Consider the following 72,089-nt stretch of genomic DNA (forward strand, 5'->3'; position numbering starts at 1 on the left):
CCCTCAAAATGTAGCAAATTTATACAATTTTTAATGAAAATAAAAATAACTGTGAAAGAAGGAGAAAATTCATTGTTTGGTTTATATGACAAATATGATGTATCTCGCCAATAACTACGTCGTGTAAAACATTGCTTTATTCGATAATCTTGTTATGTATGTTCAATATCTTGTGAAACAGTTTCCCCTAAAACCATACATTTTCAGAAAAGAAGATGTCTCCATTTCAAAAATTAACATATGTTGTTGATTTTTAAAAAATTTAATTTCCTGTGGGGCACATCTTAACTGGTTCCATTCCGTTCCACTAATCCAAACAAAGCCCAGTGTAGTAAAAAAAAGTTTATATATTTAGACATGATGAAATATTGTGCCTGACATTACTCTTATCTTCCATATGAACTGAATGCATAGTCTTAAACAGGCACGTTATTTCGAAAGAACAGAAAATCAAACATTGTCATGGGTTTATTATTTATTTCTTTGATACAATTGAGCCACCACGAAATCTAATGATTCCACAGTATCTATCCATCCATACATCCATCTATGAAGAATAATGAAGATTACTACTACTTCTAATTTGAAGTTTAATATTATAATTTAATTACACTGACATAAAGACAACAAAAGACATAAGTTGAGTGTCAAATTAAAAGACTGTCCAGCACATGGACTTCCCCATATTAACCACCGTTGTGATATGTAACGGATCGGCAGTTGTCGATGCAAAATTTCTTCCGCTGAAATTGATTGACATCTTTCCAGTGATATTTTGATGGTAAATTCACAAACCAGAAATGTTATAACAGTACTTTGATGAATTGTCCCAAGTCATTTTATAATGGTGTAACATGGCGAACTTTTTATAGTTTATTCCTCATTGTTTACGATTTAACCAAATCATGATCATTTATTCTGGTGAATGACATCGTGACGTACAGAATGTTATTGTAACGTTGCGGTGATTACCATCTTTTGCAAGCACATTATGCAAGTACCTAGGTTATACATTTGTACCACTTCTTCCAGTGTGAATTTTTAAAAAACCTCGCTTTTTAGCTCACCTGAGCTGAAAGTTTGATTACGAAAGACGAATAGGGCCACATAAAAAATATTTTTATCTCGTAATAACGAGAAAAGATCTCGTTATTACGAGTTAATTATCTCGTTATTACGAGATAATTATCTCGTAATTACGAGAAAAGATCTCGTTATTACGAGATAATTATCTCGTAATAACGAGTTTATTATCTCGTAATTACGAAAAAAGATCTCATCATTACGAGTTAATTTTCTCGTTATTACGACAAAAGATCTCGTTATTACGAGAAAAGATTTATATTAAATGGTGCGTTTCTGAAAAGAATTCGACTGGATCGCCCTTTCAGTCTATCTTTTTCATTCCAGAAACATTGATTCAATTTTGATTAATATTTAAAAATCAACGATCATTTTTCATAAATTTCTACAGATCAAAATGATTGGATTTGACATTTTATCTTATATGAATAAATGGAAAGAACTTCATGTAATTTTACTATCCAACTTATATATATTATAATCCCACTCCGAAGTAAATACCAGGTAGTCCTATAGTCGTAAAAACACAATTCTATTAGTTACAGATAACTATAATGACTATATATAGCTTCAGTTATAGATATGGATATACAGGGTTTACCCAAATTGTGTTTCATATGTTCATACACAACCTACAAAATAATTGATTTTGTATATATACATATTGAAGTCTGAAAACAAATTACACGTATTCTTCTTAATTTTTGATAAATAGTTCAATGAATTTACTAATCAATCTGCTTTGCTACTTCTTCTGAAATTTCTTTAAAACTGCTTGGTCCGATTTTATATCAAATTATGCGTACGCTTTTAAACGATGATTTTGCTAAGTATGTGTATATTAATAAACATTGCAGTAGTTCATACACTTTACATAAAAAGAATAGAATAATGAAACTTGCCATTTTAAATAGATCTTTTATAACAAGATAATTAACTCGTAATAACGAGATCTTTTCTCGTAATTACGAGATCTTTTCTTGTAATAACGAGATAATTAACTCGTAATAATGAGATCTTTTCTCGTAATTACGAGATCTTTTATCGTAATAACAAGAATATTAACTCGTAATAACGAGATCTGTTCTCGTAATTACGAGATCTTTTCTCGTAATAACGAGATAATTAACTCGTAAAAACGAGATCTTTTCTCGTAATTACGAGATAAAAATATATTTTTAATGGCCCTATTCGTCTTTCGTATTTGATTGTTGGTAAATATATGTATAAAATCGGCAGATTTTTGTACTTAGTAGTCAAAATATTTTAATTTTGATACTGTAATGCTGATTTGAGTTAAGGCTATTGTTGTTCAGGTGAGCGATGTGGCCCCTAGGCATCTTGAATTATTTCAGAGCCACTTCTTTTCTCCACTTTTTGCAAAAAATAAGATTCTTGAGTTCAGATTTTACTTTACGACTTAGGTTTGCATAAATAAGAAAATCAATTAGTTTACCGATGGCAAATGTTTGGTAAATATATACTACAAGAATCGAATGCGATTTTTGAAAATTGGGAGTATCTTGATTGTAAAGTGCAGAAAAAACAGCGAAATAAATCGGAATCTCTTGCACGAAAAATGAAACGGCTAAATAAATGTGCGCCTTGATTAAAACAAGGTATGTCACTTTTTGGGCAATTTTTGTCCTACCAATAGGAGTTAAAAAGGAAAGTTTTGTAATTTGTTTTCTAACCATGAAGATAAGAACGACTGTACATATGCTTTGAATACAAAATGGCAACAAAGCGAAATATATGATATGGACGAAATAACGAAACCTCCTTATAATGATGTATGTGGTTCCACTAAAGAACTTGTCATCATTTCCTAGGATACACGCATCGATGATTTTCAATGGCATCTGCGGAACGTATTCTTGGATGGTGGTAAATTTTTCTATCGGGATAGTATTTGTTGAGATACAGTACAATACAATTATTAGCAAATGGAAGAACGCAAAAGGAACAAGAAATAGTTTTACATTAAAATATCTAAATCTAAAGGGAAAAAGGAACATAAAACTTCGATGAATAAGCATAAGGGATTTGATCCAAAGCGAGGTGCCGTAAATGCTGATTTGAATATGAATGAAATTTAGCACGAAACTACAAATCCTATATTCAATAAAGCCATAGTTCCATTTCAACAAATTGAAAATTGCGTCTTTGAGGCCGACAAATATGACGAAGAAAACGTCAACAGCCATGACTGAAATCAGACATTTCTGCATTGGTCCAAACAAACGAAGTCTCTTAAAAGCAACTATTAGAAAAATTGCTACAGTGAGCGGAACCACCCACAAATATGGAGTAACATAGCGGACAAATACTATTCCCCATTCCCCATAGTAGTCAACGTATCTTAGAGCGTGTTCAAACTCAAGTTGTGCCATAAACAGTTTCCTGTAAAAACTGTAAGCTTTGGTAGAATTTCGTGTCATTATTGTTTTGGGGGTTTTTTTTGGCTTTCTTCTTCTTCTTCTTCTTCTTCTTCTTCTTCTTCTTCTTCTTCTTCTTCTTCTTCTGTGATTTTCTTAGTATTATTTATTTGAATCTCTTTTGAGCAACAGTTTGCTAATCGAAAATAATTATACGTCCTTGAACCCACTACAAAAAAAATATATATATATACAGCTATAGCATTTCAAATTTTACGTTGCACAAGTTTAAAACATAAATTATATTTTCAAACACAATGACACTTAGCCGTAATGATAGACAATACCAAAAGTTAGAAAGCTTAACATGCTTTCTGGTTATTTTCATATACTTTTACATTTATTTAGTATTTGATTAAGTAATTTAAATTACTTCGAATTCAAATTAAATGAACATGTTATGGGCATTTTAGCCATTTATCGAAAAACATTTCAAATACTGGTAGTTTTTAAAATGATTAACTTTTGTTTTATCAGCTTGTATATAAATTGTGATATTTTAGGTAACAAAATAATAAGATTATCAAATTTTTCAAATTCTATAATAATTTACATATTCACAATATCTGTAAATCAAACATATCACATAATCAATTCTACACAGACAACACTATCACCTCATTGGACATCAATTCTAAACCGACTACACTATCACCCCATCGGTCATCAACTCTACACAGACTGAACAATCACCTACACTATCACCTCATTGGTATCAACTCTTCACAGACTACACTATCACCTCATTGGTCATTAACTACTGTGGTTTAATCAATTTTCATGGGTATCAATTTTCGTTGATTTATTGAAAACCACAGTTTCAAGGATACGTAATTCCGTGGCCAATGATCCTATCAATACAAAATGTTAATTGAAATTGAACTTCAATGAACATTTAATTTCGTGGATCAACTTAACAACGAAATCCACGAAAATTGGTATTCAACGAATATTGATGAAACCACACTATACACAACATCACCTCATTGGTATCAACACTACACAGACTACAGTATCAACTACACTATCACCCCATCGGTCATCGACCCTACACAGACTGAACTATCACCTACACTATCATCTCATTGGTATCAACTCTTCACAGACTACACTATCACCTCATTGGTATCAACTCTACACAGACTGAACTATCACCTACACTATCACCTCATTGGTATCAACTCTTCACAGACTACACTATCATCTCATTGGTATCAACTCTACACAGACTACACTATCACCCCATTGGTATCAACTCTACACAGACTACACTATCACCTCATTGGTATCAACTCTACACAGACTACACTATCACCCCATTGGTCATCAACTCTACACAGACTACATAATCACCTCATTGGTATAAACTCTTTACAGACTATATTATCACCTCATTGGTGTCAACTATACACAGACTACACTATCACCTCATTGGTATCAACTCTTCTCAGACTACACTATCACCTCATTGGTCATTAACTATACACAACTACACTATCACTTAATTGGTATCAACTCTAAAAGTCATCGGTCATCAACTCTACACAGACTACACTATCACCTCATTGGTCATTAAATCTACACAGACTACATTATCACCTCATTGGTATTAACTCGTTACAGACTACATTATCACCTCATTGGTCATTAACTCTACACAACTACACTATCACCTCATTGTTATCAACTATACACAGACTACACTATCACCCAATTGGTCATTAGCTCTACAGACTACACTATCACCTCATTGGTATCAACTATACACAGACTACACTATCACCCCATTGGTATCAACTCTATACAGACTACACTATCACCCCATTGGTATCAACTCTACACAGACTACACTATCACCTCATTGGTATCAACTCTACACAGACTACACTATCACCCCATTGGTCATCAACTCTACACAGACTACATAATCACCTCATTGGTATAAACTCTTTACAGACTATATTATCACCTCATTGGTGTCAACTATACACAGACTACACTATCACCTCATTGGTATCAACTCTTCTCAGACTACACTATCACCTCATTGGTCATTAACTATACACAACTACACTATCACTTAATTGGTATCAACTCTAAAAGTCATCGGTCATCAACTCTACACAGACTACACTATCACCTCATTGGTCATTAAATCTACACAGACTACATTATCACCTCATTGGTATTAACTCGTTACAGACTACATTATCACCTCATTGGTCATTAACTCTACACAACTACACTATCACCTCATTGTTATCAACTATACACAGACTACACTATCACCCAATTGGTCATTAGCTCTACAGACTACACTATCACCTCATTGGTATCAACTATACACAGACTACACTATCACCCCATTGGTATCAACTCTATACAGACTACACTATCACCTCATTGGTATCAACTATACACAGACTACACTATCACCCCATTGGTATCAACTCTACACAGACTACACTATCACCCCATTGGTCATCAACTCTACACAGACTACATAATCACCTCATTGGTATCAACTCTTTACAGACTACACTATCACCCCATTGGTCATTAGCTCTACAGACTACACTATCACCTCATTGGTATCAACTCTACACAGACTACACTATCACCCCATTAGTATCAACTCTACACAGACTACATTATCACCTCATTGTTATCAACTCTTTACAGACTACATTATCACCCCATTGGTCATCAATTCTTCAATTACACTATCACCTACATTATAACAACATTGGTCATCAACTCTACACAGACTGAACTATTTCCTTCACTATCACCTCATCAGCCATCAACTCTAATCAGACTACACTATCAACTACATTATCACCCAATTGGTCATCAACTCTACACAGACTACACTACCACCCAATTGGTCATCAACTCTACACAGACTACACAATCACATCATCGGTCATCAACTTTAATCAGACTACACTATCACCTACACTACCACCAATTGGTCATCAACTCTACAAAGACTACTTTATCACCAACACTATCACCCCATCGGTCATTACCTCTACACAGACTACACTATCACCCTATGGGCCATCAACTCTACAAAGACTACATTATCAACAACACTATCACCCCATCGGTCATCACTTCTACACAGACTACATTATCACCCCATTGGTCATCAATTCTTCACTTACACTATCACCTACATTATAACAACATTGGTCATCAAATCTACACAGACTGAACTATCATCTACACTATCATCCTATCGGCCATCAACTCTGCACAGACTACACTATCACCTACAACACCGTACAACCGCTTTGAATCATTTCATTCAAGTGCCGTGTGATACATTCAAAATTGTTTGTTTACCTGGACAGCAGACATTCACTGAGGAAAGAAATGTTCTTTATTATCAATCTTAAACAAATATAATCTCATAATATTTTGTTAAAAGTAGAGTTATATAGTTGCTCTTTTATGACCAGTCTTTTCTTTTTTAAAAGCATTGCAACATGAGCAGTTTTGAGCCATTGTCTAATTCACATTTGGGGCAAAAATGCAAACTTTGAGGTTTAGACACTTAACAAACTAAAACAGGGTGTGCTATCGAAATAATACAATTTTAGAAAATTAGCCTATTATCTAAACTTTAAATTGGTATTCGCAAACATTTCTATAATTCAGTCCTGTGGCTGCTATTTAAATTTTAGCAACAAACTCTTGAAGAAAAATGATACGTTCAAAGTCCGTTGTCCTTGCTACAATGGTCCATTCAAAAGTTGTATGATGATACATTCAAAAGTTGTTATGACGAAACGCTAAATGAAATAATTCTGTTTTACAGAGATAAATATTAATTTTCGGTGTTTTTGACAAATTGCACAAAATTTAAACAATAAAATGCTTTTGTTGGTGGTTCATCGGGAATATGAAGGTAGTGACATTGCAGAAAATATACCTAACACCGGTTAGTGGTTATGTAATTTTTTTTGGTTTATTCCCACGTAGCTACAATTCTGAAATTCTTATTCCCACCTAGCTAAACTTGTGATTTTCACACCTGATAATGAGTGAGCATCGAGTATAGTCTGTTTAAGGTGTGAACTACCTGTATAGAAATCACCTGTGATATCAATCCACCCCAGGATATTTGCATTAAAAATTAAATTATATCAAACTAACATGCTAAAATATTTATGAACATGTATATGATATTCAAAATAAGTGATAACTACTAAACCACTCAGCTAAAATAAGTCACCCATAAAAAATTCAGAATTTTAGCTAAGTGGGAAGACACCTTTTTTTCTGCGATAATCGCCACCTTCATAACCTGCATGAACCATTAAAGAAAGCATTCTATTGTTAACATTTATATCATTATTTAAAAAAAATAATAAATTGATCGTAAACAGTAAGTAAAATTAACTAGAATAGTGTTTATTGTGCATCAGTGTTTTAGAGAAAAGAAACAACCAAATGTCTTCTACAGGAATTTAAATCAGACATCAGCATGATTATCTCGTGCAGTCAGTGATGCTGACGGTTTCAACCAATTGCAATCGATAAATGTGGCGTGTAGATTTCATTCCTGTCAATTTTTACAGAACTACATGCATGAGTGTACAATCAATTTCCGTAAGAAATAGAGGAAATCATACTTGGTGGATGTAAAATATTATACAATAAAACGTGACATAGATACTTCTCAATAATCTGATAAATGTATGCATTCTTTCTTTAGTTTACAAAGCTATAAACGTACTGAGTACAATGAACGGGTGTATTGTTTACTTGTAAAATGTTTTTTAATAAAGGTGGAATAACACACCCCGATAAAGTCACTCAAATTAACAGTGAATTATTTAATTATTAAAGAAATAATGATAGATAAACTGTACATATGTCAAATAAGCAAAAAATTCAAATAAGTAAGCAACAACATAAGCCCCTGCGGGGTTTTAACTCGGGATGTACGGATCAAAAGCCCGAAACTTCAACAAAACGAAAATATGTCAAATTCTATAATGTTTTTATTAAAAGAAGTCTACTGTACAGCATTCCTTACGAAAGGGTAGGTATTGAAATTTAAAAATCAAACACATTAATGCCCTCTTTTAAACTTAATCTATAGCTAAATAAATTACCCTAGCGTTGTTACTGGGCCCCTCTATGACAGTCAAGTTAAGGTTGTAGGGGAAATCTGTTGATATTAATGTGGACTGAAGTATATTGTAATCAAAATACTTTCACCGAATTAAAATATGCAAATTTTACTATGTTTAGCCAAAAAAAAATTGTTTGGAAAGGTACAAATATCAAAATTCCCGAGGGATTCGAACTCATGACATACGTAGTGAATCCTCTGACCCACTGCATGAAGATTTTAACAAAGAATGTTTGTTAACAGACAATAAAAGATATAAATAATTATTAAATACTCTTTCATTAGTTTTTAACTAAATATAATGTTGTTACCTATTTATTTTTCAAATGCTTCCTATTCCTATTACAATGTATCATTTGAGGCGAAAAAATACTGTTTCTTTGGCTGATTTTAACTTAAAAACACAGCAAATGAGTGCTTCATTACTGGTTTAAAAACATATTTTGAATGTATCATCCAACGGACGTTGAACGTATCATTTTTCTTCGAGGGTTTGTTGCTAAAATTAAAATAGCAGCTACAAGAATGAATTATAGAAACTTTTGCTTATATCAATTTAAAGCTCAGATAATAGGCTAATATCCTGATATTGTATTATTTTGATATCACACGCCGTTTTAGTTTGATAATTGTCCAAACCTCAAAGTTTGCATTTTTGCCGCAAAATTGCATTAGAAAACGGCTCAAAATTGTTCATGTTGCAATGCTTTTATATAAAAATGACTCGTCATATCAGAGCAACTATATAACTCTACTTTTAACAAAATATTATAAGATTAATATTTGTTTAAGATTGATAATAAGGAACATTTCTTTCCTCAGTGAACGTCTGCTGTCCAGGTAAACAAACAATTTTGAATGTATCACATGGCACTTGAATGAAATGATTCAAAGCGGTTGTACGGTGTGCCTACACTATCATCTCATCGGTCATCAACACTACACAGACCACACTATCACCTACATTATAACAACATTGGTCATTAAGTCTACACAGACTACACTATCACCCTTTTGGTCATCAACTCTACACAGACTACACTCTCACCTACACTATCAACTCATTGGTATCAACTCTACATAGACTACACTATCACCCCATTGGTCATCAACTTTAATCAGACTACACTATCACCTATACTATCACCCCTTTGGTCATCAACTCTACACAGACTACATTATCACCTACACTATCACCTCATCGGTCATCGACCCTACACAGACTGAACTATCACCTACACTATCACCCCATTGGTAATCAACTCTACACAGACTACATTATCACCTCATCGGTCATCAACTTTAATCAGACTACACTATCACCTATACTATCACCCCATTGGTCATCAACACAACACAGACTACATTATCACCTACAATATAACAAGATTGGTCATTAACTCTACACAGACTACACTATCACCCCTTTGGTCTTCAACTCTACAAAGACTACATTATCACCAACACTATCACCTCATTGGTCATCACCTATACACAGACTACACTATCACCCCATTGGTCATCAACTCTACACAGACTACATTATCACCTACATTATAACGACATTTTTCAATAACTCTACACAGCATACATTATCACCCCATTGATCATCAACTCAACAAAGATTACATTATCACCAACACTATCACCTCATTGGTCATCAACTCTACACAAACTACACTATTGCCTCATTGGTCATTACCTTTACACAGACTAATTTATCACCTCATTACACTATTCCTCACTGGTCATTTTGCAATTTTCCATAAGCGGACCATTTCCGTATCTGTCGGTACTTAGGAGCAAGTACATGTTTTACAATTATTATAGAAAAACAAACATTTAAGAAATTGAAAGCTTGTTACGTAACATATCAAATGGTTGATATACGAAGGAAAGTAATTTTAATGGAGAAATGTGTAATTTTCTGAAAGTTTATACATTAATGAGTTGTAAAAAAAATACTGTACTCGATCGAAGAAAAATTTCAAGTCGGTTTTTTTAATAAGATACCGCACTGTCTCCTTAAAGGAGTAATTTTTTACACAAGCAATTCTTTTAAAGGAACGATCAGGATGTGATATGAGTTGTCAACATGAAATGTTTTTATGCTACGCCAAAAGAAAATAGGATGAATCGCGCTGTTTCTGTCATGTTGTAAGTTTTGAAAATACTGGTTGGGTGTAAATACAAAATTTACTACATGTCTAAATTTTAAGCGGTGCGGTTCATGTGACATTTTGATAATACAAATCTCAATAAACTCTTGAGCTGTTGTTCTTTATGTGTAAGTTGTTATTTTAAAAGATCTTCTGGATAAGTCTTTTCATGGCGGAACTACTATTCGGGATAGATAAAATACTCTAGGTTCTCTGTTTAATTACTTATAGAGCGAAACTAGGTTAAGACAATTATCTATGATAGTCATATTTGAATTTATAAATAATTTCGAATGAAACTTGCACATTTTTTTCAAAGTGTGTTAATATCGACCACATTCAAAGTGCGTTAGAATTTTTTTTCAAAGTAAGTAATTTTTAAGTGATAAATATTTTCATTTCTTACTTCTGATTTTGTCTTATCATATTGCTATGTCGCTGATGTTTTGAAATGCTGCGGATCTCGCGCTTTATACCACAGTAAAATTCTACAACATACTATAAAAATAAATGTTTGATAGGATAAGGAATACAAAACTGATTTACGTTTCGTACAGCGTTAAAAAAAAAGATGTCGGTCTACGAGTATATTGCACATAGACATTTTATAACCAAATTTTCTGAAAAGTATAGTTTAGTTAAATAATGATAGAAGTATTGACCATGTACATGAAAAAAAAATAAAGGCTTTGAATACCAAAACTGACTTAAATAATTTTGATGAGAAAATATCCACATACTTAAATTTTCAATAACATTTCTACTATAAAATAAAACTTACATGTAGAGAACAGACCACTCAAGTCAAATCCACCGGACTGCAATTAAAATATTTTTTTTTTAGAAAAAACGAAAAAGAAATCAAGTTACATAACAAAATTTTTGTTTAAATTATTTCCTAAAATATTGACAATGATTTTCTCAAACTTACATTTAGATCCCAGTCTTAGGGTACATTCAGGCGTTTGGCTTTAGTACTAAGTTATATATACTATAAAATAGCGAGATTAATTTGTCTCTTTTAGTTTGCGGCAAATAACTGTAGAATGTTTAGCCCACCTTTTTATATAAAGCTTAACATACTTGATATTAATTGACTTTTTTGACCAATGACTTTCGGGCGAAGCACCACGGCACAGTATAAAGGATGCAAGTCTACAACAAATTAAGTCAATAATGCTTCTTTTTATGTTTTGCAAAAAATACTTATCTCGATAAGAATGTACTAAAATAAATACATGTACGAATATACCTTACATAGTTGTCACATTAAGACGCTTAACACAAACGCATACAGATGTATGAAAACTTTTCGAGAGCCGAATGCAAACGAAAATTTTACACATAGTCATAAGTTAGTTGTCACGGGGCAACTTGTAAGTAATGCATAGTTCAGGCACCTTGCATCAAATGATCTGCATGTGTTAACACAAAGCGTCATGTCAGCGAGAAACTGAAAAGAAAGCGTAGGTACATGTATATGTATAACTGGGTTTTTTTTTCTTACGTAACAGCATTGGCAACGTACATTCAACTCGCTGTAACTGTAGAATAAGTAACGTCGTTTTGGCATTGTTTCGTTGTCGTTGTTCTTAAAACCACCCACATGACATGTAACTTGTATTTGAAAATAATAAAATATATGCGAAAATTTTTCATATAAACACATGTTTGACTTCTTTGAGTTGTTTTCTTTGATGTAATTCTGCTGATACGACGGCGTGAAATCAACGATAAAATAATCAACGTTGAAACAATTTTGAACAACGTTGCGCAGCTGCTAGGGACGTAATTGCGCTGCAGAAGCACGGCCACTAAATTAGGGGTTGTGAGAAAAGGTGTCATTTATTTCTTAAAATTTGAACTAAAGTTATTTTTTTACCTGTCTTTGGTTATTCTTGTGCCTTCCATATTAAATTTTCTGACCAGGTATCAATTTGCGTGTTCTGACACTATTGGTATATTTTTATTAATGACTGTATAGTATTGCTTTTCAGATCGCCTTAAAGTACAATCGTGATAATTTGTGGATTAAAATTCATTGAAACTTAATTAATTTTACAAAGAATAATATTCTATCCAAAATAAATTAGGATCGGAAAAAAAGATAAGTAAATTTTAACATTGTTGTACAGATTCGACAGAATCCATGTTTTCCTGTGGCAACAAGCTTTGCTTTAATTTAATTCAGATTATCAAAAAAGTAATTTGAGCGAAACAATCATTTTACGGAAAGGTGCTATGTAGTTGAGTTTTTACTCTAATTTTATCGGATTACTTTATTCATGATGCATTCGCACATTTTGCGATGATTCAGTCAATAATCCAATCTGTGAGTTATTATAACGGTACAAAAAATCACGATTCCACTTGACCTAGCCTGGTTCCAATCTTCCCATAATGCTCCGCACAGTAGGCCCTACTGTGCGGAGCACTACCACCAGATGATCTCTTATATAAAGCGAATAATCTTATTCGTACGTCAGGGGAAGACGTTTCCTTAGATGTGCATGTCATAGCGGTAAAGCGGCTGGCAAGTAAACTCACTAATCATGTCCAGGTCTTATCAAAATTAGCTTCAGAAATAAAGATGAAAAATTACTAATTACTAGTAATAATTACTAATCCTTACTACTTGAGGTAGCAAGGGACAGTTTCGAATAAAGTACCCGTCAATATTTTTGTAAAATTGAGAGTTGCTGTACTTGAAGGCTTATGAGTGTTGCTAAAATTCATGAAATGATTTTTAATGATTATCATTAGTTAGAGGGGTGTCTCTTGTTGAAATTGATATGCAATATGTAGGCCCCTTATGTTAGGTACATGAGAATCAGAAGTAAAATGCGAAACCTGCGGCTTTGACTGTTGTGCTGACTTTACACAGTGAAATTGCAAGTTACAGACGGGAGGTAAAATAACACGAAAAGTAGGTGGATGGGACATTGTAAACTATACACCGGTAAGTTTCTGACATGTGATAGTGCAGCATGCACGCGGTACGGAAGGTCAACCCTCTGCAGGGAATTAGCTGGGGGAGGTCTAAAAAGCTGAAAAATCATGAAAAATTAGCAAAATATGAAAACCAGTATGTAGAGAATTTTACAGGTTTTGATTAGCAATTTTCTTCAGAAATTGGTGATTGGTCTTATAAAGAGTGAATTAAAGGTATTTGTGCTGAATGGGAACTGAGGAAATTCTAGTTACAGAGTTCCGAAGACACGCATCCCTTGGCTACAATGAATTGGATCAAAAAAACTGTCCCCTGCCACCTTCAAGACTACATAGTATTTTCATATTTCTCCTTTAAGTGTAATTTTGAGTGGATTTTGTACCATAAGTAATACATTTTGTGAAAATGGATGATTTTCTTGGCTATAGATGTCATGACATCATTTATTAGCTAAAATATTCAAGGGGAGTAACTCCCTCTTAAATGTGTAGAATGACCACCACTAGAGTAAATTGGCTTAGAGAGTAGGCATTTCCTATCCTGATGCCAATTAATAGGCTTAAGTTAATTACTGAGATAAGAATAAATACTTTAAAACAGTTTTTATCAATTAAATCATTAAATTTATGAATTTGCAGCCATTTTGCTGTCTGATTTTATGAAATAACATTAATCCACCAGACTTATATCACCTAATTTTTTTAAAACAGCATATTTTTATTTCAAATGAACTTTACATGTAGACAAATGCAGTTATCAAAGTATACAATATGTCAAAAAACTCAAGTTTTTGCTCCTTCCTATCAAAAAATGGTATTTTAGATGTATTTACAGAATTGAAAAAGCCACCCCCTCTTTCCAATGGACTCCATTACCATTACATGTAGAATATGTAACTGTACATTTGACCTTGAAATAACATCTGCTATGATAATTACTCTTGAAATGAACAAAAAACAACACATTTTTACCCTTTTATTGTATATATGCATCAAAAATGTAGAAAAACATGTAAAATTTGAACCTTTTTCGTGGAATTCTCATCCGTCCCCAGGTACCCTGGTGTGTTTGAATTTCATTTTAATTAAACGCACATGTCACACTTGTAGGTCTTACTAATTTAGCAAAGTTGAAAGGAGACTAGAAACCAGAATATATAAGTTATCCACTAAATATGATTATAGGCTTAGTTTTTCATGAAAACAAGAAATCACATGTAGGGCGACATGACTTTTTGTGAATAAAAATGCTACAAATCATCCATTTACCAAAAAAGATCAATTTTAAATATCAGTGATGGTTGTTTTCAATTATGTGTAAGAAATGACTCAAGGAAACTGCCACAAGTTTCATAATATTAGGTTAAAGTGTTCAAACTAATGCTTCTTGTGAAAATCAAAAGATAGGGGGAGGGTATACATGTGAAGGGATTTCTAAGTGATGTGATGCTTTTATCATGATAATATCAAGCAGATGCATGTTGTATTCAATAAGGTTTCTTATTTAAGGAGGTTGAACAACAGTTGACCTCTAAAAGATTAGGTAAAGATGCTTTATTTATGGAGAGCCCTGTGAATCTGTGTTAAATAGAGGAAAGTGGAAATGGTGGGTTCACTTAAATGGCCATATTTTTCTTAAACCTCAATGGAATTGGCAAAATGTGGTGTACTTTTTTTCAGAATAGCATAAGCTTTGTAATTTTAAGACAAGATGACTTTTCAGAGAATGTGAGTGTATGTTAAAGGTAGCAAGGGACAGTTTCGAATAAAGTACCCGTCAATATTTTTGTAAAATTGAGAGTTGCTGTACTTGAAGGCTTATGAGTGTTGCTAAAATTCATGAAATGATTTTTAATGATTATCATTAGTTAGAGGGGTGTCTCTTGTTGAAATTGATATGCAATATGTAGGCCCCTTATGTTAGGTACATGAGAATCAGAAGTAAAATGCGAAACCTGCGGCTTTGACTGTTGTGCTGACTTTACACAGTGAAATTGCAAGTTACAGACGGGAGGTAAAATAACACGAAAAGTAGGTGGATGGGACATTGTAAACTATACACCGGTAAGTTTCTGACATGTGATAGTGCAGCATGCACGCGGTACGGAAGGTCAACCCTCTGCAGGGAATTAGCTGGGGGAGGTCTAAAAAGCTGAAAAATCATGAAAAATTAGCAAAATATGAAAGGGTCAAAATCTCATAAAAACCAGTATGTAGAGAATTTTACAGGTTTTGATTAGCAATTTTCTTCAGAAATTGGTGATTGGCCTTATAAAGAGTGAATTAAAGGTATTTGTGCTGAATGGGAACTGAGGAAATTCTAGTTACAGAGTTCCGAAGACACGCATCCCTTGGCTACAATGAATTGGATCAAAAAAACTGTCCCCTGCCACCTGAGAGGAATGCACGAACCATAGTGAGAAACCTACTGCAAGCTGATTCACTCCATGGCGACGCTAACGGTATTATCTGACCAAACCTGGACCATCATTCGCAATCATCAACCAACTTATAGAAACAAAAACTTAAAAAATTAAATTTAAAATATACACAATGTGAAATAAAGCGGTACTACCGTTTGTCCCAAGATATTTATGCAGTACGTTTGGACGATTTTTAGTCTATTAAAAATACACATACCTGCGAAAGAAGTACAATTGAAATAGATGAAAGGGAAAATTTCCAAGCTAATTTCATTCACACATTATCATTTTTCACTCGGAAAAATTCACAGGAACGAAAACCGATTTCTTAGGGAGATTTCTAATGGAGAATATTACGTAACATCTTTTCACGTTATCATCCGGACTTGCGGAAATAAAAATCCCCGTAGACATCACATATTTTAGCCGTGTATTGAAACCAGATAAGCTAACAGGGGCGTTTCAACTGAGAGATCTTCTTTGAAATATGGCGATTACCTAACAACAAGGTGTTTTATAATTGCTTAAAACTTCCTAAAAATGGTTTAACATGGAATCCCGTAAAACATTTTAGCCACTGGAATGGTAATTTTTTAATTTTTCTACTACGTTATTTTTTCATTTGATATCAGTTTAATTTTAATCAGATGTGGCTCAATATTGAAAATCAGCGATATTTCTTAATGTTTTAATTCTTTTAAATATTGTAATGCCTATTAAGAGGGTTTTCTTTGGTTGATATATTTTGATAAAAATTATCCGTATGCCCAGAATTTAACAAAAGGTTATGATTGAGTTAACTTTGTTGAACAAAATGGCGGCTTATATGGTGGCGCCCATGAGCTGTAAGAAAATTTGTACAACAGATTCGATTTTCATTCATGTTCTTATATATATATATACATGTACGTGTAAGCATTTCGCTTCGCTTCGCGAGGCGGGCTCTGTCCGCCATTGGCCATCGGTGAAATTATCACCAACCATTATTTTATCGTACAAGCCAGTTTGCTCCTATACTTTTTTTTTGGCCCTTCACTTTGAAAAACGATGCAACCTGCCTGGCATATGTCTGATTCCCATTGTCAGTGGCAAATAATGTCAATTGGATCTTCATGTTTGCATTTCTTTCGCATTGGCGATGTGTGACGTCAAATCCTAATTATTGCCATGCATGTTATTTTGGACGGAACGAAAAACTAAAGAGAAAAATATGTTAAATGAAAATCGATAAATTTAAATGGGCGCAAGAAAAGTATTACGTTTATCAATTCTACTTAGAAAGGTTTTTCTAGCGATTACCTTAAAAATGCTATTAAAAGTGCTATTGTTAAACTTTCAATGGAACTAATATAAATCGTATTTTTGAGAGAATATGAGACATATGTCCAGATACATGTGTGTCCCTTTCATGGATTGGATTTTTTTCTTCCTACCTTTAGTCTTTATTTGTACAATAAGAAAAGAGACACTAATTCTATGAAGTCAAGATTAAGTATACAAGCTGTCTTGACTTAATTTGGGGGGGGGGGGGGCAATTACTTAAAATAGAAAAAGCCGACCTTAACAAATATGTCGAAGTTACAATAGTTTAGAAATCGTGCAGTATATGGGAAGATTCAAAGTAAGGGACACATGTACATTTTGGCCGACCCATCCAATGATTTAAGATTAATCAGCTGCTTTATGTATGACATTTACTTTGCCCCCAAAAACCCACTCTAATAATATAAAAACAAATACACGCTGTTTGTTCACCCCTTAGAGTTCCAAAGATTTTAAAACATCTTGGTGGACCATTATCTTAAAATGCTAAACTCCCCGGCGGCTTCCCGGCTACGGTTGAACTAGTTGTGAACTACTTGCAAATGGCCCGTATGTTTATACATTGTATCTCTATTCATGTATAGAGATCAGAGAGTAGAAGTTCTCAAAACGTAACAAAGCTGAAGGATACCGTATATCCGATAATTTTTGCAATGATCTAATTTTCGTTTTTTTCGCGATCTCCTTTAAATTGCAAAAAAATGAATACACAGAAATTATATCCTGTATTATTTTCTTAGGAAACTTTTAAAATCGCAAAATGAACGACGCAAATCAAATATGCTACACATTTTCCCTATTTTCGCAAATTTTGTGATACGCGAAAAAAACCGGTTATACGGTATTTTGTGAAAATTTTGGAGATAAAACGGTAAGTTAAGTACTACACATGCACATTTCATGTTTGCTTGCATATCAAATTTAGTGTTTCAGGTGAAAACAATGTTACAACTAATTTGCCCCCACTACTTCAAAGTAAATTTAAGGTTTTCCAATCCTCATTTGCTTCCTGGGTTTTATAGTATTGTTACCTTAAAAAAAAGTTTATTAAAGGTTATACAAAGAAGATGGGTGGATAAGGCGTGTAAAATGCCCATACACCATCCGACAAGCTACTGAAAATGAAAATATCAATAAATCTGATATAATTTTAAAAAAATCATTCAAAACAATATATATTTAACATATCATTGATTTGTAACCTAGAAATATGTTCAATACTTGGAATATGGTGGCCCAAACAGGCGTATACGTATCAAAACCTGCAAATAGTGTCATTTTTTAGAACTTCAAGGCATTTTCTTTCATAGAGTGGGTCTGTGCTCCATATTTTTCTCATAATCTAAATAAAGTCTAATGGAAAACAAACCGATTTCAGTCAACAAAAATGTGGAGAGATGATCTACTACACATTAAAATATCATTTTGTGTCCCAACAATTGAACGTTTTGAAAAAATAATGCAAGTCCGTAAATTCGAGGCCAAAGTCACACATAGCATTTAAGGAGCGCACTTTATTGTGTCTGAAATGGCTCAGTGGTTAGAGCACCTGACATTGACTAACCTTATATATCTAGGGTTTTTATGTTATGGGTTCCATACCACCAAAATGTAATGCAATATCTTTTTATCGTTTGTCAAATATTTTAAAAACTGAATATAGTTAGAAATTATGCTTTTGCAAACTTGTATTATAATATATTTCATTGGATTTAATTGGGAAAAAATAAATTCAAAATTGTATTTAGTGACTAAACCGAATGGGCATTTGCGCTATCTTATCCCCACATCATCTTCTTCTTTTTTTTTTTTTAATAAAATTCAAAGTATGCAGATGTTTTATGAAATAATCATGTAAACTTGAATTTAAATTTGTTAAAGAAAACATGTAAGATATGGAGGTTTGTGCAATACTTAAAACTACTACACATTTTAATATGCATAAAGCCATGTACATGTATATGATACATAAACAAAGGATCCATTGCGAATAACAATTGAACTGACCTAAAGGGGAGACGGATTTCCCGGAAAAAAATCACTTTTGAAAAAAGTTTTTTTTTGTTATTTTCTGTCGTACACATTTCTAAATTTTTCGAATTTGCATTTAGATCCTATCATATTGCTCTTGCAATTTTATTATTAATCTTCAAAGGGGGCTAAAACAGCATTTGCTCGGTAAAATGGTATATTTCTGCATGGATTTTGGCTATATATCCTTCAGGACAGACCTGCTTCTAAAAAATCTAAAATATTTTGATGGGGTTTGTTCGAAGGAATAAATTAAGATTTATTTTTAGGAACATCTTGGCCCTGGGGTCGAGTTTTGAAAAAAAAAAAACCGACAAAAATTTCGGAAACTAATTTCTATCATAGTGGTTTATATTTACACCAAAGCGTGTTTACAAGTTCTGGATAGCTCAATAGGTTAAACCGCTAGTTATGTCACACTTGACATTTTTTGTGCCCTGGTTCGATTCCATCTGTGGGCATACTTTTTGTCACTTTTTTTATTAACGACATTTATAAATATGCAGAATTGTGCATTTTGTATATTTAACTTCGATGTTCTTCCTTAAATGCACATTTGCTCTTTGAATTAAAAATATCGATTGTAAAAGTGTATACTTCACTACATGTAGAAGCAATCAACCAGAACTATACCTTAGTGAGAGCACGCTTTATTTGAGGACTAAAATCATTCATTCTGTTACTCAAAATAAGTCCCACGTAAGATATCATGCCGAGCAAAAACTGTTGCGATTGCTTTTCCAGAACATTTATAAGAAATGGTACAATTGTGAGAGAAGTACTGAACAGAAGATGCAGTTCGTTCTTTGCAAAGAATGTGTGCATTAGTGACATTTTATGCCAAAAATGCAGGAGGATGGTTTTTATAGATTAGAAAAAATGGGGATGGGTCAGTTAGAGTTTGAAATCCGTCCCCTTGTCATCCCTGCATCAGGTAAGTCCCTTCATTTAAAGGATGTATCACGTGGAAGCATTTGCCGGATGCCTCATAGTGATCGGCCGAAGCCGATCACAAAAATCGGACCATGCAGCTTTAAAGGATGCAGCTGTTAATACGGAAAAGAGTTCAGTTGAATATACGGTGAATGATGATAGTGTTCGAACCCTTGTACAGGTGTAAAAATCCTTCTACATCTACAAACATCATTCTTCCTAGTTTAATTTCTGCTGAAAAAACTTAGGCAACATGCATTATTTGTACATTGTAGCAAAGAGTCAAAGGGTTTGCAACCTTTGAAATCGTGCGGTTCACGCGAGACTTTTGATATTTGCTTTTATGTTCCTGCTGTTAATAAACGCATACATAAAGAACATGTTTCGTATCATAGAAAGTAAACTGAAAATAAAATTTATAGATAATCTAGTTAAAAAGTGACCATAACTCATACTGCTCTGACAACGACTGTGAACTTTTTTTTTCAATCACTATACATTATAAGAACTCGATCCTAAGAGTTTACCGTGTATGGCCTAAAATCAAAAAGTGGAATGTAAATCGATATATTTTTTGTACAGACAGAAACCAATACCGTTCATATAGGTCAATTCAATTGTTATTCGCAAAAGATTCTTTAAGAGTTATCGAACATTGCTAAGAGATAAAATAGTGAAGGACGAAATTTATGACAAGTATAATTTATTCTGTTTTATCTGACAGTGTATTTACACAAACAAGACCCCCAAGGACCACATCGCTCACCTGAACATCTTTCCAAAATCAAATTAAATGAGAAAAAAACTAAGATATATACGCCAATTCACAAGTAATTTCTTCATATTCCTACATACTGATCAAATGTTAAAAAAGACATAAATTCTGCAGAGTATTATTTACAATAAATTACAATGGATGAACTTAGACCTCAATGAGTCTTTCATCTCGTATCAATCCCGGGTAATGTTTGAAAAACAAAGGACATGTAATTCTTAATGCTTAGAATAAAGAAAAAAAAACATTTTTTTTTATTTGAATAAGTACTGTAGGCATTTAATTAAAACTAAAATCAAAGCTAAATATTGATACAATATAAGGAAAATTAAACTCATTAAAGATACACATGTATATCGATACAATAAAAGAAATTGGATGGGAAAATTCCTGGTTTTTCTTGTATCCAATATATGACTTTAACGAAGTTTCAAATGAGCAACTCTTTTTGTAAAAGCTTCAATATTGGTTATTCAGAATGTTGTATTTACACTTTTCATTTAAAAAAGTTTAAAACAAATGCACGTAAAATCTCCCACAGTGTGGTTCCTTTCTGGTACCCACACGTGTTGCGGTTATGATATTTTCAAACTAAAAGTTTTCTATACAAGCTATATTGCATGACAATTTCATAAATAGTCTAGTCCGATTTAGTCGAAAAAAAACTTTTAACGGCAAATAATTATTATTTGGTCCAGCATGGTTTTTTAACATAATTAAAATGTGCTGATTCAAAAAAATATGCTGGCCTTCATGAAAATGACGTTATGTAGGTCAAATTGGCGATTCAAAATGGCGGACAACCAAATTTTATATTTTTTTCTGAAAGTCTTTTTTTTATTGACAAACAATAATGAAATGATCCAGGTTAGTATTTTATATATAAAATTCATATTTCATATCTAAAGCCGGATGCTAAATTTGAAAAAAAATTGCTGGCCTTCCCGAAAAAGCGTTAATTGGGTCAACATGGCGATTTAAAATGGCAGATACCCAGATTTCATAATTTTTTTCCTAAAAAATTTAAACTAGGTAAAACGCATAAAAAACAATAATAATTCGGTCCAGCAAAGTTATTTTTGCATATTAATTAAGGTGTGCTTAATCTACAAAATATGCTTGCTATTACAATCAAAGTACTGAAGTACTGAAAGCCGGGCTCTTTTAGTGTGTCAGACTTTATGCATATTGTGTAGTAAAGACTGAAAATAAATCTCTCTCTCTCTCATGCTTTTAATGTCGACAAAGCATCAGAGAGCGACGAAATTTTGTAAGCGGCTATAAACAAAAAATATGACTGTCTAGCAGAAGTATAAAGTTCAACAGTTGCTGCCTTGAATTTTGCAACAAGCATTTTATATTCAATCCCCGTTTCTTCATCGCGCAGTAAAGTAGTTCATGGAAATTCATGCGCATTTTATGTGTCCAAAATGCATAGTAATGTTTTAAAAACACGTTATTAATAAGAAAACTAAAAAAGATAGACAATTCATTCGAAATTTAAAAAAAAGAAAAAAAATGCAAACACAGTTGACAAAACGTGGCTCTTTGTGTAACTATTATAGCGGAAGCTTTACCTTGAAGCTGTTTGGTTTTTTGTTTATTTGTGCTATTTATAGTAACATTGGTGATTTGCCTGCCTATAGCCAGGACTCTGCTTTCAGCAGAGCCCGGCTAAAAATGGCGCTATGTAGGTCAAAATGGCGGTCAAAATGGTCGATAGGCAAATTCTATAATTCTGCTAAGTCTTAAAAATTGAGGTAACAAACGATTATAAATTGGTTCAGCATTGCATTTTATCGTAACTAAGGTGTGCTGAGTCCTACAAAATATGTTGATCGCGATAAATAGTTAAAAATGGTGGACAGCCAGATTTCATCATTTTTCGTCTCGCAGTCTCGTTAATGGAAAAAAATAACAATGTAAAGTCACTAACTGGTCTAGCAAACATATTTATCATACTTGGTGTGCCAAGTTTGAAGAAATGTGTTGGTCATCAAGAAAATGACGTTAATTTTGTCAAAATGGCAATTCAAATTGGTGTATACTAGTAGCCAAATTTCATTAATCTCTATATAGACTACTAAAGGCCTTTTATATGGGGAAAATGTTTGAATATCATAATTTCAAAACTACCGGTAATGATGTAACTGACAATCAAATTTGAACACTTGTATTAATAGAAAAAACATCACCAGCTTTTTATTTGGAAAAAAAAATATTCTGTTTTCCCTTATTAAGCTACAGTATATAATTATGTTATTTATACAATCTTTTTTTGAATAATAAGATTGTGATTTGAAATTTGCAAATGTCTTTACCCGGGAAGTAGGCACGTTTACATTCACACATAAAGGTTCTGCAACCTGTGGGGCAGTTGCAAGCTATCAAATCTAAGAAAGCTTTAGGTATAAGATCTTAAGGTCATAAGCACCAGCAACAAACAACCATCACTTAATATTTTAAATCCCATCTCGACTGGGCATAGTAATATGGACATGCTTATATATGCCTGTCTCCCTATCATTACCTTGGTGTGTGTTTGTTTCATAAGCAACGTAAGGCAAATCCTTAGTTGAGACATATTCCCGGGCTTTGATTTTAGTAAAGAAAGCAAATTAAACCATGTCAGTGGGCAATGTGTCTTGGTTATCCATATAACTAAAGAACTTCTCGAACTCTTTGATTTTCTGGTCAGTTAATTCCCATTCTCATACTTGTTTCTGTTCACTTATTATGTCGATTTTCTCGATATGCTGTAGAAATAAGAAGTTGTGTCACACCACATCAGTAAATGAAATGAACCAAGTGCTAATTCAAAGTTCTATAAAAGGGGAACATTTTCTCTTCAACAACATTGACAGGGATGTTTATCGGCTTTAAAGAGGTTTATACATCAATCAGCAAACTTAGTTGTGAGGATATGTTGCAAATTAACACTGGTATGGTCTAGCATAAAAAAGCCTCAACTTTTCCTCTCAGTATATATGGACAAGCATTGCTATACTTTCCTCAGCACATTTGGCCAATAAAATGTTAACAATTTTAGCAAGAGGTTTTTTTTATCTTTAACGAAGACATAGACAGTCTGATTCCTTATACAATACATAAATTGTCCCTAGTAATGTTAAAAAGAGAAAAATTATTCGGGTTGCCCAAAACATATTGCACATACTTATTACTATATATAAAGCTGGACGATATGTTGATCTCGGCTCGTTTTGAATCACGAGCTTTTCCAGTGTATATGATGATATATAAGTTAGATTATTTGCTGGAAAGGTATTAGAGGAAAAGACAGACATATACTAGAATAGTTCTTCATGTCGTACACTGTTCCTAAGTACCTGATTGTATCTCTGTAATCATATAAGCTTATGACATCGATGTCTTTAAAGCCTAAACACCAGTTTTATAGTGCAGAAATATTTCTCCTCTCTCAAACATTGCTTTGTAAGCATTTGTTGTATTTCACGAACTTGCAGGTCGAAGAAATCGGTACATAAAGTATAATTAAAGAAAAAAACCAGAAAGGTTTACTAGGAACAATTTAGACGGATATTGAAAAGCATGAACACAGATTGTTTAAATAAGATACCGGTATACACCTTAATAAGTCAAAACGGAAAAAATTAACAAATTTTAGTAAAATATGGAACTTGTCTTTTTCTTTGTTAAAGTGTTCCAATCTAATTTTTCATGTGCGAATTTGTATAATGTAATACTTACACGTTTCATCCCTGTAAACGGCTTTAAAAGAGAATTATGAAATCTGGCTGTCGGCCATTTTGAAACGCCATTTTGACCCAAATAACGCCATTTTTGTAAAAGTAAGCATATATCGTCAAACCCAGTATACCCTAATTATGAATTAAAACTTTTTGTTGTTTTAATGCTTTGTTTTTTGTTAAAAAAAAACTTATATAGAAAGTGTTGAAATCTGGCTGTAGGCCATTTAAAATCGCCATTTTGACCTAATTTAAAGAATTTCCGTCATAGCTAGCATATTTATTAAGACTCAGCATGTCTTAGTTATATTGATAATTTCAACTTTGCTGGACCGTATTAAACTTGTTGGTCTTCTGCTTTTTTTTCCGTTTTAAGAAACTTTACAGAAACAAAAATATGAAATCCGACTGTCCGCCATTTTGACATAAAAAAAAAAAACCATCGCTTTAGTGGAAACCAGCATGATTCTTCAGACTAAGCACGTCTTATCTATGATTTGAAAATTCATTATTATGATTTATTTTAAAAATTATAGTTCTTTGTTTCTCACTTTCTCACCATTTAAGAAACTAAAGGGAAAAATATAAAATCTGGATGTCCACCGTTATGAATCGCCATTTTATTAAAGATATTTTATGACATTTTCTTGAAAATGGTATAATATCCATGACTATCCACACCTAAGTTATGATTAAAAACTTAGCTGGACTAAATATCATTGTTTGTCTCACGCTTTATGTCCATTTCAGAAATATAAGACGAATTAACAAAATTTTGTTATCCGTCATTTTAAATCGCCACTTTGACCTAATTAACGACATTTGTGGAAAGCCAGCATAATTTGTAAGGCTCAGCATACATTGGATATGATGAAATACTACTTGGATCAATCCATTAGTGTTTGTCATTATTTCTTCCCATTGAAGAGACTTTAACAGAAAAATTTGAAGATTGGCTGTCCGCCATTTTAAATCGCCATTTTGACCTACTAAACGCCATTTTCATGAAGGCCAGCATATTTTTTCAGACTCAGCATACTTTAATTATGATAAAAAACCATGCCATGCTGGACCAAATAATAATTATTTGCCGTTAAAACGTATTTCTAGAGCTCTTTTTAGAAATTAGGACTAGACTAAAAAGTTCTTGAGAGGAGTTTTCGCAAGTTTCATTCTATTTTATTCTTTAATAATTATATAGCCTTGAAGGAGGCCTGGGCCATAATTTTAACACACACTTAAAAGTCCTATACCCAAGGATGCTTTGCGCTAAATTCGGTTAAAATTGGCCCAGTGGTTCTTGAGAAAAAGTTAAAAGAAAGTAAAAAAATCTTTTGCAGACAGAATGACAGACGGACGAACGCCAGACATACTGTACTCAGAAAAGCTCACATGAGTTCATATGGGCTGAAACGGTAGATACTATGTATTGATTTATTAAAATATTTTAAATAAATACATTTCGTAAACACGAATAACGAGAAAACACTAACTATTTCTCTTTGAATAACACTTGCAACAACCAGGGACTAAATTGCATTGAAAGACACCAAGATAAATCCAGATTTAATTATTAACAAAGATTATGACACACTGATCTGTTTTACAGCACTGTTGTCAATTTTGAACTCGTCTGGAATGTCTATGTCGTCTGCTTTATCAGAATCTACATGTAGTTCACAGTCACTACTGGTTCCGCTGGCTTCACCCAAAGAAGCCTCGTCCCTTGAAGAATTAGACTAAACCTTACAACATTTACCAGACAAACTGTCAATCATAGTTGTGAAAGGTCCGTGAACGCGCTGATTGGACGTTTCTTTCTTTTCCAAATAGTTATCCACGTATTCGGCCACATAAGACGGACACCCACGAGGATCATGGGAGCCATTTTTTGCAGGTCGTTCCCAGAATCTTTGCTGGCTATCGCAAAGTGGTCCTTTCTTGTTTAGTTTTATCTCATCGAGTAACCAATTTGTTAATTCGTCAGAAAAATATTCGTGGAAAAGCTCTTTCACTTTCACTAACAAACTAAGTTCACCTTCGATGCGGTGTTTCGATGAACGAATACTTTGATGGTTTTCCATACTGCGTAAAACACTGCGTTGTGGGTCAAGGGAAAAGCCTACCAATTATTTTCCCATAGAACTCCATACAAATGTTATGACCTCTCAGTACTTTACTATAATTGTTTCAGTCAAATCTTTGGTATCATTTGAAACTTCAATTCAAGACCTTTCAGGAAATGACAAAAAAATTATAGGGTCCCGTGGCATCTATAGGTCAAATTTGCAGTTGTTTACAACTTACAGCGATCGGCAGTAAATGTCACTCTACGTAAAAAATCAACCCCCAACTCTACAATTTTTCCTAGTGTTGCTATATTCTTTAAAATATTCCCCCATTCCATCATTTATTTTGAAAACTAATATTTTTACTACAAAATGAGAATTGTCACATAACTGAATTCAGCCAATCGCGTAACGCCTACCCATTCATTTCTTATTACAACGTTCTATAACTTTTCTCTGATGTAAACATCCGGGGGTTTGTTACTCTCATTCCTATACTTAGAATCTTACCTACCTCAGAATTAGTCCATTTGCTATTTTTTAAAGACTTTAGACCTACCTGAGTTTATGTATGAAATTTGAGTCTCATGAGTTCAATGTTATGGATGTTGTCACCAGCTCAATTGATGATATCATGCTGCAGATGCTGGCGTTACAGGGAGTGAATGACATTCAGACCTCTGAATATATTTGTATATAATTAGTACCTGGAATCAATAAAATAGTTTGTTTACTACTTGTTTTTGAGTATTGGTATTATTTATATGATAAAATATCAAAATTTTATTAATTTTCTAATAAGGGTAGATTCTACCCAGGTTTTAAGAAAACCTCCTAAAATTGATGAAATCCTAGTAAATTAATCAAAATATATATGCTTTATACTGACAAATTGGTAAAAAAATGTTCATATCATGAACAATCATCCATTATTGATTCTAATAAGCCAAATAAATCTAATCAGGCCTTTCCTGTTGATTGAGCATGTGCGAACAATATCACCACCCCCCCCCCCCCCCCCAGTGTAATGCAGCTTACAGAACTAGCAGGTGCCCCCTTATCTTTCTTTATAACACTATTCTAGCAAACGTAAAAGGACATAATTTCGATATAATATAAGAGCTAGGTACCTGGGGTAATGAACAGAACTGTTTGATTGTAAAATTATTGAAAATTAAATCTAGAAAAGGCCAAGTTCTTGCCAATGTCAAAATTCAAGAGGGGTAACTATTCTAGTGTCAAATCACAAAATGCGCCTCCAAGTTCAGAGACAGAAGATAGTATGCTGAAAAGTTTACCTTCATTATATACATGTAGAAGAATGTCCATCGTGATGAATCAGATGGATACCGACTGTCCGACAGCATCAATATGGGGCAAAATGACCCTGCCGCCCTGCCACCATCATCTTCCAAAGCTGAGGCGGCTGAACAATGGAGATCATCCTAAGTGCACGAATGAGGAAAAATCAGAGTTATAAGTTATTCATTGCACAAAACAATGTTAATACATCAAATTTTTTCATATATTCCTTACAAATAAAATATATACATTCTGATTACACACATAAATACAGAATTTAATGATCTGTCAAGGGTGGGGTACATAAATAAACACTATTACATGTAAATTCATGTAATAACATGTAATACCAAATGTGATTTATGCAGTCATTCCATAATTCAAGTAACTCATCAAAAATTACATACAGTCAGTCCAGATAAATAGAATTACATCATGTTGAAATTCTGAATCACTCAGTCAGTTAGTCTAAGGGAAGTAACTCTAAAAACTGCTATCTTGCAATGGACACTGTTGACAGTTTCAAGCAGTTTTAACCATGAAAACTTCACAAAATGCCCCTACTAAACTCATAAAACATAATCATTCCAATAACATATACCCCATACTAGGCTGACATGAGTCCAATGTGTCATAACCCCAATTTCCCTTTCATGTGCAATAAACATGTGTAACACTCCCCTCCCCACCCATCTCTAAAGAGGAGTGGGTGGAGGAAAAAGGGGAGGGGGGGGTGAGAGACACTCATTCCTGACCATATGTATGCCTAACATGTACTCCTGGCTAAACACTCACAATAACAAATCTAGGGATAAAAAATGAAACATGGTAACTTACCAGGTGAAGGCACTGTTGACAACTGCTAGTTTTTCAGGGCGTATGGGTGAGACCGTCTTATACATCAACCTTACTCAGGTCAAGACCATTTAGGCGAGGGAAAAGACTGCAGAACTCCTCTACGTGGATGGCTGGGAAGCATGGGAGGCAGTATTTGACCCAAATCACTCTGCTGGTCCAGATGCAGAATACCCGAACAATGAAGATCTGCTGAAAAATAAACATTAAGATGACTAAATTGACATTAAATAGCATCAGGTCATCAATTTGAAAAGAATAGCCATTTTTAATGCATTGCAAATATGATGCTTACAAAAAATAAGAAAAACAAATAAAAAACCTTGTTTACAAGATAATTTTTGTCCAAATTCTATCGACAGATGATCAGCAGACCTTAAATGAGCCCATCAATTATGAGTGAAATATGAATTTAAAATTTAAAAAACAAGCAAAGAACTGCAAAAATGAATTGCTACACATGTAATCAACAATAATATTATCTTATTTAGAATTCAAACCAATATTTCTTGCTTTTTCTTCTTTCCTGGTCCCTCTAATTTTACTCTTTACACATATCCAATACTCCAGTCCCCCTCAATTTTAAATTACAGGCACTCCCATCTTAAAATTTAAATCTAATGAACTAATTTTACTGCAAGTTTATTGAAATGTCAAGTCTGTCCAAATAATCATGAAATATTGACCTTTGTTTGACTTTAAAGTAAGAAAACATGTAAAAAATAGGGTCTCTATAGGGAAAAGCCTACCAATTATTTTCCCATAGAACTCCATACAAATGTTATGACCTCTCAAAACTTTACTATAATAGTTTCAGTCAAATCGTTGGTATCATTTGAAACTTCAATTCAAGAACCTTTAGGAAATGACAAAAAAATTATAGGGTCCCGTGGCATTTATAGGTCAAATTTACAGTTGTTTACAACTTACAGCGATCGGCAGTAAATGTCACTCTACGTAAAAAATTAACCCCTAATCTACAATTTTTCATAGTGTTGCTATATTCTTTAAAATATTCCCCCATTCCATCATTTATTTTGAAAACTAATATTTCTACTACAAAAAGAGAATTGTCACATACCTGAATTCAGCCAATCGCGTTACGCCTACTCATTCATTCCTTATTACAACGTTCTATAACTTTTCTCTGATGTAAAAATCCGGGGATTTGTTACTCTCATTCCTCAAACAAATCACCATTCCGAGTCTTTCTGGGTAATGGTCAGCCAGGGTCTGTGTGACACCATTGCATAGAGGAAGCGACATACCTAGAAACCAAATTTATGACACTCTCTTCCTTGGAATATATTTCAAATAATAAAACATACTTTATATATATATATATATATATATATATATATATATATATATATATATATATATATATATATATATATATATATATATATATATATAATGAAGGAAATAAACTGTTTATTTTATTGTTTATATACAACAACTGATTACAAAAGTCACCAAATATAATTTTTTAAATTCATTTCAAAACATACCACCGAATCATTACCTGAACAATCCACCACAAATACCCAGGTACTGATGCCGGATTTCATGGTCAGTTTGGCGTTCTCGATGATGTAGGACACGTGGGTGATGGAGTCCTCAGCGCTGTATCGGTGAGTCACCGCTTGTCTGAAATTGGAATAAATCACAGGCCGCCCGCTTTCATCAAACCCAACTTGCCGCTAAAAGAAGATAACATTACATCAATCGCAACAAACAACATCGAATGTATTAAAAGTTTGGGAATCCATAATCCCCCTTTTTAATAAAACTAATCTATGCAATGCATTATCTGTTGAAATATGAGCTAAAATTCAATGATACACCTTTAAAATACACCACAGGAGAAACAGTCAATAATTGTTGAAAAGCAACTCCATTTTGTATAAAACATCCGGGGACGTTATCTAATACATTCAAGGTCTGTCGGAAAGATCCGACAGGTTGTAATTGCAATAAACACAAGCCATTGGAGGAAGTACATTTTGCATTGCAAGAGAAAGGATGTGTGTGTTGGGGGTATTCACGCACGTCTACTCGAGCACCTACAAATGTACAATGGTATGGAAGCCCGGTCGTTCGTGGCACCAGCGACAGTCGATGTCTATGACGTTGGTTCTTCACCTAAACTCTATCGTATTCCGAAGCATCTTCTCGGTTTCATCCACATTCCAGTCACGTGATTTCAGATACCTCACGACGCTGAGAGAGAGGGAGAAAGTATGTAAATGGTATACCATATTATGATGGAACTTCCTCCTTTTTGCATCGGTTTATACTTAACTTTTTGTATTAATCGAAGTCCGAACCAAGGTACCTGCCCGCGATGCATGATGAACTCGTCCTACACTTTTCGTTAATTAGTCAATCTGCGTTCTTGGTTACCCCGTTCTGGAAAGTTCTATCCCATTCTCTCATTAAAGGTTGTGCTTCGCAAGCGAATGAATATCGAAACTAAAATCGCCCACAAAAGAAACGATTTGACTTATTTTATTTATTCAACCGTAAAAAGATTGAAATGTTTGAAAATTGAAGTCATAGGTATACAACCCCCCCCCCCCCCCACCCGAATTTCATGATTTGGGGGGTGTCACTCTATACGTAATCATTCAATATTACATTGCAAGTGTATATCTATAGACTTTCGTGTCCACGATCTTACTCTCATTTTTAGACGGGGTCACGACCCCGTCTATTGGTTTACTGTCAGCCGAAGTCTCAAACCGGAGGGCACGCGTAGAACACATGAACTGAGTCTACGCGTAAGAAAATAGTGCAGAAAGTTTTCATGCATTTCATCAAATATGTATTATAAAAACATGCATTAAATCTTTTTAAGTCTTCGGTGTATAAACAAAATTCTATTTAGAAAATAAACAAATAGTTTTATTGATCAAAATATTTTGCTCGGGTTCAAATGTGGAATGACTTAGGTAACTGAATGCACAACGCCGTTGAAGATTCAGTTGGTGTACGAGCTCATTAATCAATAGAAGAGGTTGATAGTGGAATCGAAATTAAAGTTCCCAAACGCAATGTGCCATTTTTGAAAAGTTGTGAATTTTATTTTGACAATCTTTCACCTTAATACTACCAAACTCCATGCGCAATTGCAAGCCGAAGTTAAAATCGGGACGGGTTATACACAAATGTTTTACAAATTAAATAGATGTTTCTTTGGCTTTCAGTCTACTTGCGGTATGACTGCTGTTCGTCTCTAAAGGAATTTTGTACAAAGAAAACAAAAACAAGTCTGAATTTGCCTTCTCGTTCGTTGGCTCTTTAGATGATGAAATTGAATTTAAATTTTAAACAATGCATTGTAAGCAAAATCTATAATTATAGATTATACATTTTGAAAGACTTTAACATCATATAATATATACAATCTTATCGATTGAAGAACCAAGTTAAATGTTAATGTTCATGTTTTCAGGCTTAGTTGAAATCAGGTTTGGGGTGAATTACATGGTAAAGTAATGCAATGCATTACCATTACTTCATGAATTAGGGCATTAAATTACCATTACCATTACTTGATTTTCTTGAAGTAATGCATTACATTACCATTACATGAGTAAAGCAATGCATTACCATTACTTTGTGAAAAGTTAATAGGTTTTAAAAAAGTAATTTAAAAACTAAATAAAGAGTTTTTGTAAGTATTTCATAAATAAAACATGCTTAAACAAATTTACAGGTTCATGTTCACAATCAGGTTCAAATTTAATGACTTATACAAGATTGCTGTTGCTATCGTAGTTCTCAAAGTAAGGTTGGTCCCGTAACATTTACACGCTAATGGCGGAGTTGCCAATCTCTGTTACTTATGTCTCTGATTATGAGTATGATTTTTAATGAAAGGAACGGTTGTATCGTAATTCGTGTATGTGATGCACGAGTTTACACAAAAAGTAGTAAGTGGCAAATGGATTTATTTTCACTTATTAATTTTGCATGAATCGCAAATGAAGAAAATCGTGTCAGATAAGTAGGTCTTAAAAATCAAAATGGCGACCGTGACAAATCTTTTTATTGTTAAAGTTCTTGGAATCTTATTGTAAAAAATATTTCTAACTTCAGGTGCCTGTGTTTGTTATCGGTATACAAATGTTCACTTTGTTTGTTAATTCAGCAGTTTTAGAGTTTTCGGGGTTTTCATAAAACTTTTATTCCGGATACCGTCCGACTTGTGGATTTTCCCTTGGATCACAAAATTAAATAAATGTAATGATTAAAATAATCTACTTTTATATAGTTGTTTGATTTTCTCGGTTTGTAGTAATTTTTAAATTTTTTCCTTTGGGTCTTTTTTTTTTTACATAAAATACCGTCAAGTCAATTTTCTACAATTATGAAGGCCGGGAATGAGTAAAATTTAATAAAAGTATCAGACAATTGAAAAAAAGCCAAATTAACATAGATTGTAACAACTAATTCAAACTCATAATTTTTGGAAGCATATTCGAGGAAATCAAGGACAATTACAAACTCAACTTTCAAGACCCCGTCTTTCAGTACTCTCAGTACTTTGATTGCTATTTCGGGCTTGTTTATGGAAAATAAAAGTAGGTTTTTGATTAATTTCACAATAATAAATTATCAGTTAAAATTCAATTATATACTGACAACATCTCACATGTCTTGAAATACCAAAGGTGTAAAACCTCTGTCACACTGGAGCTGCGTCCTCACGGCGATCCCGCTGCGCCCTTAAATAATGTAAAACGCCAAGGTAAACGCAGTAGAGTCTCTTACAGCGCCATACCAACGCAACGGCATCTTCGTCCGTCGCGGTCGGATCGCCATGAACATTTCAGAACGTCATGCGACGCCGCGCACTTTGAACATGCACAAAGTACACGCAGTGGCTTTGCGTTCTGATAAACACGCCGTAGAAGCGTAGTGAGGTCGCCGTGACAGCGCCGTAAGATCTCCAACAGCACCACGAGAACTCCGTCGGCGCGCTCAAGGAACGCAGCTAATCGTAGTGTAGACGCAGTGATAAGTCAATTGCGCTTGCACGGAGACCTCACGTAGTCCTTTGGGATCTCACTGCGTTTCTGTCGCGCTCACACTGCGCTCTCACTGCGCATCCACAGCGTTTGAACAAGTTGTTTTTCATTTGGCTGCGTTCACACAGCGACCCCAAAGAGCTGTTGCTGCGTTCATCGCGCTCTCGTGACGTTCCTTCTGCGTTTATACCCGCTCCCCCGGCGTTTCTAGTGCGTTGTCATCAAGACCACGAAAACTCGAACAATGGTTGTTGTACAATAGCAAGCGATGTAATAATCATCAAACTGGATGTAGATGGCTATGTAAAATGTAGCATTTGCTTATATTCCAAGACCTATCAATGGACGCAGATGGAATTCATGCCATTTGGTTCTGAAGTTTTCACATCTTTTCTATGTTTTCTGACAACTAATAACGGATTTTTTTGTAGACCTGACTACTAAGAGTTTTGTCCTTGTCCTTCACAAATTGTTTAGAAGAAGTTATGTTTTAATTACAATGTACCTTTTCATAAAATCAAAACAATTTTTAATCATTTATTTACTTGTTGTAAATTCTTATTTGTTTCCCATACAATTCTACAAATGAATATTAACCTACCAAGAGGTAAAGAACGTCTTGTGCACGCAGTCAGCGTGCAGAACCGCCGTGGACGCGCGGTAAAAACTCCTAGCACGTCATGAGCGCTCGGCGGAGACTCAGCGAGAGCGCAGTTAATCGCCAAGTAGAACTCCGTGGAAACGCAGTTACACGCCGTGGGAGCTCCGTAAGAACGCCTCGGTCGCCGTCAGGACGCCGTGACATCTCCACCTGTAAAACTTTCAAATAAAGCTGTACATTTTTTCTGAATTTTCAATGCGATCCTACGCCGATTCCATGAATTTTACAACGCCGTGAACACGCCTTGGGGACGCAGCTTGGTGTGACAGGGCCTTAAGCAAGTACTCTGGTGCAGGCATTTTTTTGCTATTTGCAAAATGCCTTAAAAGGACTTCGGCACGATTTTAGATCAAACTTTAATTTTTTAATTTTGGGAGTTGATTTTAATCAACTGTCCTATGCAGATACTCTGGCAAATCGAAAGTGAAACAGTGTTTGGACCTAAGCACAAATCATCGCCGCTGACAAGACTTGAGTTCTTGAAAATAGAAAAATTCGATGTAACGAATGCTGAAGCATTGTTTTTCAAGGAGACTTATCTATAAACACTTTAAAAATAGTCAGATTTTATAATACGAACAATTTAGATATTTTTGTAGTCTCATGTGTTCTTACGCCAAAGTGTAATAAAGTCTCGTTCAACCAGACGTTCGGCTGTCTCCGTAAATCTCCGACAAGCAGGGAGGCTCTCTTGCTTGTCGGAGATTAACGGAGACAACCGAGCGTCTGGTTGAACGAAATTAGAGTTCGATATCAATAGTGCTTGGATCCATACGATTTTTAGAATTGTTTCGATTCGAATACATAGTTTGAAATCTATCTTTAAATATTACACAACATGATTCATATGGGGTTTCTCGAAATTCTTGTTGGAAAAGTCTAAAAATTGATATAATAAAAAAGTGCTTAATTCAAATGCAGACTAGAAACTAATTGCCATGCAAGATAAGTTGATTTTAAAATAAACGATAATCGATAAAATCAACTCCCCTCAGTACTTCAGTACTTTGGTTTTAGATATAAAATGGCTTACTTGCACAGTTTAAATGATTGACCAAAATTTTCATGCTATAATTTAAGTTATAAGAGAGATACACATGTAAGAATTCATTGTTATGTAAACAAAGCTCGAGTCTTATATTTGTTTACAAATAATGTAAAGTATGGACAAACCTGTAGGTCATGAGTTCGATTCCCGTTGAGAACAATGAATTTTTTAACTTTCCAAAATTTTCTAAAACGTATTTTTTGGTTGAATACTGTGAAAGAAAATTCTAAACCAGTGAAAGTATTTCAATTATAATATACTTTAATGCACATTAATATCGACAGATGTTCCTTATCACCTTAAGGGATGGGAGGGTTGCTTTGAATTTCTCTCAGGTTGGGATACATAAATCCTATTAGCCTAGTCAATTTTCCCCTTTATTTATTTGACTTAGTTTTGCATTAAAGCGAATATATTCACTTATACAGGCCTATAATGAAATACGTATGTATTTATCATTCCAACATTATATTAAGGAAATTTTCTTCAACTCAGAAATGAAAAGTCCCCAAGGTGTTTGGGCCTTGGGACTTAGGAACGATTACCCTTACCTGGGGAACTTTCACACCAAATGAAAATATTTTTTCTGTTTATTTGCAATGATTTTCATTCAATTTTTTATGTCACAGTTATTAAAATACATTTTCTTATAACATCAAGCAACTTTTTCAGATGATTTGTCAGCAGAGTAAAAAGATATGAAAAATTATGTTTTTGGGAAATGCTAAAAAAAATTGCAATAATAACATTTTTGAATGTTAAGAAGTATTATATTTTTTTATGTGTCCGAAGAAAATTACCATCATATGACAAAAAAAAATTCTCTCAATTTGTCAATAGGTATCTTTTTAACAAATATTTTACAAAAAAACCGAAAAAACATTTCAAAAAAGTCTTTAAAAATACCTATAGTATCCTTATCATCATTTTAATATTTGATAAGTATATATTTTGTGGTCTTCTATTGAAAATTGAAACTGTGGGTGTATAGAGCCACCTTAAAATTTTCAAATTTTATTTTTCCATTTTCATTGTTAATACTGATAAATATAGAAGTTTATAATGTTATGTCAAAATTTGAAAGTAAAATATCACGTTATAAGAAAGATACAGAGTTCATAATTCATTATTTCGTAAACAAAGCTCCATCTTCGCTAGCCAAGGGTTTCCGATACACTACGCTTCTCATAAACTCTCAAAAGAAAATTATGAGAAGCGTAGTATATCGGAAACCCTTGGCTAGCGAAGATGACAAAGCTCAAATATTGCCATTTTTTACATATGTGTTGCATTGGTGTAAGTTTCAATCAAATTTATCTTTCCTTTGTTGATAATATAATATATCTATGAAGATATTTAATGAGTTTAAATTGTCTTTTACATGTCATTTTGTCCAAGAAATGGTAATTCTCTACATTACATTTTTGTAAACAACTATAAGACTCGAGCGTTTTTGACATAACAAATTTTAACCCCTGTATCTCGTTTGTATCTTGACTTTAACATTCAATGTCTTGGTCAATCATTTAAAATGCACCAGTCAACCATTTTACGCATAAAAAGTAAAAATAGAATTTTTTTTTATCTCAAATCGTGTCCAAGTCCCTTTAAAGGAGAATAAAATAGTATAAAAATGGCAAGGACCATCCAGCCATATGAATGAGAAATTGTACACATCAAAAATGAAAAAAAAAATGGATAAAATTTTCACCTTAAATCGTACCGCGTCCCTTTTAACTCTCCTGCATTATTGAAATTGCATGTGAGGAATAGTTTGTGTCACTCTGCATTTGTCAAAGTGTACCCCATAATGGAAAAAAATGCCCTAAAAACATACATTTTCAGAAAAGAAGATAACTCTATTTCAAGAATTAATATATGTTGCTGATTTTTTAAAAATTCAATTTCCTGTGGGGCACATCTAACTGGTTCCATTCCGTTCCACTAATCACAAAAAGCCGTTTTAAAAAGTGTATATATTTAGACATGATGAAATGATGTTCCTGACATTACCCTCTTATCCTCCATATGAACTGAATGCATAGTCTTAAACAGGCACGTTATTTCGAAAGAACAGAGGAATCAAACATTGTCATGGGTTTATTATTTATTTCTTTGATACAATTATCTATCCATCCATCTATGAAGACTGACGAAGATTACTACTATTTCTGATTTGAAGTTTAATAATAATTAAATTACATTGACATAAATACAACAAAAGACATAAGTTGAGTGTCAAATTAAAAGACTGTCCAGCACATGGACTTCCCCATATTAGCCACCGTTGTGATATGTAACGGATCGGCAGTTGTCGATGCAAAATTTCTTCCGCTGAAATTGATTGGCAGTTTTCCAATGTTTCTTTCCAGTGATATTCTCAGGGTAAATTCACAAAGCAGAAATGTTATAACAATACTTTGATAAATTGTCCCAAGTCATTTTAAAATGGTGTAACATGGCGAACGTTTTTAGTTTATTCCTCATTGTTTACGATTTAACCAAATCAAGATCATTTATTCTGGTGAATGACATCATGACGTACAGAATGTTATTGTGGCGTTGCATTGTTAACCATTTTTGCAAGCACATTATGCATAACAAGTACCTGTGTTATACATTTGTACCACTACTACCATTGTGAATCTAAAAAAAAACCCTCGCTTTTTAGCTCACCTGAGATGAAAGTTTGATTGTTGTGATAAATATGTGTATAAAAATTGGCAGATTTTTGTACTTAGTTGTCAAGATAGTTTGATTTTGATACCGTAATGCTGATTTGATCAGAGTTAAGGCTATTGTTGTTCAGGTGAGCGATATGGCCCCTAGGCCTCTTGATTTTATTTACTTCCTTCTTCCCTTTTTTTGCAAAAAATGAGATTCTTGAGTTCAGATTTTACTTTACGACTTAGGCTTGCATAAATAAGAAAATCAATTAGTTTACCGATGGCAAATGTTTGGTAAATATATAGTATAACTATCGAATTGATTTTTTGAAAATTGGAAGTATCTTGATTGTAAAGTGCAGAAATAACAGCGAAGTAAATCGGAATCTCTTGCACGAAAAATGAAACGGCTAAATAAATGTGTGCCCTGATTAAAACAAGGTATGCCACTTTTTGGGCAATTTTTGACCTACCAATAGGAGTTAAAAAGGAAAGTTTTGTTATTTGTTTTCTAATCATGAAAATAAGAACGACTGTACATAGGCTTTGAATACACAATGGCAACAAAGCGAAATATATGACATGGACGAAATTACGAAACCACCTTATAATGATGTATGTGATTCCACTATAGAACTTATCATCATTTCCTAGGATACACGCATCAATGATTTTCAATGGCATCTGCGGAACGTATTCTTGGATGGTGGTAATTTTTTTTATCGGAATAGTATTTGTTGAGATACAGTACAATACAATTATTAGCAAATGGAAGAACGCAAAAGGAACAAGAAATAGTTTTACATTAAAATATCTTATTCTAAAGGGAAAAAGGAACATAAAACTTCGATGAATAAGCATAAGGGATTTGATCCAAAGCGAGGTGCCGTAAATGCTGATTTGAATATGAATGAAATTTATCACGAAACTACAAATCTTATATTCAATAAAGCCATAGTTCCATTTCAACAAATTGAAAATTGCGTCTTTGAGGCCGACGAAAATGATGAAGAAGACGTCAACAGCCATGACTGAAATCAGACATTTCTGCATTGGTCCAAACAAACGAAGTCTCTTAAAAGCAACCATTAGAAAAATTGCTACAGTGAGCGGGGCCACCCACAAATATGGAGTAACATAGCGGACAAATACCATCCCCCATTCCCCATAGTAGTCAACGTATCTTAGAGCGTGGTCAAACTCAAGTTGTGCCATGATCAGTTTCCTGTACATACTGTAAGCTTTCTGTAAGCTTACTGTAAAATTTCGTGTCATTATTGTTTTTTGGATTTCTGTTTGTTTGTTTTTTTTTTCGTTTTTGGTATTCTTCTTCTTTTTCTTCTTCTTTTTCTTCTTCTTCTTCTTCTGTGTTTTTTTAGTATTATTTATTTGAATCTCTTTTAAGCAACAGTTTGCTAATCGAAAATAATTATTATCCTTGAGCCCACTACAAGAAAAAGATATCTACAGCTATAGCATTTCAAATTTTCAGTTGCACAAGTTTAAAACACAAATTCATTTTCAAAAACAATGACACTTAGCCGTAATGATAGACAAAACCAAAAGTTAGAAAGCTTAACATGCTTTCTGGTTATTTTCATATACTTTTACATTTATTTAGTATTTGATTAAGTAATTTAAATTACTTCGAATACAAATTAAATGAACATGTTATGGGCATTTTAACCATTTATCGAAAAACATTTCAAATATGGTAGTTTTTAAAATGATTAACTTTTGTTTTATCACCTTGTATATAAATTGTGATATTTAAGGTATCAAAATAATAAGATTATCAAATTTTTCAAATAATTTCAATAATTTGCATATTCACAATATCTGTAAATCAAACATATCACATAATCAACTCTACACAGATTACATTATTACCCCATTGGTCATCAATTCTTCACTTACACAATTACCTACATTATAACAACATTGGTCATCAACTCTACAAAGACTGAACTATCACCGACACTATCATCCTATCGGCCATCAAGTCTACACAGACTACACTATCACCTTATTAGCCATCAACTCTAATCAGACTACACTGTCAACTACATTATCCCCAATTGGTCATCAACTCTACAGACTACATTATGACCAACACTATCACCTCATCGATCATCATCTCTACACAGACTACATTATCACCACATTGGCCATCAATTCTACACAGACTACACTATCACCTACACTATCACCTCATTAGCCATCAACTCTAATCAGACTACACTATCAACGACATTATCTCCCAATTGGTCATCAACTCTACAAAGACTACATTATCACCAACACTTTCACCTCAATAGTCGTGAACTCTACACAACTACACTATTACCCCATTGGTCATTACCTTTACACATACTAATTTATCACCACATTACACTATTCCTCACTGGTCATTTTGCAATTTTCTATAAGCGGACCATTACCGTATCTGTCGGTACTTAGTAGCAAGTACATGTTTTACAATTATTATAGAAAAACAAACATTTAAGAAAGTGAATTGTTGATAAAAAATGAAAAGTCAATTTAAAAGCTTGTTACGTAACATATCAAATGGTTGATATACGAAGGAAAGTGATTTTAATGGAGAAATGTGTAATTTTCTGAAAGTTTATACATTAATGAGTTGTAAAAAAATACTGAACTAAATCGAAAAAAAAATTCATGTCAGTTTTTTAATAAGATACCGCACTGTCTCTTTCAAAGAGTAATTATTTACACAAGCAATTCTTTTAAAGGAACGATCAGCATGTGATATGAGTTGTCAACATGAAATGTATTTATGTTACGCCAAAAGTAAATGGATGAATCGCGTAGTTTCTGTCATGTTTTAAGTTTTGAAATTACTGGTTGGGTGTAAATACAATATTTACTACATGTCTAAATTTTAAGAGGTGCGGTTCATGTGACATTTTGATCATACCAATCTCAAGAAACTCTTGAGCTGTTTTTCTTTATATGTAAATTGTTATTCTAAAAGATCTTCTGAACAAGTCTTTTCATGGCGGAATTGCTATTCGGGATAGCTTAAATACCCTGGGTTCTCTGTTTAATGACTCTTGAGCGAAACTAGGTTAAGACAATTATTTATGATAGACATATTTGAATTTATCAATAATTTCGAATGAAACTAGCACATTTTTTTCAAAGTGCGTCAATATCGAGCACATTCAAAGTGCATTAACAATTTCCCAAATTTAACGCACTTACAATTTTTTTTAAAGTGCATAATTTTAAAATGATAGATATTTTTAATTTTTTATGATTTTGTCTTATCATATTGCTATTTCGCTGATGTTTTGAAATGCTGCGGATCTCTCGCTTTATGCCACAGTAAAATTCTACAACATGCTATGAAAATAAATGTTTGATAGGATAAGGAATACAAAACTGATATACGTTTAGTACAGCGTTCGAAAAAGGGGTCTGTCTACGAGTATATTGCACATACATGAAGACATTTAATAACAAAATTTTCTGAAAAGAAAAACTTTATAGTCTAGTTAAAAAAATGATAGAAGTATTGACCATGTTCATGGAAAAATAAATGCTTTGAATACCAAAACTGACTTAAATACTTTTGATGAGAAAATATCCACATACTTTAGTTTTCAATAAAATTTCTACTATAAAATAAAACTTACATGTATAGAACAGACCATTCAAGTCAAATCCACCGGACTGCAATTAAAATATTTTTTTAGAAAAAACGAAAAATCAAATTACATATCAAAATTAAATATCCTACACAAGATCCATGCGTTGCAAAAGATTTAAAAAAAGAAAAGGATTTAATCTATAAATTATGTGTTCTGTCATTTTTGTTAATATTAAATTATTTCCTTAAATATTGACAATGATTTTCTCAAACTTACATTTAAATCTCAGTCTTGGGATACATTCAGGCGGTTGGCTTGAGTATATATACATGTACTATATATACTATAAAATAGCGAGATTAATTTGTCTCTCTTAGTTTGCGGCCAATAACATTAACTGTAGAATGTTTAGCCCACCTTTTTATATTAAGACCGCCTTAAAACACAATCGTGATAATTTGAGGATTAAAATTTATTGAAACTTAATTAATTTCACAAAGATTAATTTTCTATCCAAAATAAATTAGGATCGGAAAAAAAGATTAGTAAATTTTGACAAAGTTGTACAGACTCGACAGAATTCATGTTTTCCTGTAGCGACAGGCTTTGCTTTAATTATGTTTATCAAAAAAGAAATATGAGAGAAACAATAATTTTATGGAAAGGTGCTATATAGTTGAGATTTTACTCTAATTTTATCGGATTACTTTTTTCATTATGGATTCGCACATTTTGCGATGATTCAGTTAATAATCCAATCTGTGAGTGATAGCGGTACAAAAAAGAACTCGAAGATCACGAATCCACTTGAACTAGCCTGGTTCCAGCCTACCCATAATACTCCGCACAGTATGCCCTACTGCAGAGCATTATGGGTACGCCGGAACCAGGCTACCACTTGACCCAAAAAACTTATGGCTAGCGGTATCCCGATACCGGAAGACGATGATCTCTTTAATAACGCTAATAAACTTATTCGTGCGTTGGGGGAAAACGTTTCCTTAATTAAATGTGCATGTCATAGCGGTAATGCGACTGGCAAGGAAACTCATGTAATGTAAATAGATTTGATTATTCGAATTTCCCGCTTCTAATAAAGGGATGTTTTCTCAGACGTCCGCATTAAAAGGATATATATTAAGCGTCGCATCATCAACACAAAAAATCAGAGAAGTCCTGACTTCAGAAGCAAATACTTGTTGCTTAGGGTTAGTATCCTGGTAAATTCCCATAAGATAACGTGGAACTTTTCTTACTCTCGCGGGGTGTGCCGAGTATACTACACTTTCTTTGCTACACAGAGATTGATTAATTGAGTACTCATTGGTTGAGCACTCACATCGTTTGGTCGAGAACTCATTTGTAAAAAATAATAAAGGGCTCACAATTCTTCGTCATTGAAACAAGGCTCGTGCCCTGTTTTTGTTTTCATAGGTTCAATATACATGTACCAGTAAAAACTCTTTTTAAAGCTGGTTTGTCTATCTTATTATTCCTTTAAAGCATAAATAAATAGTTCCTAACGATTAACACAATTATTTAAGGTCTAAAACTGGAATTTTCACTTCAACATTCGAAATGTAAACAAACGCTTTGTTTACATAGCGAAGAATTGTATGCTCTGTTCTCGCTTATAACTCATCAAATGACACTCAAATTTTGGTTGCCTATTAAAAATGCCTTACTAAAGCATTGTAAACATTCAAATCGAAAAAATGATTTTTGACCATAATCGTAACCATGCCCCTTTAAATGCACATTTGCTCTTTGAATTAAAGATATCGATGGTTCACTAAACCTTTAGTTAGTGTAAGCACGCTTTGTTTGAGAACAAGAATCATTCACTCTGTGTTACTCAAATCAGGTTCCGCGAAAAAATATCATGCCGAGCAAAAACTGTTGCGCTTGCTTTTTCAGAGCATCTTAATAGGAAATGGTACAATTGTGAGAGAAGTACTGCAAAGAAGATACAGTTCGTTCTTTGCAAAGAATGTGTGCATTGGTGACATTTTATGCCAAAAATGCAGGAGGATGGTTTTTAAAGATTATAAAAAATGGGGGTGGGTCAGTTAGAGTTTGAAATCCGTCCCCTTGTCATCCCGACATCAGGTAAGTCCCTTTATTTTGGTCAAAAATTATTTTTCCTATTTTAATATTTACAATACTTCAGAAAAGCATTTTTAATAGGCAACCGAAATTTGATTGTCAATTGTTGAGTTTTAAGCGAGTTACAGAACTTGCAATTCTTCGCTACATAAACAAAGCGTTTGTTTACATTTTGAACGTTAAAGTAAAATTTTCAGTTTTAAACCTAAAACGAATGTTTTAAACTATCTATGTTTAAATAAAAAAAGAAAAACAAATAAGCTGGAATAAGATTTTTGACTGGTATATTGAACCTATGTAAACAAAAACAGGACACGAGCCTTGTTTACATGACAAAGAATTGTGAGCCCTGTATCTTGCTTATAACTGTACGAATGACTCTCAAATTTTATTTGATTATTAGAACTGCATTTCATTGTAAATAATGAAAACATAAAAGAGAATTTGACCAAAATCGTGACCGTGCCCCTTTAACTGTTTTAGGGATGCAGCTTTTAATAGCAAGCGCAGCTCGCCGGCGAGCGAAGCGAGCACTAAGATTCAGTGTGCGCGGGAAAAAGAACGAGCTAAACCTACAGTTCATCAAATAAATTATTTTGTCTACGTCCCATAATGCTCTCTAATGCTTTCACCCGTGGTGCTATGCCAAAAATGGCCGACTTTTAACTCGTGATTTACGGTGTCTTAAAGTTTGAAGATACGTTTTGAGTACCGCATATGCTTTGGAGAGACTCAAAAGATTTGTTACATGCTTCCATACCTTCATATTGAGTCGAGATACGTAAACAAAGACAAACAAAGTCATGGATGACGTCACAGTGCCCTCTCGCTATATTTCCCGCGATAAATTTAGAGGTGGATCAAACATCTGTAATGAGTGTACTAGCTATTTTATCTGCCTCATTGACATTTGATTTGTTTTTAATTTTTTTTTATATAGAGATTATATAAATATATACTAGCAAGAGCCATACTTTAGAGTCATATCGATCCAGTTTTAAGCAAATTGTGCATGCATGTACAGTAGGCAGGTAAGTATATGAGTAGGGAGGAAATAAAACAATAGGACATTTTGAACTAAATAAAAAGGAATAAAATGAAAAAATAAACAGTTAAAAAATTTATGCAGATATTGCATATAGTCAAACCATTAAATTTAAAAGTGGGAAACTCTCTCTCTCTCTCTCTCTCTCTCTCTCTCTCTCTCTCTCTCTCTCTCTCTCTCTCTCTCTCTCTCTCTCTCTCTCTCTCTCTCTCTCTCTCTCTCTCTCTCTCTCTCTCTCTCTCTCTCTCTCTCTCTCTCTCTCTCTCTCTCTCTCTCTCTCTCTCTCTCTCTCTCTCTCTCTCTCTCTCTCTCTCTCTCTCTCTCTCTCTTTTGGGGTAGGGGGTTGCTCTGTATGTATCATAACCATTACAATTAGTACCTTTGGCATACTTATTGTAGAGCAATACTCTCTAAAAAATTCTTTGACGTTCGTTGATACCTAAACAACACTAAGTTGACGATGATGCAAGGTATATGTAATTCTTGCTGCGCTCGCCAGAACACCGGAACGGTAACACCGTAAAACAATTTACTGAAAAGAGTTCAGTTGAATGTACGGTGAATGATGATAGTGTTTGAATGCCTCGTAAAATCCTTCTACATCAACAAACTTCATTCTTCCTAGTTTTATTTCTGCTTAAATAAACTAGGGCGACGCGCATTATTTGTAGAAAAGGGTCAAAGGGTTTGCAACCTTTGAAATCGTGCGGGTCACGCGAGACTTTTGATAGTTGCTAATATGTCCCTGTTGTAAATAAACGCATATATATATATATATATATATATATATATATATATATATATATATATATATATATATAAGGAACATGTTTCGTACCATTGAAAGTAAACTGAAAATAAAATTTAAAGATAATCAAGTTAAAAAGTGACAATAACCCATACTGCTCGGACAACGACTGTGAACTTTTTTTTTCAATCACTATACATTATAAGAACTCGAATCTAAGAGTTTACTGTGTATGGCCTAAAATCAAAAAGTGGAACGTAAATCGATATATTTTTGTACAGACAGAAGCCAATACTGTTCATATAGGTCAAGTCATTTGTTATTCGCAATAGATTCTTTAAGAGTTATCGAACATTGCTAAGAGATAATATAGTGAAGGACGAAAATTATGACAGGTATAATATATTCTGTTTTATATATTATATATTGTTTTATCGGACAGTGTATTTAAGACCCCCAAGGACCACATCGCTCACCTGAACAACAAGACTAGTATCTTTCCAAAATCTAATAAAATGGGGAAAAAAACCTAAGATATATACGCCAATTCACAAGAAATTTCTTCATATTCTTACATACTGATCAAATATGAAAGAAGACATAAATTCTGCAGAGTATTATTTACTATAAATTACAATGGATGGACTTGGACCTCAATGAGTCTTTCATCTCGTATCACTCCCGGGTAATGTTTGAAAAACAAATGACATGTAATTCTTAATGCTTAAAATAAAGAATAAAAACATTTTTTTATTTAGTAAGTGCTGTAGGCATTTGATTAAAACTAAAATCAAAGCTAAATATTGATACAATATAAGGAAAATTAAACTCATTAAAGATACACATGTAATTTGATACAATAAAAGAAATAGAATGGGAAAATTCCTGGTTTTCTTGTATCCAATATATGACTTTAACGAAGTTTCAAATGAGCAACTCTTATTGTAAAAGCTTCAATATTGGTTATTCAGAATGTTTAATTTACACTTTTCATTTAAAAAAGATTAAAATAAATGCACGTAAAATCTCGCACAGTGTGCATCCTTTCTGGTACCTACACGGGTTGCGGTTATGATATTTTCAAACTCAAACTTTCCTATACAAGCTTTATTGCATGACAATTTCATAAAAGTTCTTGAGAGGGGTTTTCGCAAGTTTTATTCTATGAGTCCTATACCCAGGATGCTTTGCGCTAAATTTGGTTAAAATTGGCCCAGTGGTTCTGAAGAAACAGTTAAAAAAAAGTAAAAATAACTTTTGCAGACAGAATGACAAACTGTACTCAGAAAAGCTCACATGAGTTCATATGGGCTGAAACGGTAGATAATATTTATTCATTTATTAAAATATTTTAAATACATTTCGTAAACACGAATAACGAGAAAACACCAACTATTACTCTTTGAACAACACTTGCAACAACCAGGGACTAAATTGCATTGAAAGACACCAAGATAAATCAAGATTTAATTATTAACAAAGATGATGACACACTGATTTGTTTTACAGCACTGTTGTCAATTTTGAACTCGTCTGGAATTTCTATGTCGTCTGCTTTATCAGAATCTAGTTCACAGTCACTACTGGTTCCGCTGACGTCACTCAAAGAAGCCTCGTCCCTTGAAGAATTAGATTGAACCTTACAACATTTACCAGACAAACTGTCAATCATAGTTGGGAAAGGTCTGTGAACGCGCTGATTGGACGTTTCTTTCTTTTCCAAATAGTTATCCACGTATTCGGCTACAAAAGACGGACACCCACGAGGATCATGGGAGCCTTTTTTGCAGGTCGTTCCCAGAATCTTTGCTGGCTATCATGATCACAAAGTGGTCCTTTCTTGTTTGTTTTTATCTCATCGAGTAACCAATTTGTTAATTCGTCAGAAAAATATTCGTGGAAAAGCTCTTTCACTTTAGACATCGAACGAACTAAGTTCACCTTCGATGCGGTGTTTCGATGAATACTTTGATTGCCTTTCCATACTGCGTGAAACACGGCGTTGTGATTTAAACAATTCACCATTCCGAGTCTTTCTGGGTAGTGGTCAGCCAGGGTCTGTGTGACGCCGTAGCCGAGTTTGGGATTGCATAGAGCAAGCGACATACCTACAATCCAAATTTAAGACACTTTCTTCCTTGGAATATATTTCAAATAAGAAAACATACCTCATCAATATATATATATATATATATATATATATATATATATATATATATATATATATATATATATATATATATATATATATATATATATATATATATAGACACCCCCACATAAAGTGAAGGTAATAAACTGTTTATTGTGTGTGTACATGTGTGTGTGTCTTTCTGTCACTAGACATATGCTTGTCAAGTGCGTGTAAATAAACTCTTGATTTAAAAGAGGAAGAGGAAGCGGCATTCCTACAAACCAAATCTATGACACATTCTTCCTTGGAATATATTTCAAATAATAAAACATACTTCATATATATATATATATATATATATATATATATATATATATATATATATATATATATATATATATATATATATATATATATATATATATATATATATATATATATATATAGACACTCCCTCAAATAATGAAGGTAATAAACTGTTCATTTTGTGTGTGTACATGTGTGTATGTCTTTCTGTCTCTTGACATATGCTTGCCAAGTGCGTGTAAATAAACTCTTGATTTAAAAAAAACAAACTATTGTTCATTTACAACAACTAATTACGAAAGTCACCGAATATAATTTTTAAAATTCATTTCAAAACATAACACCGAATCATTTACTGAACAATCCACCACAAATACCCAGGTACTGATGCCGGGTTTCATGGTCAGTTTGGCGTTCTCGATGATGTAGGACACGTGGGTGATGGAGTCTTCGGCGCTGTATCGGTGAGTCTCCGCTTGTCTGAAATTGGAATAAATCACAGGCCGCCCGCTCTCATCAAACCCAACTTGCCGCTAAAAGAAGACAACATTACATCAATCGCAACAAACAACATAGAATGTATTAAAAGTTTGGGAATCCATAATCCCCCTTTTTTAATAAAACTAATCTATGCAATGCATTATCTGTTGAAATATTAGCTAAAATTCAATGATACACCTTTAAAATACACCACAGGAGAAACATTCAATAATTTTTGAAAAGCGACTCCATTTTGTATAAAACATCCGGGGACGTTATCTAATACATTCAAGGTCTGTCGGAAAGATCCGATAGGTTGCGATTGCAATAAAAACAAGCCATTGGAGGAAGTACATTTTACATTGTGAGAGAAAGGATGTTTGTGTTGGGGGGATTCACGCACTGCTACTCGAGCACGTACCATGCATGGTATGGAAGCCCGGTCGTTCGTGGCACCAGCGACAGTCGATGTCTATGACGTTGGTTCGTCTCCTAAACTCTATCGTATTCCGAAGCATCTTCTCGGCTTCGTCCACATTCCAGTCACGTGATTTCAGATACCTCACGATTCTGAGAGAGAGGGAGAAAGTATGTAAATGGTATACCATACTATGATGGAAATTCCTCCTTTTTGCATCGGTTTATACTTAACTTTTTGTATTAATCGAAGTCCGATCCAAGGTATCTGCCCGCAATGCATGATGAACTCGTCCTACACTTTTCGTTAATTAGTCAATCCGCGTTCTTGGTTTCCCCGAAAATTGAAGTCAAGGGTATTCACCCCCCCCCATTTCATGATTTGGGGTGTGTCACTCTATACGTAATCATTCAATATTACATTGCAAGTATATATTTTGAGACTTTCGTTTCCACCATCTTACTCTCATTTTTGCTATTCCGGGCTTGTTTATCGAAAATGAAAGTAGGTTTTTGATTAATTTCACAATAATAAATTATCAGTTAAAATTCAATTATATACGGACAACATCTGACATGTGTTGAAATACCAAAGGTGTAAAACCCCTGTCACACCAGAGCTGCGTCCTCAAGGCGATCCCGCTGCGCCTTTAAATAAAGTAAAACGCCAAATTAAACGCAGTAGAGTCTCTTACAGCGCCGTAACAACGCAACGGCATCTTCGTCCGTCGCGGTCGGATCGCTATGAACATTTTAGTACGCCATGCGACGCCGCGCACTTTGAACATGCACAAAGTACGCGCCGTGGCTTTGCATTCTGATAAACACGCCGTAGAAGCGTAGTAAGTCGCCGTTTTTGCAATACAGTTGGCAGTTCGTAGTTCGCAATTGAATAGTGAACTGCGTTCAAGAACGCAGTTAGCAATTCAAAATTTAGAATTCATATTTTGGGCCCGAAATTTTCAAGGGCAGCTACTAGTAGTATTTTACTACCACTGTGAAAATATGGTGATGCAGTTATCTATAGTTTCTGTTAATCGGCCTTATATGCAATTGATTAGTGGACTGCGTTCTAGAACGCAGTTCGCAATTCAAAATTTGGAATTCATATGTGGGGCCCGAAATTTTCAGGGGCATCTACTAGTGGTATTTCACTACCACTGTGAAAATATGGTGATGCAGTTTTCTATAGTTTCTGAGAATCGGGCTTATATGCAATTGAATAGTGAACTGCGTTCTAGAACGCAGTTCGCAATTCAAAATTTAGAATTCATATTTGGGGCCTGATATTTTCAGGGGCATATACTGGTGGTTGACCACTGCCACCGTGAAAATATGGTGAAGTGGTCTTCTCTAGTTTTTGAGATTTGGCTTTTTCGGAATTGAATAGTAAACCGCGTTCCAGAACACAGTTTGCAATTCAAAATTTGGGGCCCGAAATTTTCAAAGGCATATACTTGTGGTATACCACTGCCACCGTGAAAATTTGGGGAAGTGGTCTTCTCTAGTTTTTGAGATTTTGGCTTTTTGCAATTAAATAGCGAACTGCAGTTCGCAATTTAAAATTTTGAATTCATATTTTGGGCCTGAAATTTTCAGGGGCATCTACTAGTGGTATTCCACTACCACTGTGAAAATATGGTGATGCAGTTATCTATTGTTTTTGAGAATAGGGCTTATATGCAATTGAATAGAACGCAGTTCGCAATTCAAAATTTAGAATTCATTTTCGGGCCCGAAATTTTCAAGGGCATTTACTGGTGGTTGACCACTGCCACCATGAAAATTTGGTGAAGTGGTCCTCTCTAGATTTTGAGATTTTGGCTTTTTCGCAATTGAATAGTGAACTTAGTTTGCATTTCAAAATTTAGAAGTAAAATTTTACGCCTGAAATTTTTATGGTCATCTACTAATGTTATACCATTACCACTATGAAAATATGATGAAGTGGTCATCTCTAGTTATTGAGGTTCGGGTCTCCATTTATAAAACAATATCCATTATAATCGGGTTTTAAAATTGGGCTTCGAATCATCGATGTTTTCTTAACAAGTTTTTTTTCGGGGGGTTCACGTCAAAACATGACTGAGGGATAGTGTAGGTGATAGTATAGTCTGTGAAGAGTTGATGGCCCATAGGGTGATAGTGTAGTCGATGTAGAGTTGATGACCAATTGGGTGATAGTGTAGGTGATAGTGTAGTCTTTGTAGAGTTAATGACCAATGGGGTGATAATTTAAACAAAAGTTGAAAGAAGTTGAGAGAAATATTCAGTATTAGCGTATGTGTATTATCAGTAAGATCAACAATTTATAAACCTTTAGGGTCAAGGGTAGGGGCCCTCGATGTTTCCGAGCCCGATGTTTAAAATCCCAAAATAATTAATATTTAAGTATAAGGGCCTCATATCTCAAAAACTAGAGATCACCATTTCACCATACATGTATATTTATGATGGAAGTGGTCAACAACTATTAAATGATCCTGAAAATTTCAGGCCCCAAATATGAATTCAAAATTTTGAATTGCAAACTGCGTTCTAGAACACTGTTCACTTTTCAATTTCACAGTGTTAAATGAGTGGGGACCGAGTCTATAAACTTAATGACAACCACATAACCATATTTTTACAGTGGTAGGGGTAAACCACTAGTAGATGACCCTGAAAATTTCAGGCCCCAAATATGAATTCTAAATAAATTCTAGAACGCAGTAAACTTTTCAATTACAAATAAGCCCGAATCTCAAAAAGTGGAGATGACCACTTCACCATATTTTCATGGTGGTAATGGTTAACCACTAGTAGCTGCCTCTGAAAATTTCGGGCCCCAAATACGAATTCTAAATTTTGAATTGCGAAATGCGTTCTAGAACGCAGTTCACTATTCAATTGCGAACTGCGAACTGCGTTCCAAAAACCGATTGTGACAGTGTCGTAGTATCTCCAACAGTGCCACGTCGGCGCGCTCAAGGAATGCAGCTAATCGTAGTGTAGACGCAGTGATAAGTCAATTGCGCTTGCACGGAGACCTTACGGAGTCCTTTGGGATCTCACTGCGTCTCTGTCGCGCTTTCACTGCGCTCTCACTGCGCATCCACAACGTTTGAACAAGCAGTTTTTCATTTGGCTGCGTTCACACAGCGACCCCAAAGAGCTGTTGCTGCGTTTATCGCGCTCTCGTGACGTTCCATCTGCGTTTATACCGCGCCTCCCCGGCGTTTCTAGTACGTTTTCGTCAAGACCACGAAAACTCGAACAATAGCAAGCGGTGTAATAATCATCAAACTGGATGTAGATGGCTATGTAAAAAGTAGCATTTGCTAATATTCCAAGACCTATCATTGGACGCAGATGGAATTCATGCCATTTGGTTCTGATGTTTTCACATCTTTTCTATGTTTTCTAACAACTAATAACGGATTTTTTTGTAGGCCTGACTACTAAGAGTTTTGTCCTAGTCCTTCACAAATTGTTTAGATGTAGTTATGTTTTAATTACAATGTACCTTTTCATAAAATCAAAACAATTTTTAGTCATTTATTTACTTGTTGTAAATTCTTATTTGTTTCCCCATACAATTCTACAAATTAATATTAACCTACCAAGAGGTCAGCACAGAGCACGCCGTGGACACGCGGTAAAAACTCCTAGCACGTCATGGGCGCTCGGCAGAGACTCAGCGAGAGCGCAGTTAATCGCCAAGTAGAACTCCGTGGAAACGCAGTTACACGCCGTGGGAGCTCCGTAAGAACGCCTCGGTCGCCGTCAGGACGCCGTGACATCTCCACTTGTAAAATTATCAAATAAAACTGTACATTTTTTCTGAATTTTCCTTGCGATCCTACGGCGATTCCGTGAATTTTACAACACTGTGAATACGCCTTGGGGACGCAGCTTGGTGTGACAGGGCCTTATGCAAGTACTCTGGTGCAGGCATTTTTTAGTTATTTGCAAAATGCCTTAAAGGGACTTGGACACGATTTTAGATCAAGCTTTTATTTTTTTTTTTTTTTGGGAGTTGCTTTTAATTAAATCTCCTATGCAGTTACTCTGGCAAATCGAAAGCGAAACAGTGTTTGGACCTAAGCACAAATCATCGCCTCTGACAAGACTTAGTTCTTGAAAATAGTAGAAAAATTCGATGTAACGAATGCTGAAGCGTTGTTTTTCAAGGAAACTTATCTATAAACACTTTAAAATAGTCAGATTTTATAATACGAACAATTTAGATATTTTTGTAGTCTCATGTGTTCCTACGCCAGAGTGTAATAAAGTCTCATTCAACCAGACGTTCGGCTGTCTCCGTAAATCTCCAACAAGCAGAGAGGCTCTTTTGCTTGTCGGAGATTAACGGAGACAACCGAGCGTCTGGTTGAACGAAACTAGAGTTCGATATCAATAGTGCTTGGATCCAAAAGATTTTTGGAATTGTTTCGATTCGAATACAAAATGTACATAGTTTGAAATCTATCTTTAAATATAACACAACATGGTTCATATGGGGTTTCTCGAAATTCTTGTCGGAAAAGTCTTAAAATTGATATAATAAAAAAATGCGTAATTCAAATACAGACTAGAAACTAATTGCCATCCAAGATAAGTTGATTTTAAAATAAATGATGATCGATAAAATCAACTCCCCTCAGTACTTCAGTACTTTAATTTTAGATATAAAATGGCTTACTTGCACAGTTTAAATGATTGACCAAAATTTTAATGCTATAATTTAAGTTATAAGAGAGATACACATGTAAGAATTCATTGTTATGTAAACAAAGCTCGAGTCTTATATTTGTTTACAAATAATGTAAAATATGGAATTACCATTTCTTTGGCTAAAAAACTTGTAATAAACAAGGCAAACTTGTTCAATGTGTATATGAAATATATTATAAATAGAAGAAAGCAACATTTAATTGAAACTGATAACAATAAAACACATATGTAAACAATAACAACGCTCAAGTTTGTTTAAAAAACAAAGAATTGCAAACGCTGTATCTTGCTTATAACTCAATATCCGACTTTCAAATTTTGATAAAAGATTAAAAATACCCATATTACCCATTCTAAACATTAAAAATGGAGAAATAAAATTTGAAATTTTGAGCTCAAATCGTGTCCAAGTCCCTTTAATTCATAAGTATTATTTTTGGCCCTGACTTATTATTTATTAAAGAAAAAAATACATGTAAACATTTCATTAAAAACTTTAAGGGACTTGGACATGATTTGACATAAGGTGACTCAATACACCACTTTTTGATGACACAGTACGCAAAAAAGTAAATCTGGAAGCATGCAATTCCGGAACTGGCTGATTTAATCTGAGGCGAATAGTATGGGGACCGCTCTTTTGATAAATGAATAGATTTAATTTGATAATTGGGAATTTCATCACTTACAAGTAATGTGGTATGCGACACCTTCACGTTGTGTGGTATTAATTATCGAAATAAACAATAAAATAAAAGTATTTTTTTTTTATAAAAACGTTTCTTTCCCATCATCAATATGTAACACCTTAGCTCAGTGGGTTAGTGGGTTCACTACAAACCTGTAGGTCATGAGTTCGATTCCCGTTGAGAACAATAAATTTTTTAACTTTCCAAAATTTTCTAAAATGTATTTTTGGTTGAATACTGTGAAAGAAAATTCTAAACTAGTGAAAGTATTTCAATAATAATATACTTTAATGCACATTAATATCGACAGATGTTCCTTATCACCTTAAGGGGATGGGAGGGTTACTTTGAATTTCTCTCAGGTTGGGATACATAAATCCTATTAGCCTAATCAATTTTCCCCTTTATTCATTAGTCCCCTACCGGTTTCACCGGAGGGGACTATAGCTTTCCTCTGTGTCCGTCAGTCCGTCTGTCTGTCTGTCTGTCCGTCTGTCCGTCCGTCCGTCTGACTGTCTGTCTGTCCGTCCGTCTGTCTGTCCCACTTCAGTTTTCCGTTGTTTTTTTCTGCATGCGTTTGACGAATGATGTGAAACTTGCTGAGCAGCTTCGAAATATCAAACAGCAGACCAAGTTTATACTCTTGTAGCGTCTAGTCAACACAATTTCCAGAAATTTAAATTTTTTTCACTCCAAATTTTTTAATGATCGGGTTCGTTATCGGGCTCGGTGTGTACTAAATGAACGAGGACATTATGTGGTCAGTAAAATAATAAATAATATCGTGCATTATTTGTTTTATTACATTTATCATTTCTAATAACAAACAAATAACTTCTGTAAAATGGTGTCAAGTATTGTGTAAATTTTAACGGCAGGGTTTTATCATTATTATTATTACAATCGGGTTCGTTATCGGGTTTGGGCTGTTGAATAATATACTAGACTTTTGTGTTTGCTTTGCTTCAAATATGTACTTTTTTTAATGGATTTCTGAGATTGTTTGCTGTTAATTATAATCATTTTTCATAATTTCATACTTTACAATTACTACATTTATGATAGGGGATATTTAATATACAAGGTCTCAAACTTTTGTCATTCTCAATCAAAGGGTTTACCGGTAGGGGACGTGTATTGCTTATGCAATACTCTCAGAATGCTTGTTTGACTTAGTTTTGCATTAAAGCGAATATATTCACTTATACAGGCCTATAATGAAATACGTATGTATTTATCATTCCAACATTATATTTAGGAAATTTTCTTCAACTCAGAAATGGAAAGTCCCAAAGGTGTTTGGGCCTTGAGACTTAGGAACGATAACCCTTACCTGAGGAACTTTCACACCAAATAAAAATATTTTTTCTGTTTATTTGCAATGATTTTCATTCATTTTTTTATGTCACAGTTATTAAAATACATTTTCTTTTAACATCAAGCAACTTTTTCAGATGATTTGTCAACAGAGTAAGAAAATATGAAAAATTATGTTTTGGGAAATGTTAAAAAAAATTGCAATAATAACATTTTTGAATTTTAAGAAGTGTTAAATTTTTTTTTTGTGTCCGAAGAGAATTACCATCATATGACAAAAAAATTTCTCTCAATTTGTTAATAGGTATCTTTTTAAATAATATTTTACAAAAAAACGAAAAAACATTTAAAAATTCTTTAAAAATACCTATAGTATCCCTATCATCATTTTAATATTTGATAAGTATATGTTTTTTTGGTCTTCTAATGAAAATTGGAATTAACTGTAGGTGTATAGAGCCACCTTAAAATTTTCAAATTTTATTTTTTCCATTTTCATTGTTTATACTGATAAATATAGAAGTTTATAATGTTATGTCAAAATTTGAAAGTGAAATATCACGTTATAAGAAAGATACAGAGTGCATAATTCATTATTTTGTAAAAAAAAGCTCGAATATATTCAATTTTTACAAATGTGTTGTATTGGTGTAAGTTTTAATCAAATGTATTTTTCCTTTGTTGATAATGGTATCTATGAAGATATTTAATGAGTTTAAATTGTCTTTTACATGTGATTTTGTCCAAGAAATGGTAATTCTCTACATTACATTTTTGTAGACAACTATAAGACTCGAGCTTTGTTGACATAACAAATTTTTACCCCTTTATCTCGTTTGTATCTTGACTTTAACATATAATATCTTGGTCTATCATTTAAAATGCACCAGTCAACCATTTTTACACATAAAAAATAAAAATAAAATTTTAAAACTCAAATCGTGTCCAAGTCCCTTTAAAGGAGATTAAAATGGCAAGGACCATCCAGCCATATGAATGAGAAATTGAACACATCAAAAATGAAAAAAAAAAATAGATAAAATTTTCAGCTTAAATCGTACCGCGTCCCTTTTAACTTGCCTGCATTATTGAAATTGCAGGTGAGGAATAGTTTGTGTTACTCTGCATTTGTCAAAGTGTACCTCCAAATGGAAACAGTTGCCCTAAAACATACATTTTCAGAAAAGAAGATGACTCTATTTCAAAAATTAATATATGTTGTTGATTTTTTAAAAATTCAATTTCCTGTGGGGCACATCTTAACTGGTTCCATTCCGTTCCACTAATCACTAAAAACAGTAGTAAAAAGTTTATATATTTAGACATGATGAAATGATGTTCCTGACATTACCCTCTTATCCTCCATATGAACTGAATGCATAGTCTTAAACAGGCACGTTATTTCGAAAGAACAGAGGAATCAAACATTGTCATGGATTTATTATTTATTTCTTTGATACAATTATCTATCCATACATCTTTGAAGACTAATGAAGATTACTACTATTTCTGATTTGAAGTTTAATAATAATTAAATTACACTGACATAAATACAACAAAAGACATAAGTTGAGTGTCAAATTAAAAGACTGTCCAGCACATGGACTTCCCCATATTAACCACCGTTGTGATATGTAACGGATCGGCAGTTGTCGATGCAAAATTTCTTCCGCTGAAATTGATAGACAGTTTTCCAATGTTTCTTTCCAGTGATATTTTCAGGGTAAATTCACAAACCAGAAATGTTATAACAGTACTTTGATAAATTGTCCCAAGTCATTTTATAATGGTGTAACATGGCGAACTTTTTATAGTTTATTCCTCATTGTTTACGATTTAACCAAATCAAGATCATTTATTCTAGTGAATGACATCATGACGTACAGAATGTTATTGTGACGTTGCAGTGATTAACATTTTTGCAAGCACATAATGCATAACAAGTACCTGTGTTATACATTTGTATCACTACTTCCATTGTGAATTTAAAAAAAACCTCGCTTTTTAGCTCACTTGAGCTGAAAGTTTGATTGTTGGTAAATATGTGTATAATAATCGGCAGATTTTTGTACTTAGTTGTCAAGATATTTTGATTTTGATACCGTAATGCTGATTTGATCAGAGTTAAGGCTATTGTTGTTCAGGCTGGCGATATGGCCCCTAGGACTCTTGATTTTATTTCGGAGCCACTTCCTTCTTCCATTTTTTGCAAAAAATGAGATTCTTGAGTTCAGATTTTACTTTACGACTTAGGCTTGCATAAATAAGCAAATCAATTAGTTTACCGATGGCAAATGTTTGGTAAATATATAGTACAAGTATCGAATTCACTTTTTGAAAATTGGAAGTATCTTGATTGGAAAGTGCAGAAATAACAGCGAAATAAACTGGAATCTCTTGCACCAAAAACGAAACGGCTAAATAAATGTGTGCCCTGATTAAAACAAGGTATGCCACTTTTTTGGCAATTTTTGACCTACCAATAGGAGTTAAAAAGGAAAGTTTTGTAATTTGTTTTCTAATCATGAAAATAAGAACGACTGTACATAGGATTTGAATACACAATGGCAACAAAGCGAAATATATGATATGAACGAAATAACGAAACCACCTTATAATGATGTATGTGATTCCACTATAGAACTTCATATCATCATTTACTAGGATACACGCATCAATGATTTTCAATGGCATCTGCGGAACGTATTCTTGGATGGTGGTAATTTTTTTTATCGGAATAGTATTTGTTGAGATACAGTACAATACAATTATTAGCAAATGGAAGAACGCAAAAGGAACAAGAAATAGTTTTACATTAAAATATCTGAATCTAAAGGGAAAAAGGAACATAAAACTTCGATGAATAAGCATAAGGGATTTGATCCAAAGCGAGGTGCTGTAAATGCTGATTTGAATATGAATGAAATTTATCACGAAACTACAAATCTTATATTCAATAAAGCCATAGTTCCATTTCAACAAATTGAAAATTGCGTCTTTAAGGCCGACGAAAATGATGAAAAAGACGTCGACAGCCATGACTGAAATCAGACATTTTTGCATTGGTCCAAACAAACGAAGTCTCTTAAAAGCAACCATTAGAAAAATTGCTACAGTGAGCGGGGCCACCCACAAATATGGAGTAACATAGCGGACAAATACCATTCCCCATTCCCCATAGAAGTCAACGTATCTTAGAGCGTAGTCAAACTCAAGTTGTGCCATGATGAGTTTCCTGTAAAAACTGTTAGCTTTGGTAAAATTTCGTGTCATTATTTTTTTTTTTCGTTTTTTTGGTTTTCTTCTTCTTCTTCTTCTTCTTCTTCTTCTTCTTCTTCTTCTTCTTCTTCTTCTTCTTCTTCTGTGATTTTCTTAGTATTATTTATTTGAATCTCTTTTGAGCAACAGTTTGCTAATCGAAAATAATTATATGTCCTTGAACCCACTACAAGAAAAAAATATATACAGCTATAGCTTTTCAAATTTTCAGTTGCACAAGTTTAAAACATAAATTACATTTTCAAAAACAATGACACTGAGCCCTAATGATAGACAAAACCAAAAGTTAAAAAGCTTAACACGCTTTATGGTTATTTTCATATACTTTTACATTTATTTAGTATTTGATTAAGAAATTTAAATTACTTCGAATTCAAATAAAATGAACATGTTATGGGCATTTTAGCCATTTATCGAAAAACATTTCAAATACTGGTAATTTTTAAATGATTAACTTTTGTTTTATCAGCTTGTATATAAATTGTGATATTTTAGGTATCAAAATAATAAGATTATCAAATTTTTCAAATTCTATGATAATTTGCATATTCACAATATCTGTAAATCAAACATATCACATAATCAATTCTACACAGACAACACTATCACCTCATTGGACATCAACTCTACACAACTACACTATCACCCAATCGGTCATCGACCCTACACAGACTGAACTATCACCTACACTATCACCTCATTGGTATCAACTCTACACAACTACACTATCATCCCATCGGTCATCGACCCTACACAGACTGAACTATCACCTACACTATCACCTTATTGGTATCAACTCTTCACAGACTTCACTATCACCCCATTGGTGATCAACTCTACACAGACTACACTATCACCCCATTGGTCATCAATTCTTCACTTACACTATCACCTACATTATAACAACATTAGTAATCAACTCTACAGAGACTGAACCTACTATTACCTACACTATCACCTCATAAGTCATCAACTCTAATCAGACTACACTTTCAACTACATTATCACCCAATTGGTCATCAACTCTACACAGACTACACTATCACCCCATTGGCCATCAACTCTACAAAGACTACATTATCACCAACACTATCACCCCATCGGTCATCACCTCTACACAGACTACATTATCACCCCAGTCATCAATTCTTCACCTACACTATCACCTACATTATAACAACATTGGTCATCAACTCTACACAGACTGAACTATCACCTTCACTATTATCCTATCGGCCATCAACTCTGCACAGACTACATTATCACCAACACAATCACCCCATCGGTCATCACCTCTACACAGACAACATTATCACCCCATTGGTCATCAATTCTTCACCTACACTATCACCTACATTATAACAACATTGGTCATCAACTCTACACAGACTGAACTATCACCTTCACTATTATTCTATCGGTCATCAACTCTGCACAGACTACATTATCACCAACACTATCACCCCATCGGTCATCAACTCTTCACAGACTACACTATCACCCCATTGGTCATCAACTCTACACAGACTACACTATCACCTCATTGGACATCAACTCTACACAACTACACTATCATCCCATCGGTCATCAACTCTACAAAGACTACACTATTACGCAATCGGTCACCCCATTGGTAATCAACTCGACACCGACTACACTATCATCTCATTGGTATCAACTCTTCACAGCCTACACTATCACCTACACTACCACCCCATTGGTCATCAACTCTACAAAGACTACATTATCACCAACACTATCACCTCATCGGTCATCACCTCTACACAGACTACATTATCACCCCATTGGTCATCAATTCTTCACCTACACTATCACCTACATTATAACAACATTGGTCATCAACTCTACACAGACTGAACTATCACCTTCACTATTATCCTATCGGCCATCAACTCTGCACAGACTACACTATCACCTACCACACCGTACAGCCGATTTGAATCATTTCATTCAAGTGCCATGTGATACATTCAAAATTGTTTGTTTACCTGGACAGCAGACGTTCACTGAGGAAAGAAATGTTCTTCATTATCAATCTTAAACAAAAATTAATCTCATAATATTTGGTTAAAAGTAGAGTTATATAGTTGCTCTTTTATGACCATTCATTTTTTTTAAAAAAGTATTGCAACATGAACAGTTTTGAGCCATTTTCTAAATCGAATTTGGGGCAAAAATGCAAACTTTGAGGTTTAGACACTTAACAAACTAAAACAGCGTGTGCTATCGAAATAATACAATATCAGAAAATTAGCCTATTATCTAAGCTTTAAATTGATATACGCAAAAATTTCTATAATTCATTCCTGTAGCTGCTATTTTAATTTTAGCAACAAACCCTTGAAGAAAAATGATACGTTCAAAGTCCGTTGTCCTTGCTACAATGATCCATTCAAAAGTTGTATAATGATACATTCAAAAGTTGTTATGACGAAACACTTAATGAAATAGTTCTGTTTGACAGAGATAAATATTAATTTTCGGTGTTTGCACAAAAAATTGCACAAAAACACTATAGCGTTTCAAAAGAAAATTAAACGTTTCATACACCTTTAATCAACGTATTAATTGAACGACAAGTTTATATTTAAACAATAAAATGCTTTCGTTAGTGATTCATCGGGGATATGAAGGTAGTGACATTTCAGAAAATATACCTAACACCAGTTTGTGGTTATGTAATTTTTTTTGGTGTATTCCCACGTAGCTAAAATTCTGAAATTCTTATTGCCACCTAGCTAAACTTGTGATTTTCACACCTGATCATAAGTGCGCATCGAGTATAGTCTGTTTTAGGTGAGAACTACCTGTATAGAAATCACCTGTGATATCAATCCACCCCAGGATATTTGCACTAAAAAGGAAATTATATCAAACCAACATGCTAAAATATTTAAGTACATGTATATGATATTCAAAATAAGTGATAACTACTAAACCACTCAGCTAAAATAAGTCACCCATAAAAAATTCAGAATTTTAGCTAAGTGGGAAGACACCTTTTTTTTCTGCGATAATCGCCACCTTCATAACCTGCTTGAATCATTAATGAAGCATTCTATTGTTAACATTTACATCATTCTTTTAAAATATTAATAAATTGATCGTAAACAGTAAGTAAAATTAACTAGAATAGTGTTTATGTGCATCAGTGTTTTAGAGAAAAGAAACAACCAAATGTCTTCTATAGGAATTTAAATCAGACATCAGCATGATTATCTCGTGCAGTCAGTGATGCTGAAGGTTTCAACCAATTGCAATCGATAAATGTGGCGTGTAGTGTAGATTTCATTCCTGTCAATTTTTTCAGAACTACATGCATGAGTGTACAATCAATTTCCGTAAGAAATAGAGGAAATCATACTTGGTGGATGTAAAATATTATACAATAAAACGTGACATAAATACTTCTCAATAACCTGATAAATGTATGCATTCTTTCTTTAGTTAACAAAGCTATAAACGTACGGAGTACAATGAAGGGGTGTATTGTTTTCTTTTTTAATTGATTTCTAATAAAGGTGGAATAAAACACCCCGATAAAGTCACTCAAATTAACAGTGAATTATTTGATTATTAAAGAAATAATGATAAATAAACTGTACATATGTCAAATAAGCAAAACATTTGCAGTTTGGGGAATAAAAAACGAATATCTTAAAAATTCAAATAAGTAAGCAACCACATAAGCCCCTGCGGGGTTTTAACTCGGGGTGTAAGGATCAAAAGCCCGAAACTTTAATAAAACGAAAACATGTCAAATGCTATAATATTTTTATTAAAAGTAGTCTATTGTACAGCATTCCTTACGAAAGGGTAGGTATTGAAATTTAAAAATCAAAAACATTAATGCCCTTTTTTAAACTTTATCTACAGCTAAATAAATTATCCTAGCGCTGTTTCTGGGCCCCTCTTGACAGTCAAGTTAAGGTTGTAGGGGGACATCTGTCGATATTAATGTGGATTGAAGTATATTGTAATCAAAATACTTTCACCGAATTAAAATTTGCAAATTTTACTTTGTTTAGCAAAAAAAAAAAACATTGTTGGGAAAGGTACAAATATAAAAATTCCCGAGGGATTCGAACTCATGACATACAGATTTGAAGTGAATCCTCTGACCCACTGCGCTATGCTGTTTGGTGACAAAACTGTGAAAGAAACTATTCATAAAATTTTACTTAAATTTATTGTTTATTTCGATTAATGAAACGTCACAACATGGAAGTGTCCCATAACAACTTAATCCATTGTTGTGTGACTGACCTATTTACATAAAAGCTTGCATTAAAACTCACCTTCTAAAATTTAAAAACCAGATTTATCTTTGTTCACTTTTTGCATTGTCTTTCTGCCGTCCACGCTTTCCAGTAGCCATACCTGTTTACTTTCTAAATTCATCTTGTGAGGTCAGGTTTCATGAAGATTTTAACAAAGAATGTTTATTAACAGACAATAAAAGAAATAAATAATTATTAAATACTCTTTCATTAGTTTTTAACTAAATATAATGTTGTTATCTATTTATTTTTCAAATGCTTCCTATTCCTATCACAATGTATCATTTGAGGCGAAAAAACACTGCTATTTTGGCTGATTTTAACTAAACAAACACAGCAAATGAGTGTTTTATTACTGGTTTAAAAACATATTTTGAATGTATCATCCAACGGACGTTGAACGTATCATTTTTCTTCGAGGGTTTGTTGCTAAAATTAAAATAGCAGCTACAAGAATAAATTATAGAAACTTTTGCGTATATCAATTTAAAGCGTAGATAATAGGCTAATATCCTGATATTATATTATTTTGATATCACACGCCGTTTTAGTTTGATAATTGTCCAAACCTCAAAGTTTGCATTTTTGCCGCAAAATTGCATTAGAAAATGGCTCAAAATTCATCATATTGCAATGTTTTTTTTAAAAAAAATGACTGGTCATAAAAGAGCAAATATATTACTCTACTTTTAACCAAATATTATGAGATTAATATTTGTTTAAGATTGATAATAAAGAACATTTCTTTCCTCAGTGAACGTCTGTTGTCCAGGTAAACAAACAATTTTGAATGTATCACACGGCACTTGAATGAAATGATTCAAAGCCGTTGTACGGTGTGCCTACAATATCACCTCATCGGTCATCAACTCTACACAGACCAAACTATCACCTACATTATAACAACATTGGTCATTAAGTCTACACAGACTACACTATCACCTACACTATCACTTCATTGGTCATCAACTCTAATCAGACTACACTATCACCTACACTATCATCCTATCGGACATCAACTCTACACAGACTACACTATCACCTACCACACCGTACAGGTATACGAAGGAAAGTCATTTTAATGGAGAAATGTGTAATTTTCTGAAAGTTTATACATTAATGAGTTGTAAAAAAAAATACTGAACTCGATCGAAAAAAAATTTCAAGTCGGTTTTTTTTAATAAGATACTGCACTGTCTCTTTAAAGGAGTAATTTTTTACACAAGCAATTCTTTTAAAGGAACGATCAGCATGTGATATGAGTTGTCAACATGAAATGTTTTTATGCTACGCCAAAAGTAAATAGGATGAATCGCGCTGTTTCTGTCATGTTGTAAGTTTTGAAAATACTGGTTGGGTGTAAATACAAAATTTACTACATGTCTAAATTTTAAGCGGTGCGGTTCATGTGACATTTTGATAATACAAATCTCAATAAACTCTTGAGCTGTTATTCTTTATGTGTAAGGTGTTATTCTAAAAGATCTTCTGGACAAGTCTTTTCATGGCGGAACTGCTATTCGGGATAGCTAAAATACTCTAGGTTCTCTGTTTAATGACTTATAGAGCGAAACTAGGTTAAGACAATTATCTATGATAGTCATATTTGAGTTTATAAATAATTTCGAATGAAACTTGCACATTTTTTTCAAAGTGTGTTAATATCGACCACATTCAAAGGGCGTTAGAATTTTTTTTCAAAGTGCGTAATTTTTAAGTGATAAATATTTTTAATTTCTTACTTCTGATTTTGTCTTATCATATTGCTATGTCGCTGATGTTTTAAAATGCTGCGGATCTCGCGCTTTATACCACAGTAAAATTATACTATAAAAATAAATGTTTGATAGGATAAGGAATACAAAACTGATTTACGTTTCGTACAGCGTTCGAAAAAATGGTCTCTGTCTACGAGTATATTGCACATAGACATTTTATAACCAAATTTTCTGACAAGAAAAACTTTATAGTTTAGTTAAATAATAATAAAAGTATTGACCATGTACATGAAAAAAATAAAGGCTTTGAATACCAAAACTGACTTAAATACTTTTGAAGAGAAAATATCCACATACTTAAGTTTTCAATAACATTTCTACTATAAAATAAAACTTACATGTAGAGAACAGACCACTCAAGTCAAATCCACCGGACTGCAATTAAAATATTTTACTTTAGAAAAAACGAAAAAGAAATCAAATTACATAACAAAATATTTGTTAATATTAAATTATTTCCTAAAATATTGAAAATGATTTTCTCAAACTTACATTTAGATCTCAGTCTTAGGGTACATTCAGGCGTTTGGCTTTGGTACTAAGTTATATATACTATAAAATAGCGAGATTAATTTGTCTCTTTTAGTTTGCGGCCAATAACTGTAGAATGTTTAGCGCACCTTTTTATATTAAGCTTAACATACTTGATATTAATTGACTTTTTTGACCAATGACTTTCGGGCGAAGCACCACGACACAGTATGAAGTATGCAAGTCTACAACAAATTAAGTCAATAATGCTTCTTTTTATGTTTTGCAAAAAATACTTATCGCTATAAGAATGTACTAAAATAATTACATGTACGAATATACCTTATACTTTATACCTCACACTAAGAAGCTTTACACAAACGCATGCCGATGTATGAAAACTTTTCGAGAGCCGAATGCAAACGAAAATTTTACACATAGTCATAAGTTAGTTGTCATGGGGCAACATGTAAGTAATGAACAGTTTCAAGTACCTTTTAAGGTGATGATCTGCATGTGATAACACAAAGCGATATGTCAGCGAGAAACTGAAAAGCGTAGGTACATGTTTAATTGTTTTTCTTTCTTAGCTAACAGCATTGGCAACGTACATTCAACTAGCTGTAACTGTAGATTTTGGCATTGTTTCGTCGTCGTTTTTTTTAAAACCACCCACATGACATGTAACTTGTATTTGAAAATAATAAAATAAATGCGAAATTATTTTATATATACACATATTTGACTTCTTTGCGTTGTTTTCTTTGTTGTAATTCTGTTGATACGACAGCGTTAAATCAACGTTGAAACAATATTGGACAACGTTGCGCAGCTGCTGGGGACGTAATTGCGCTGCAGAAGCACGGCCACTAAACCAGGGGTTATGAGTAAAGGTGTCATTTATTTCTTAAAATTTGAACTGAAGTTTTTTTTTTTACCTGTCTTTGGTTATTCTTGTGCCTTCCATATTAAATGTTCTGACCAGGTATCAATTTGCGTGTTCTGACACTATTGGTATATTTTTATTAATGACTGTATAGTATTGCTTTTCAGATCGCCTTAAAGTACAATCGTGATAATTTGTGGATTAAAATTCATTGAAACTTAATTAATTTTACAAAAAATAATTTTCTATCCAAAATAAATTAGGATCGGAAAAAAAGGTCAGTAAATTTTGACATTGTTGTACAGACTCGACAGAATTCATGTTTTCCTGTAGCAACAAGCTTAGCTTTAATTAATTTAATTCAGATTATCAAAAAAGTAATATGAGAGAAACAATCAATTTACGGAAAGGTGCTATGTAGTTGAGTTTTTACTCTAATTTTATCGGATTACTTTATTCATGATGCATTCGCACATTTTGCGATGATTCAGTCAATAATCCAATCTGTGAGTTATAACAGTACAAAAAAGAACTCGAAGATCACGATTCCACTTGACCTAGCCTGGTGCCAATCTTCCCATAATGCTCCGCACAGTAGGCCCTACTGTGCGGAGCACTACCACCAGATGATCTCTTATATAAAGCGAATAAACTTATTCGTACGTCAGGGGAAGACGTTTTCTTAGATGTACATGTCATAGCGGTAAAGCGACTGGCAAGTAAACTCACTAATCATGTCCCGGTCTTGTCAAAATTAGCTTCAGAAAAAAAGATGAAAAATTACTAATTACTAGTATTAATTACTAATCCTTACTACTTGAGAGGAATGCATGAACCATATATAGTGAGAAACCTACAGCAAGCTGATTCACTCCGTGGCGACGCTAACGGTATTATCTGACCAAACCTGGACCATCATTCGCAATCATCAACCAACTTATAGAAATAAAAACTTAAAAAATTAAATTTAAGATATACACAATGTGAAATAAAAGCAGTACTACCGTCTGTCCCAAGATATTTATGCAGTACGTTCGGACGATTTTTAGTCTAATAAAAATACACATACCTGCGAAAGAAGTACAATTGAAATAGATGAAAGGGAAAATTTCCAAGCTAATTTCATTCACACATTATCATTTTTCACTCGGAAAAATTCACAGGAACGAAAACCGATTTCTTAGGAAGACTTATAAAGGAGAATATTACGTAACATCCTTCACGTTATCATCCGGACTTGCGGAAATAAAAATCCCCGTAGGCATCACATATTTTAGCCGTGTATTGAAACCAGATAAGCTAACAGGGGCGTTTCAACTGAGAGATCTTCTTTAAAATATGGCGATTACCTAACAACAAGGTGTTTTATGATTGCTTAAAACTTCCTAAAAATGGTTTAATATGGAATCCCGTAAAACATTTTAGCCACTGGAATGGTTATTTTTTAATTTTTCTACTACGTTATTTTTTCATTTGAGATCAGTTTAATTTTGATCGGATGTGGCTCAATTTTGAAAATCAGCGATATTTCTTAAATTTTTAACTCTTTTAAATATTGTAATGCCTATTAAGAGGTTTTTCTTTGGTTGATATATTTTGATAAAAATTATCCGTATGCCCAGAATATAACAAAAGGTTATGATCGAGTTAACTTTGTTGAACAAAATGGCGGCTTATATGGTGGCGCCCATGAGCTGTAAGAAAATTTGTACAACAGATTCGATTTTCATGTTCTGACTTATATATATATACATGTACGTGTAAGCATTTCGCTTCGCTTCGCCATTGGCCATCGGTGTAATTATCACCAACCATTATTTTGTCGTACAAGCCAGTTTGCTCCTATACTTTTTTTGGCCCTTCACTTGGAAAAACGATACAACCTGTATGGCATATGTCTGATTTCCATTGTCAGTGGCGAATAATGTCAACTGGATCTTCATGTTTGCATTTCTTTCGCATTGGCGATGTTGTGACGTCAAATCCTAATTATTGCCATGCATGTTATTTTGGACAGAATGAAAAACTAAAGAGAAAAATATGTTAAATGAAAATCGATAGATTTAAATGGACTGCAAGAATAGTATTATGTTTATCAATTCTACTTAGAAAGGTTTTCCTAACGATTACCTTAAAAATGATATTAAAAGTGCTATTGTTAAACTTTCATTGGAACTAATATAAATCGTATTTTTGAGAGAATATGAGACACGTTGTAAACGTTACCATATGTCGAGATACATGTTTTATGAAAAAAGAATGTACAATAAGAAAAGAGACGCTAATTTTATGAAGTCAAGATTAAGTATACAACCTGTCTTAACTTGACTTAATTTGGGAGGGGAGGGGGCAATTACTTAAAATAGAAAAAGCCGACCTTAACAAATGTGTCGAAGTTCCAATAGTTTAGAAATCGTGCAGTATATGGGGAGATTCAAAGTAAGGTAAGTAAAGTACACATGTACATTTTGGCCGACCCATCCAATGATTGAAGATTAATCAGCTGCTTTATGTATGACATTTACTTAGCAAAAAAAAAATACTCTATTAATATAAGAATAAATATACGCTCTTTGTTCACCCCTTAAGTTCGAAAGATTTTAAAACATCTTGATGGACCATTATCTTAAAATGTTATACTCCCCAGCGGCTCCCCGGCTACGGTTGAACCAGTTGTGAACTACTTGCAAATGACCCGTATGTTGACCCGTATGTTTAATATACATTGTATCTCTATTCATTTATAGAGATCAGATAGTAGAAGTTCTCAAAACGTAACAAAGCTGAAGGATACCGTATATCCGATAATTTTTGCGATGATCTAATTTTAGGTTTTTTTTTCGCGATCTCCTTCATATCGCAAAACATTGAATCGCAGAAATTATATCCTGTATTATTTTCTTAGGAACTTTTAAAATCGCAAAAAATGACTGACGCAAATCTAATATGCTACATATTTTCCCCATTTTTCGCAAATTTTGTGATACGCAAAAAAACAACAACCGGTTATACGGTATTTTGTGAAAATTTTGGAGATTTTAGTACTACACATGCACATTTCATGTTTGCTTGCATATCAAATTAAGTGTTTCAGTTGAAAACAATATTACAACTAATTTGCCCCCACTACTTGAAAGTAAATTTAAGGTTTTCCAATCCTCATTTGTTTTCTGAGTTTTATAGTATTGTTACCTTAAAAATAAGTTTATTAAAGGTTATACAAAGAAGATGGGTGGATAAGGCGTGTAAAATGCCCATACACTATCCGACAAGCCACTGAAAAATGAAAAAATCAATAAATCTGATATAATTTAAAAAAAAAAATCATTCAAAACAATATATATTTAACATGTCATTGATTTGTAACCTAGAGTAGAAATATGTTCAATACTTGGAATGTGGTGGCTCAAACAGGCGTATTCGTATCAAAACCTGCAAATAGTGTCATTTTTTAGAACTTCAAGGCATTTTCTTTCATAGAGTGGGTCTGTGCTCCATATTTTTCTCATAATCAAAATAAAGTCTAATGGAAAATAAACCGATTTCAGTCAACAAAAATGTGGACAGATGACCAACTATACATCAAAAATATCATTTTGTGTCCCAACAATTGAACGTTTTGAAAAAATGATGCAAGTCCGTAAATTCGAGGCCAAAGTCACACATAGAATTTAAGGAGCGCACTTTATTGTTCTGAAATGGTTCAGTGGTTAGAGCACCTGACATTGACTAACCTTATATATCTAGGGTTTTTATGTTATGGGTTCGATACCACCAAAATTTATTGCAATATCTTTTTATCGTTTGTCAAATATTTTAAAAACTGAATATAGTTAGAAATTATGCTTTTGCAAACTTGTATTATAATATATTTAATTGGATTTAATTGGGAAAAAATAAATTCAAAATTGTATTTCACGACTAAACCGAATGGGCATTTGTGCTATCTTATCCCCCCATCTTCTTCTTTTTTTTTTTTTTTTTTTTATAAAATTCAAAATGGTATGCAGATGTTTTATGAAAATAATCATGTTAACTTGAATTTAAATTTGTTAAAGAAAACATGTAAGATATGGAGGTTTGTGCAATATTTAAAACTACTACACATTTTAATATGCATTAAAGCCATGTATATGATACATAAACAAAGGATCCATTGCGAATAACAATTGAACTAACCTACAGGGGAGACGGATTTCCCGGAAAAAATCACTTTTGAAAAAAGATTTTTTTTTATGTCGTACTCATTTCTAAATTTTTCGAATTTGCATTTTGATCCTATCATATTGCTCTTGCAATTTTATTATTAATCTTCAAAATGGGCTAAAACAGCATTCGCTCGGTAAAATGGTATATTTCTGCATCGTTTTTGGCTATATATCTTTCAGGACAGGCCTGCTTCTAAAAAATCTAAAATATTTTGATGGGGTTTGCTCAAAGGAATAAATTAAGATTTATTTATAGGGGCATCTTGGCCCTGGGGTCGAATTTTGAAAAAAAAAACCGACAAAAATTTCGGAAACTAATTTCTATCATAGTGGTTTATATTTACACCAAAGCGTGTTTACAAGTTCTGGATAGCTCAATAGGTTAAACCGCTAGTTATGTCACACTTGACATTTTTTGTGCCCTGGTTCGATTCCATCTGTGGGCATACTTTTTGTCACTTTTTTTATTAACGACATTTATAAATATGCAGAATTGTGCATTTTGTATATGTAACTTCGATGTTCTTCCTTAAATGCACATTTGCTCTTTGAATTAAAAATATCGATTGTAAAAGTGTATACTTCACTACACGTAGAAGCAATCAACCAGAACTATACCTTAGTGAGAGCACGCTTTATTTGAGGACTAAAATCATTCATTCTGTTACTCAAAATAAGTCCCACGTAAGATATCATGCCGAGCAAAAACTGTTGCGATTGCTTTTCCAGAACATTTATAAGAAATGGTACAATTGTGAGAGAAGTACTGAACAGAAGATGCAGTTCGTTCTTTGCAAAAAATGTGTGCATTAGTGACATTTTATGCCAAAAATGCAGGAGGATGGTTTTTATAGATTAGAAAAAATGGGGATGGGTCAGTTAGAGTTTGAAATCCGTCCCCTTGTCATCCCTGCATCAGGTAAGTCCCTTCATTTAAAGGATGTATCACGTGGAAGCATTTGCCGG

The 72,089-nt window shown here is 33.5% G+C and overlaps 1 protein-coding gene across 1 annotated transcript; it reads right to left on the reverse strand.

Annotated features, from left to right (window-relative positions):
- Positions 1–26,270: 26,270 nt before the first annotated feature.
- Positions 26,271–31,478, reverse strand: LOC117693022 (phosphatidylinositol transfer protein 3-like). Its single transcript, XM_066077732.1, is given in 5 exon segments — positions 26,271–27,017; positions 27,020–27,099; positions 30,401–30,485; positions 30,743–30,920; positions 31,296–31,478. Coding segments are annotated over 5 exon segments (813 nt in total). The 3' UTR covers positions 26,271–26,730.
- Positions 31,479–72,089: the final 40,611 nt, after the last annotated feature.

The sequence above is a fragment of the Magallana gigas genome, chromosome 3 (assembly GCF_963853765.1).
Source record: "Magallana gigas chromosome 3, xbMagGiga1.1, whole genome shotgun sequence".
Lineage (NCBI taxonomy): Eukaryota > Metazoa > Mollusca > Bivalvia > Ostreida > Ostreidae > Magallana > Magallana gigas.